Genomic DNA, 72,089 nt, shown 5'->3' with positions numbered 1-72,089 from the left:
GCCCTCTTTTAAAATAAAAGACATTTAAAACATGCTTCATTTTTTATTTATGTAATTATTCATGGCTTGGCACTGAACAAACTCCATTTCCAGTTAAACACTACTTGTGGACCTCCTAATATAGTACAGCATGTGTTGAACAAAACCATTTATTTTTCATAGTTGCAGCAACTTCTGTTTTCCTAGATTACCATGCCAATTTGGCAGGAACTTTTGGAAGGTAATAGTCTAATGATAAAAATGTATACACTACTTGTTCTGCTGCTTTCTACTGCCAGGTTTTTAATAAAGAGAACTCAGAGGGGCTGTCCTACCGTGACCTGTACTTAGCAAACATAAAGCTCAGTTGGCTCCTCACAAAGGAATGAGGATAGAAAAGTATCCAAAGATTTTTCCACACTGGGCTATCCCATAGCAGGAATCAGATGCAATCAGCAAAAATGAGAGCCCCAGTTAGGCCCAAGTGGCAGGGGACACTGTGTGTCTGCCCTGTTGAACTCTCCAGCAGAAGGAGGATGATGATGTGGCCCTGTTGACACACAGAACATCTTGGAAAAGCCAGGGTAAAATGAATGGGCATCACAGCATCTGATCTCTCCCTAAAACCATCCTGCTGTTCTGAGGAAAGACAGCAGTCACCTGGCTGAGCCCTAGGCACTGCTGCATATTTGGGATGGAGGGAATTCTGCAGGAAGGCAGAGAGCAGGATGGAGATGTCTAGCAGTGGGATTGAGAGAGATGGGGCAGTCACACAGACTGGGGAGTAGTGTTGCCATGGTGCTGCATTTTCCATGTTCACAGCAGGGAAGTGCTTCAGCTGATGAAGTCTGGTTTTGAAGAATCTGCCTGGTAAATACCTACATATTAAGGATACCATAACAAATTGTATTTCCCTAGAAAGATGCTCATTTTCTAGCCAGAAACTGTATTTTGGGGAGCAGGCTGCTGGACTCTTGCTGGGAATTTCTGGATACCCTTCAAACCCCGAATGACTAACTGCATGTGCCACAGCCCATCAATCCATCACGCACCAGTTCTGTCAACCCCACTCCCTGTGCCTGCTGTTCACAGCCAGTGTGCTCCAGCCAAAGTGAATGCCAGAGCTGAAAAACATGTGCACTTAGATCCTCCAAAGGAACACAGAGGGACTCTGAAGTAAAATATCACCAAGGCAAAGAGCTCAGTTTCTACTTGCACAGATTTAACCAACTTGTCAGATGTCTTAAATACTCCCTTTCTATTTTCATGATCAAAGATGAAAATGTGTGTCATGCCCAGCTGGCTTTTCACACCCATCTGTGATGTTCCCCCAGGAGCTTTTCCCTCCTGGTTGAATTCATGCTACTAACCATGACATGATATGATCTATCTTCTGCTGGACCTGAGGCTGGAGCTCATCACCCCCTGGATGTCTGCCTGCTGAGGTGGGAAAGAGTGCCAGTCCTTCCCATTGCAACTCCAGCTGGGAGCAAATCGTGGTTTACTGAGCTGTTCCAAAGCCCAGTGCATTTCCCTATGGGTGCTTTTGCTGACAAATTAACACATGTATTATTTAGACAAAGTTATAAATCACCTTCTGAGCATTCCTTTCACAACAAATCAGCATGCCTGTCTCTGTAACCCAACTCAATGGTTAACAGCTACTAATCCAAGGAGCTCAGCCATGACAAACTAGTTTTCATTCTCCTTCGTCCATCCTTAATCCTTGGCACTCAGAGGTCAAAGCAGAATTTAAAGATTACTGGGGCTAGCATTTGGAATTATAAATTAGGAGACAAGTAATCCCTGCCTGTCTTATTTTGTGTCCATACTAAATATCAATCTACCCCTACAAATGACTACTGTGTTCCAGCATCTCAGACAATGATTACCCTAACTTGACAAAAGGAAATCCTATGAAGATGATGTAAGATGGGTATCAATCACATATTCATAACCTATAAGCTTACCTGGGAGGTCACCATCACTGAAAAGCTGAGGAAGATCTGTCATGCAGATATATCATGTGCTGAAGTCCCGCTTTGGCAAGGAGTGTTTCTGTAGGCCAAAGCAACAGACAGCAGACTGAGCAGAAGATGTTTCTCTAGCAAGATGTAACCCACACACCAGCAAACCTTGCTAAGCTAGCTCATTTCATTATGCAAGCCTCAGAGTCTCTGAGCTAGCAAGAAGAAAGCCTAAATGTAGGAAACAACAGGATGAGATTTACAATGAGTATTGCAGCATCTTAATTAAAGTGCTTCTCCACAGTAACAATGCCTTCACACACAGAGGACTTAAACCAAGGAACTGACTCCCAGCTAGTTTCAGTCAGTAGCATGCTAAAGGGTTTCTTGGAAATTAGGCCTTCCTACCTTTCTCTAAATTTATTCATCCTAAATTTAGAATGTGAGGTAATTTTCTCCTTAAACATTTACTTACATTATTTTCCCATAAGCCAAAATCTTTGTTACAAGTTCAGCTCAAATGGCTCCAGAGGAGAGTGTACATTAAGGAAGAAGAGCACTGAATCAAATACATGTGACAAATTGGCAGGGAGCCACTGGGAGATGGCACCTGTAGGGGCAGGGACTGCAGCAGTGGAAGAGGTTGAGAAAGGGTTTGAATTTCCATCAGCTTCAGGCACAGCAGTCAGCATTTTGTGCCTTTCAGGTCTCTCTCCTCAGGAAACAGTATATTTGGGTTATTCTGTTGGCAGTAAGATTTCTGTAACCCTGACTCTACCATTTTTGTCTCCTCTGTGATCCGAAGCCTGTCTTTCACAGCACAGGGCTCTCTGTGGCCTGGCTGCCAGCAGAGCAGCATCACAGGGCTAGTGGTGCCAGCTCAGGTCATCTGAGGATCTCACCCACACTGTCCAGCAGCCTTAAACATTTGCAACATTCCAAGTTTTAGCAAAACTTTCTGTATTTAGTGGTGAATCCAGTTGTACATCAGTCTCAGCTTTATTTCAGCAGATTTTGAAACCTGAAAAATCTCAAAATATACAAGTTTTAGGAGAGTTTGGAATAACAAAGAAGATTGGAAAAATATCAGCTTTGTAAAATGAAAATCCCATATGCATGTTTGTGAAATGGGGAATGCAGCTATAAACCCAACCCATTTTACATTCATCCTCTATATTTCTATGCTATGTTTATGGCAATATCACAAAGACTCTCTTGGCCCAGCACCACACCTACACACATTGAAATCCACTGATCAGATTTAGTGGAGGATTATATTTGAACTTCACTAATATTTTAATATTATTTCCACAGAGATGCAGACATTAGCACAACGGGGCCCAGACATGCACACAGGTGTGTTCTTCACAGAATAGATGTCTTCCCATGCTGATCCTCACCTCTCCAGGAGAAACATGTGCTTGCCCTGACTCTTACCAGGAATACAGCCCAGCTTTCCATCTTTCATGCTCTGCTTATGTAACAAAACAGCTGTACCAGTCCAGTTCAGAGACAAACCTAAATCTATCTTCAGGTCTTGAGTCCCTTTCTCAATCTTAATATCTTTAGTGACACTACTAGAAATCATACAATGATTTGAAAAGGCATTGCCCCTAAAAATTACTTTACAAAAATTCTTTACAAAAAGGACCCAGTATCCCTATTCTTTTTGTTTTCCAGGCAAGGCTGATTTATACTTTTTCTCATCCAGCACATATTCATGTCATTAAGAAAACCCCAGCAGGTGCACTGACATTTGGAGCTCAATGAACAGCTGGAAAGGCAGCTGGGGTTTCCCTGCTTTTGAAGAGCAAGTGAAATCCCAAAGCAGAGGAAGCAGAAAACTGGTATTTATGTATTCACTTCCTAAAAATTTATTTCAATTTGGATGGGGATCTGAAGAAAAAGGGAAGACATTTCTGGTTGTTTCTGGTTGGAGTGAGAAGAAATGGTTAATCTAATGTGTATTCCTGGTCAGTTCTGAGCTGTGATATTCATACTTAGTGAGGATGACGAGTACCTTGTTGCTTCAGAGCATCTCATACGTGAATAAAATAATAATTGTTGGCAATCAGATCAGAGACTGCTCCTAGACCCACTGTCAGACAGTTGAATTTATTTGCCAGTTGAAAACATTCACAGATGGCTTCAGTGAATAATTCCAAGGTCCCTGGCATTTCTGAGCTGTGGTTCAAACTGGACCTATGATTCTTTTATCTTCATCCAGTCTGGGAAAAAAAAAAATCTTTCTGCCAGTCGAATTTCCTCTGTTTAAAGCTCAGTGGGGTGGAAGCATAGAAGGAGAAGAAGTGTTTGGCAGCTGATGGTCCTGCAGCCAACCCTCACCTCTAGCAGGAGCAATGACTACCCTTGTTGAGGTGGCCATCAACAACAAAAAAAGCATCTTATCTATCTGGTGGTTAGATCAAGGGTGTGAAGGCATGAGGAAGGGCTTCTGCTTTTCCTCCCAGGGCTGATTTCCATCCTTAGGTCATCTGAGGACTTGAATCATCACCAGCTACACCAAGAACAGTTAGAGCACAACTGCACTGGGAATTTTTCGCATGTGGAAATGCTGCTGGCGTAGCAGATGTGTTGTGAAGTGAGACAGCTAAAAACTACTGCTGGTTTTTTTGTTTGCTTTTCCCCTTCATTCACGACCAGGGAGATTCCTGGCTTAGCTGCCTGTGTGGCCCCACAAAGCGGTGTTGGCACCAAGGGAAGGAGGAGGGAGCACCAGGCAGGAGCTGCCCCTTGCAGCTACAGCTCGATTAGGTCAGGCTCAGCAAAAACCTCGCCAAGCTGTCACCTCTGCCTGCCAAGACACAAAGGAAACCCAGCCATTCTTAACTACTGAGTGAATACCTTTTCTGTGTGCCCAGTTACTCAGCTCTGAGGAAATACATACCTGGGAGGTGGTGCAAGGCTTGAGCTCCCCCTCTTTGGGCTCTGTGATGTTGATATAAAAAGGGCAGAGGACTGGTGAGAGGGATTTGGTGTTGAAAGGCTTTCCTTCCAGAGCAGCAATAGCACCATGCAAGAAGCTCTTGAAGCTGTTGTAGTTCTATCTTTTCCTGTGAAGCAGAGCTCTGATTCCCTTTGTTCTCTCTCCATTGCTCCACAGCAGAGGCAGCTGCTTCATTCTGCTCCTTGGGTGCTTCCCCACAGCTCAGCACCAAACACAAACACCCTGCTGTATTTCTTCATTCCTTCCTTCCCTCACTCACTCCCTTCTCTGCTGCCTCCTGGGAGAAACGGAAGTAGATTGGCTCATCGTTGTACCCCTTCACCTGTTCATTTGTAGGAAACTATTTCAAATCTGTTTAATTAAGACTGCTTGGTGTCTTTTCCCTTGGATCAGAACCATTGTGAGCAACACAGACAGGGATGGAGAGGTGGCTGGGCAACGAAGACATGAATATAAAGTACTGGTCCGTTTCTCGACTCTGCCTGAAATTAACAGTGTTACCACAATTATATATTGCCTATGAGTTAAACCTGTGGAGCAGGGTTAATATTTCTTTCCTTTATTGCTGCCTTTCACTTATACAGTTTTTGCCATAGTCTATCCCCAGTTTGTGCTACTATAGCAGCAAACTGAAGGATAAGAAAGCAATATATTTCACTTCTTCTTTCCTTCAGTTTCTTTGGGTGCATTTTTTCTCTTCACACCTTCTACGGCAACTTTACTCCAGCGTATTAAAGGCCTCTCCTGGCTGACTGGAATGTTTTCTTATGGCCATAAATAATTCCAGCTGGGGACCCCTCCTTATCACACCAAGGGAAGAATAAATAACACAGTATGCATTGTTTCAGCCTGGGAACAGGTGAAAATGCTGCATAATGGAAATTCCATATGAGGGAATAAATTCTCAGACCATTTTAGTTGCTTGGTGCTCGTGATATCTTTGAAACCATTTCACTTAAGTCATAAATGTAAATATCCTCCACCTCTCACAAACACAGGCTCAGCCAAACTATTTTCTTCTCTAGCAATATCCAATTCTGCAAGCATAATGATTTTTTGGTCTTTCTAATACACCTTTACATTTCTTGCTTGTGCCAAGTAGCTAGACAGGCTATTACCACTCAATTTTATTTTTTTTTTAATGGGAATTCTGTTGCACATTAATCTAATCTCACACACCTCAGGTCATTTATGAAGGGCAGAAGTTTTATATAGGAATGGGTTCTGTTTTATGCAACTGAGACACCCTTTCAGAATGTGTTTGTTTCTTAAAAAGGAGATAAATTAGTAAAATCTAACTTTGAAAAAACTGATAATGTGTTGCACTATGGAATTAAATACAATCTGCTATTAATTTTAAGTGTTTTAAAGTTTTTTTTTCCCTAAGAACAGTATTGCCAGTTGCCAACTTTTGTAGGGAGATCTACTTCCTACATCCTTATTAACAAAACTTTTCAAGACAAAGCTTTTCTTCTCCTTTAACCATTTTTTTTCTCAATAACTAAATATGATGCTAATGTCTATTCTTACTTTTACTCAACAGTTATGAATTAAGTTTAGCCTTAGGAGCTAAGACAGCAAGGATATGAACTGAGGGCAAAAAGAGGCACATTCTCTTGGTAGCCGCTTTTAAACATGTGCTAATTCATGTTGTTTTGTAATTAAAATGTTTTTTCCATCTCACTGCTGTGTTCTCCTAAGGGCCATTGGGATTTAATCCCCAATGATGGAGATTTAAATGTATTAAAGTTGGAATGTAAAAGTCTTTGCATTGCACTTGTTGTCATAGAAGCTACTTATGTCAATAACTGCAAATCCAGACACAAGTTTCAGATGCTAAACTGTAGCACTGCAGCTTTTTCTTCTTGTCTTTATAGGATTTTGTATGTGTTTCCCTTATTTTATTCCCCTTATTCTTCCTCCAAATCCCCAGTCTGTCAATTTCTTCTGCACTGGGACAAAGTGCTCAGTGATTTCTAATATAGCAGTTTTGACACAGAAAAGCCAGAAGTCAGGGAGTGTAGCCAAAGCTCATGTTCTGCCCTGGCCCAGGACAATGCAAACACCTTGCAGGTGGTGAAGATGCATCCTTCTGGAGATGAGCCAAGCACAAGACAAGGATTAAAATGCATAAAACCCACATTAATCCTTTAATAATCCTGCCCTTTTTGTGACTTTCACTGCCTGACAAACCTGTCACAGGTTAACATCCCCCCACCCTGATGTAGGTGAAGCTTTTGGCACCACTGCAGAATGGTAAAGGGTACCATTTTAAACATATTTTCAGGGGTATTTCCCTGTTAGCCTGAGGCAACAAATAGGGAATAGTGAATTGTTACTCCAGCAATGAAGCAACTCAGCATGGACCCACCAAAGTGTCATTAGACAGAAATAAAATTCTTTATGGATAAAAGATACTTCTGGTCTTTGTGCAAGCCCTCAGAAGTAAGGTTATCAAAGAGAAATATAAAAAAAAAAAAATCTTTTTTCAAGTGTATGTAAACTTTGACGCTTGTATCCCCTTCTCTTCTGCACAACCTGGTCAAGGAGAGTTCAAACCTATGCTTCCCACACACAGTTATAGAATCATCCAGAAAGAATGGGCCAGGTTGGGAGGGACCACAGTGAATCACCTGGTCCCACCTCTCTGCTCAAGCGGAGTCAATCCCAGGGATTGTGTTCAGACAATTCTTAAATGTCTCCAGTGCAGGAGATCCCACAACCCCTCTGGACAATCTGGTCCAGTGTGCAGTCGCCCACACAGTAAAGCATCCTCTTCTGAGCATTTCAGGCATTTGCCCTAAAATCCAAACCAACAGCTTCTAGGAACTGCCCAGCAGTCTCTGCAACCAAATAAATTCAGTCAGCCTGGACCACTCATCATTTTTTGCATAATTATAATGGCTAATGTATCTGCCTATACAATCACTTTATGGACAGTGCTGACTTTGTTTTCTTTGGCAAAAACTTGAATCTGTCTTGTTCCTCTGCTCCTCTTTTCCTTCATGAAAAGTGTCCTTCTGAAGCAATGAGATAACTCTTTTCCATGCCTCTGATGACAATCAAAATCATTCCTTCTGAGTCGTAACCCCAATTAAACTGTTCATGCCCGAGAGCCCTGGGGAGCTGTACTTGCTTTGGAGCAATGGTCTGCACCGGGCCCAAATCTTGCTTCATACCTTTTCATAGGGGAAGAAAAGGGCATTGACGATTCACAAATAACTGAGAACTCCAGCAGTTATGCTCTGTGCTTATGGAGCAAACACATCACAAGAAGCAACTGGGAAATAATGAACAGATGCATGAACTGGAAAGCAAAACTAAACATCTGTGCCCTCACCAATCAAACTGCTTGAAAAACCTGGGAGAGGATCACATATATTTACCACATGGCTAATAAAGTGCAGAAGATTCTGGCAGAATCTCTTAAGAGAGATGAAAACATCTTTAAAATGAGGCTATTGTCAGCCTCAAATGTGATATTAAGTTTAAGCCATAAAGAGGCAGCTAAGTGGTTAGAAGCAGGTCAATGAGTTGGCAAACATGGCGCTTTTGTTTGTTTGTTTGTTTGTTTTTTGGTTTGTTTTTGTTTTTGTTTTTGTTTTTGTTTTTGAACCTGGGTAGTCTTGAAGGAGAGTGGAATTGAGTCAACAGAGCCATAGGAGACTGGATGGGCTCCTGCAGCAAGAAGAAAATGGAGATTTCTGTGCCAGTTTTGAAGGGCACTTTTAACCACCCTTAGCAGGAGATGTGTGGGCTGGCTGCAGTCTCCAGGCAGAGGCAGTGGTGCACTCCAGGCACGGGATGAGGCCAAGCAGGGAGGCTTGGAGGGGGTGGCTGTGCCCAGATACACTGCTCTCTCTGATCCACCTCTAGCCCTGAGCCCTGAGCAGGCAGCAAGGCAGAACTCCCAAGGCCCCTCTGGAGGAGGGATTTGGAAGAGGATGGTAGTTATATATTGATATATAATAGAAAATGTTTTCAGTAAGGATAATGCAAAGCTTATTTTCCCTAACTTGTCTCCACAAAACAAAAGTTTTTTGTTACATGATTGACCAGCCCTTAGGACAGAAGCACCCATTACATTGGAGATGTCTTAACACATTTGTAAGAGAAATAAAAACAATAAATCAATTGGAGACTCTCCACTGACTTCAGAGATCACTAGGCTGGGCTTTCTCTGTCAATACTAATTGGGGATCTCTGCTGCTTAGATGTTCATGGCTTCTGCCATTGAAATGAATTTGGCAACACCAAATCATGCACATCACTCTGCATCTCCAGTTGCTTGAGAGCTTTATAGAGAAGTCCCTTGGGAAAGAAATTAGTAAAGAGTTCTAAACTCTTTTACTGTTCCTTGATGTCCCCAGACAACTCATGGCAGAGATGGAAGTAAATGCAGGAAGAACTAAAAGTCAGCAAAAAAGCTTCAAGACGAATTTGCAATCATTAAATGCAGAAACTGACTGAAAATCTTTCTGTATCTCAGGTTTTGTACTTAACTGATACATGTGTTAAGTCAGTACAGTGAAAATCAGAGTGCTTTCTCCAAGTGTTCATATAGACTTGGAGGAACTCGTGAATTCATGGAGAGGACTGTGGAGGGAGTGATTTGACTACTGAGCAGGAAGAAAGAGAAAGGAAAAGACTGAATAAAATGCAGATCAGGAAAATCAGATAACCATGACAAATACAAACGAGCTCTGAAAGACTTTCTGAGTAGAGTCTCTAAGAACTGTAACAAACTTTAATGTGGTTTGGGAACAAGATAATGAGATAAGGGAGTCAGTGCTACAGAGGCTGGCATGCTTCTAATATGCATAAAAATCCCTTCTCACAACAGAGCAGCCCAAGCCCTTGTGCCTTTGAATCTCCTAACAAAACCTTCTTCTTTCTGAGATGTTACCTGTGACTCAGCAAGTGGGCCAGCACTGAATCAACAGCATGGCATTCATTTTTGTGTGAGTCCTTTGCTGAGGCTTTTCTGGGGGAGTGGTGATGGGCTGGAGCTGGTGGCTCCCAGCTCAGCTCCACGATGGGAATCTCTGCTTGGATTGAAGCTTAAAAGCAATCAGTGTGATGACAAGAAGCATGACAGCACTGAAGCAAGGTGCCACAGACACTTTTCCCATGGCTCAGGGGATATTGAGATGTAAACCATCTGCATATGTAGAGGTACTCCATGCTCTGAGGCTGTTTTCACCAAAAGGGCATCGAAAAGTTAAAAGAGATAAAAATGAATAGTCATCATTATGGACTGGATTTCTGCCAGCTGCTAAATAATTAGAGTTTTAATTGCCTGGTAATAAAAGTTTTAATTACTCAGCAATTAGTGCTTGAAGTTTCAAGTGCTTCACATGCACTCAGTTACATTCCTGAGTTGTCAAGAGCAAAAAATGGAGTAGCTCCAGTGTGCCTGAGCAAAGCTCTGAGCAAGAGAGGGATGGGGCAGCTATGCCTGAAACCCATCCCAACTACTCTATCTAACTACAGTATGTTTATTGCAATTCAACAAAATATTTCACCTATTCCCTAGCTAATTTAAGGCCAAAATAGCCTTTGTTTCATCAAGTATGAATTGCTTTATACCTTGCATTATCATGATTCATTTTCCATATGCAGGATAATAAAGGTCCTGAGGCTCTGGTTTCTCTGTTCTTGCTTTACTAGAATTTAAATGGCATTAACAAGCCAAACTATAACAAAGTCAGCAGTTGCCGATGGCGCAGGAAGCAGGCTGCATTTAGGGTACAGAGTCTGGAAGAAACTGCATATTTATGATCTGCTTGGGTAACCCCAAAGAGGCAAATTGTCTGATGAACCATGTAGTCAGAGAGTTGGGACAACTTTTCCATAAAATAATTACAGTTGCTGAAGCCTTTTTTTTTTTAATGCCCAGAAGAGAGAGTTTTAAATGATGTTCAGTTTTTTTTTATAGCCAGCGTGCGAAATCCATCACAAGAACTTTGGCAAAACTAGACAAAATTGATTTAGTAAAAATGTTTCATAGGAAAAAAATCTGGTAGAGGAAGGGTGGGTTGAAACCTTCCAGAAATTCAGAATAAGCTGCATTTCTATTACATGTTACTCATAAGTCTAAAAAAATCTTAATTTTGACCGGAGAATCATAGTGCCTATCAAAATTTGGGGGATTTGTTTCCTTTTTTTCTTAGACTGGTTTCCAAATTTATCTATTGGCAAACAGAGTTAAAGTTGAGAAGTGAAGTTTATGGGAAACATACCAACCGTCACGTAAACACAAGTTAAAAAAACAAACCCTTCCTATTCCTGAGTATTAGGAAAAATCCAACAAATTCAAATTATGCTTACCCAAACATCAAAATCGAAACAATATACAAATAATAATATACAAATAAAACACTAAACAGAGTTTTTTTTTCCTTCTGCTCTGAAAGTAATTTAGACTTTTTAACAATACATGGATAGTTTGTAACCTGGTTAATAACTCAAAGCATTTAGGTCTTCTCTGAAGCAACATCAGATGTTTTCTGTACCCTGGACTGTCCAGGTCACTGATTCCACAAATGCTCTACTTCACTGGGGTGCTGAGTTCAGGGACTGTACATATGTTTCCTGTCTAATTTCCCTGAGACAGCGTCTGTAGTGCACTTCACAGTGGTGAACAGATACCTGATGGTAGCAGGCTCTGGTTTTTCCAGTTATTACACTGCAAAATATTAAAGTCACACTAAGCTGGGATTCACCTCACTGGATGTAGCTGCCTTGTCTAAGCTGGTAACAGGCTCAGTGAAGAGACACAGACATCTGGGTGAGTCACTCCTTCCAAGCGTAAATGCCCAGGACAGATGAGCTGATTACTCTCTGGTTGATCTGTCTCTAATAAATAAGGAGTGATCAACTTTTAGGCAATTGAAATCAGGAGAAATGTAAACTCTCAGAAGCATGACAATAGAAGAATGGACCAAAAAAAAAGTAGGTTTTGTTGAGTATCAGTGCTGATTTCTCCTTTCAGATGCAGGAAAAGGACCTGTATTTCAGACAATGTTAATACTGCAATTATCATTATTCCATTCACCTCTGAGGGTGCAACTCAGAGTCCCAGACTTGGATAACAAAGCACCCCATGTTAGGCACCATATGGACCCAGCTAACCTTCATCCCTGGTAGATCAGGGTCAAAGCAATCCCTGCCACACATTTCATTTACAGTAAAAGGCCATACTGTACAGTAAGACTTCGCAAGAGGCAGTTTTTTACTTGACTCTACTATTGAAAAGTTCTTGTCAATGTTTGGTACCTTATGGAACCTCTCTTTTCCCATTGCTATCTTCCAGCTGTGCTTTTCCCAGCTGCTCAGCGATTCAAGAGGTCCTCAGCTGCCTTCCTCAACCCAGTGTTACAAAACTCGCTGGAAGATGTGGTCCTGCTTTATGAGGTTCAGTATATGGTACCTTAAACCTTAACCAAGACTGGGGGTACTGCCCATACTGGGGTTATCCATTATCTGGCTTTGTGTAACTTTTATTCATCCCAGCAATAAGCCCATGGCTGTGTGATAGTTCACCAGAAAAGTGGGAACACATAGAAACTCTCTGGTCTTCCCCACCTCCAGACAGTGCAACTGTCTCCATTTGACAAAAATTAAAGACCCAAGGACATGTTGTTAATTTACATGTACTCTGTCTAGAGTCTCTTGGAGAAAATAAATAGCTTTCTGTGTTCTGATTTTGTACCAGTTTCTTTTAGCTGAGCTTGACATTGACAAAGGCCAGAGGATCTCCATCAAAGATGAGGAGCTGGCTTCCCTGAGGAAGGCTGCTGAGTTTGACACCATCTGCAACGAGATTATCCCCAAGAGCATCACAGAGATCCGCAGGCTGAGCAGCAGGCTGTCTTCCTACCCGAGGGTCCTCAAGAAGGAGGACTTTGAAAGGACAGTGCTGACCATGGTCTACACGGCCTACAGAGCTGCTCAGTCCCAAGGGCACCAGAAAGACACTTGGGCTGAATCCTTTGTCAATCTCTACAAAGCCCTGAAGAACGACTTGATGCTCCCATACAACAAACAGCACTCATAATGGAAGGGGAGCAGCAGCTCAGCCACCTGCTCTGGTTGGTGAAGGACACAATGTAGCACGCCCACCACTTTATTCTCTAAAGAGTTTAATAGCCTGATTCGTGAAAGATTGTTTGTTTTCTGGCTCCCTCTTGTGGAGTCCACTTTCTAGTTCCATGCTAAATGGTGAAAAACATCTTCAGTCCTGAGAATTCGACTTTTTCTCCTGGCTTGCAGGCGTGTTCTGTGACAGGAAAAGAAGGGAGTTTGGTGCACACCCAGGCAGACCCTTGTTTGAGGCAAACCCTTGATTCATCCTTTGGGTTTCCTATAAACAATACATAAATATAGTGTGCTTATGCTCACATGCTGATGTGTAAGTGCTGGAGAGTGCTGCTTTCCTAGCTAGGTAAACAAGTTCATGTTTTGGCTGGCCAATAAGAGAATATTACAGAGATGAAGACCCGCTGTAAAAGGAAGAGGTTTCATAACTGTCAGCCTTCAGAAATTATGCCACATACTATTAATTCCAAATGTTCTCATAAATAAGCACTCTCTGATTCACTTCATTGGGCTGAGCCAGTGTTTAATTGCAATGACATTTGCAGAAGACAAAGGGCATTGTGAAGACCAGCAGCAAACAATGCCTGTGACCGTATTCCCTGCTTCCTAGAGCAGTCCTCCCAGACAGTCTGCAATGATTCTTTCATTATTTGCACCTGAATTTGCTTCTGCTGCTTGTTGTTCTTTTTTGAAAGGAACATGTATTTATCCTCAGTGGAATCCAAGGCAAGACAAAAGCCCTATTTAATTTAAAAATGGCACATTTTTCCTGGTTCTGTCACTTGAACATAGGTCATCTAAACCTGTGCTGCAGAATCCCACTGAGGCAAGGGAGGAAGGTGCATTAAAACATACCTGGTGCTGAATTTGGCACCATGGCTCTTCTTTTTGAACAGTAAATTGTATAATCATTTCAGTAACCGTGTGTGTGTGTGTGTGTGTGTGTGTCTATGTTCCTGCATGTGTGTGCATATGACTGCTGAGTATGTAGAAGAATCCCAAATTGTTCAGTCAGTGAACAATTGCATCTGACCACTTGGCAGAAAAAGGCCATTTAACAATTCAGTGGTTCGAATTACGAATTTGGGAGCAGCAAAGAAAAAAAATGTAGAAATACTGCAACCAATTATAATGAACTCCCCCCCACTCAAAAAATGAACAGAAAATAGACAGAAAAAGGAGGTCTATTTTGTCAGAAGGATGACCAGCTATCAAAAATCCAGACTCTTCTAAATCAAACTCCCTAATGTTTGTGCACGAGAGATACAAACTCTGTTTTTCTATTGATATTAGAGTGCTTCTGCTTCCAGACCATGGGAAAATAGCTGAACATTTATTTCATCCTTTCATATCATCATTCTCTATTTTTCTATTGCATAATATATTAAGGATGCAGGTCCAAATCACAAATCGCCAACACTAAAACAGACCTAAGGATTCCAGCCCAAGTTCTGAATCACGTTTGACTGCTTTTGCATCACTTGAGCAAAAGGTATTAATTCTTCCGTGTCTCTTAAAAGGGGTACTTTAAGGATTGGAGCTGAAAAAATCCACCCAGAAGCACAGCAAAGAGCACAGTGCAGGCAATCAGAGCACTGGGTTTGGCAAACACCTGTGGGAATGTGGAAGCACAGCAGCCTTGGGGCAGTCTAGCCATGGCATTAGCAGCTGGACAAAGGGCTTATAAAAGACAGAGTCAGTCTTGTTTCCCCCAGGAGTTTCTGGATTTGTGTGTACAAGTGTGCACATTCATTTAGACACACAAATGTGTAGGCTCACTTTTATACCTGAAGAATTTTTTTGGCCATCTTCAAAACCTATCTGGCAGATGGCAAAGGAAACTTCAAACCTCAGGTGCAAAGCTGTGGGCCACAAATATCTCTCCTCCTCTGCTTGCACACACACAGAGCCCAGCACCCCCAAAGCAGCCTTGCTTTCCTGCCCACATTCTCTTTGAGCCCTCAGCTTTAACACTGGTGATCTGCTTGTGATTTCTTCCCCTGCCATGCTTTATAAACACATGAAAGGGAAATGCCACAGAGTGCAACACTACCTTTCCATCTCTGCTTCTTGGCTTCCTGAAACACCACTTGCTGGAAGAGCCTGGAACCAGGGCAATTCATAAATGCCTCATAGCCAGCTACTCCAAGTCTGCAAAAATAACTAGAAAGAGAACTAGAGCAAATATTAATTGCTAGCAGTCACCAATCAGAGAAATACCTCCCAGCCATGCTCCTCACCCCACAACAGGACTGCCCAGCAGAATTTGCTAATCATAAAATATTCCCTAAAAAAGAATTATAGATAGTTTTAAATAGCTTATTATTCTCTATGGCATACATACCATACTTACAAATTGGTAACTGAAACATTTATGTCCTCAACAGAAAATAAAGGGTTTATGAGTTTGTTTCCCTTCTCCTTTTACTGTGTGTAATGTAAGAAAAAGATTTATTCCTTGGGAAAGTTCTTGGACTGCCCAGGTTAATTTAACAGAGACTCTCAACGTAACAATAAAAACATTCTACATAAAAGTCCTTGCCTTTGCATTGTATTGATTTCAGCAGTAGATTTACTATTTTGCAACTTCAGCTTGAGTAATTGCTTGTCTCAGACTGTGAAACTCTTCATGGGAGCAACAGTACCAGAGAGAAGAGGGAACAGCCCTTCCCTCTGAAGAAGATAATAAACAGAAATGAGAGTGCCTCCTTTTTCCAGAGTTCAGGTGGAAAGGAGCACTCTGCCTTCAGGGAAGTTCTTTAGGCTTAGGGCATTTTCCTGTCTCAGTATTGCTTAAGATGCAGGTCTAGATTGCTTTCTCCCTGTCTCAGTTTTTGTCATCACTTTGGACTGAATCTTCTTTATGGGTACTCTTATCTCACAGGTTAGAAAATCATTGCCCCTAAATGGCATATTTTTTTCCACCCTTTGACCTTATTGATCATAAAAATATGAAATAAGATTATATTTTCCTATTCAAAATAAAACAATTTTTCATTTTATGAATATTTTAGACCTTTTTTTATTATTTACTTAGTCTCTCTGAACCTATTGAAAAAAGTGCTCCTGAGCTGTATTGGCCAACCTAAAATCTTCACATTAACTATAGCTTTTCTTCCAAATCTAGTTGTTAAATTTGCCTGAAAGGTCTCAAGGTTCTGTTGCTTGATGGAAATTCTGAGGTATAGAAATCTAAGATACAATTAATTAACACAATACAATTAATTTCAAGAACTCACCCTGCGCATCCAACTCCTCTGCAAGTCTACATTTGCCAGGTTTCTAGGACTCAGGGTCACAGAAGCATCACAGTCCAGCCTGGGGAGCTCAGTTTGTCACTGACTAGAAGAGGGTAGGCAGAGGACAGGCAAGCAAGTTTGGAGGGCATGGAAAATCCTAGATGTGTTCTTCCCATGAGATACAGAGCAAATATACATTTGTCTGTCTACAGATGGTGCATGTAACCAGCCAGTGGGTTCAGTCCTAAATCTCCAGTGCTTTCTGCCCCACAAAAAAAGCATTAATAACAAAAGAGTTGGAGAAATGTTTTTTTCCTCTAGAATACAAGAGTAGAAAGTCTAAAACTTCTCAATTTGATTTGGAACTCTATGGTTACTCAAGGCGCACAAGTCAGTGCAGACATCAGCCGATGCCTTCTGAATCAGTGACATTCAAGGGTCATGATGGAAGAAACACGAAGACAAAAGATACTGTTCAGAAAAACAATAATTATTTATTTATCATCAGTACAGGGACCTTGAAACAATAACAAACTGTTCAGCTGCCTAAAAAAGGTCTTTTTATATATTTGTGGGAATGTCAGAAAGCTGTTGATTTTCTCAAATGTTCTGACTGGGTTTGGGACAATGGGTGGAGCAACTTCTACCTTCTGCAGTCCTCATTGGTGAATTAGAGTTGCCTGTAGCTTTTTAACAATTTTTTTTCTTGAGATCAAGTATAATCCACGTTGGAATTACTGCCCTGTGAATTCCAAGCTCAGGGCAAAAGTAGGGTAAAGGTAGATACAAAATAGAAGCAAAGAAATAAAATCTGCAGGAACTGCAAATGGAGGGGGGGTTTGGTCTTTTCTTTAAAGAAGAAGTGCCTGAAAATTTACTTCTATGCATTGGAAAATAAGTTATTTGGTTTAGTAATCTTCCAGCAGAAAAAAAGAAAACCCCTGTATTTGAGACTTTCAGTCTATCAAACAGGAGGAAAAGCAGCAGCTCAAAACATATCTTGCCTGGTTTATGAAAATGGAAATAACACCACCAGATGATGGAAGAAAAAAACTTTGCAAAACATGGGAATAAGGATACAACACATCTACAGCTGTGAGTCTGAATTAAAAAGAAAATTTCTCAAAAGATCACTATGCTCCGACTTGCAAACCTCTGCATGTTGTTGTGTGATAATAATTCAGATGTGCTGGTGAGCCCTACCTAGACTGAATGTCTTTTTAATCAAAAAATTTTTTCAAAACAACAGATTGAAGAATAAATAAAGTAAGGAAGATATTTTAAGTGGCTGTGGGGATTGGAGATGAGGTTGTGAGAGTTTTTTGGGGGGGAAATCCAGGCACAGGTGAAGGAAAACGTGGCATGAAAATTGGAATATCTGAGGAACCAGAGAAGAATCTGAAGGAGAAGAAAGCCACCAGAAGGAGTATGGCAGTGATGAAGGAGATTCTCCGATCCAGAAATCTCTTGCTCGTTGTTCTCATTCCACTTCTGCTGCTTCCTCTGCCACTCATATACCCCAGCAGTGTAAGTACATTTTCATTTTCTTTTTACCAAAGCTTCTGAGTGCAGCAGGTAGTCCTGCTGATTAAGTGTGCAGCGTGCAAAAAGAAAGACAAAGATGTCAAGAAGCACAGATCTTAGAAAAATCAAAGACTCATATTTGAAGGACTGTGAGGGTTACTGAGAAATCATCACTAAGAGCTAGAGATACCTTGTGGTGTCACAAGAAGAAATGAAGAGTCAGGTGAAGCTAGAAAAGCACTGCTTTAAAGCAGAAATGTTGCATTTCTTTCTAAAATAATATTGTGTAGAAGGGGGAACAGAACAAACATATCCATTACATTTTCTTTAAGAAGAGGTCTTTAAAATGAATGCTTATAGAGTCTTTAGTTTTTAGTTATAAGTATGCATGGAGGGACTTTTTCAAGTGTGGATTTATAAAGACAGCAACTCAGGTGTGGCAGGAGCTGGGACTGGGTGACTGGGTGGCACTTGACTGCTCCAGAGCAGCTGTAGGTACATCTGCTGGAACATTGCAGCTCTGACACTGGCATACACAGCAATGCAAAGGAGGAATATCCTGTGTTTAACACACAGATCAGGGAAAGGAGTGAGTGCAGCTGGGTTCCTGACACTGCTTTGGAGATACTGATTGCCTTGACCACATGGTAAAGTCCTCTCTTTGCACATCTCTGCAGTTGTAACCCATAAAATAGCAGTGTTTTCCTACCTTAGAGACTTTAATTTATCAAAATCTGCAATGTATTAAAAATCTGCAGCTTTTCCTTCCCCATAGACCTAGACATAAATCTGTCAAAAAAGTGCAGCAATATCCATTCCATCCTCTACCTTGCTAAAGATTCATTCTTCCTTAAAGTATCAGGGGATTTATGAATACTAGTACTTTACCCAATTTACAAAGGATTAGAAATAGAACAACTGATTTCAAAAACAAAACAGTAACATTTTGTTTGGAAAATAAACCAGGATTCATTGAAAGGAAATGTTCCTGCACCACTGAACTGTATGCTGCACTTCGAGTTTTCCTGCTTTGAACTTCAATGTATCTTGGCTGTTCTCTTACAGTGCTTTTTCATCTCTTTTATCTCAAGAGAGTGAATGAATAACAGACAATTGTGCTCTTCAGGGAACAGAAAGGCTCACCCTTTCACAGAGGCTTGTTCTACAGAGGGGTTTAATCTCCCCTGATGTCACTGGAAGGGTGACATGAAAAGAGATGCTCCCTGGCATGCTCAGCCAAGGGGATTGTAAAGCACCTTATGGCTGCTGAAGCAGGAGTTCACTGACAGGATTGCTGCAAGAATTGCTGTTGTACAGTACAAGCTCCTCTGCACTGTCACTCTGCACTTCGTGGTGCTGCTTTCCTGCAAAGTGGTGTGAAAATCCATCCAGTGGAGATTTACATCCACTTTGTATATATGTGAGTGACAACAGAGGGTAAAGTACAGCTGACAATCTGACCAAGAGCTGGGCAAATGTTTATAGCGCTATTAAGAAAACATCTACACCAAGTAAACTCAGCTGATAGTACACTATCCAAGTGCTTTTGTGTAGATTTTACTTTGTTACAACCCATTGACTATGATTACTTTCTACATTTGAATATTACATGGTTGCATTTTTACAATTATATTAGGGGTTTTTTTTGGGTTTTTTTTAATAGAGATTGAAATTACCAGGTCATTTATATTTGCATTTCTGCAGGGAATCAGCTTGCAGTTTCTTTGATGATACCAGCACATCTCTGGAAAGTTCAAAGGAGCATTACTTGTGTAGTGGCAAGAGAGATCAAAGGGAGCACAAGGACTCAGAATTGTTGGTAGATGTTGCTAATGGGAATAAAGTCCACAGTTTCTTTTATATTATTTTGTGAAAATAAACGGTTGGGTGAAGAATAAATTTGAGAAAATTTACTCAAATTATTTTTCCCCTTCTGGAGTTACAACTGAACTTGTACCATAGGTTTGGACATACATAAATGCCTTTCAGGTAAAAAAAAAAAAAAAAAAAAAAAGGGTGTGCTTTACAAACTGAGGGTCTTTTTCATTCTGTCCTCATTTCCTTCATTGTTTACAGTGACATGTGAGCATTTTTGCTTCTTTTTTTGTAATCTTTATCCACTTTTTTTTTTTTTTGTCATAAAGCCAGAGATACCACAAGGCATGCCGCATGATTTCAGTCAGCTGGGGACAGGCTTTCTGTGACCAGTGTTGCTGTGGTCACACTGCACCCAGTCAAGGACATTTGGATGACTCCTGAAAGTCACCTGTTGACAGAGCTGTGAGACCTGCAGTATCAGGGGATTTTGGCATCTTGATATGCCAAATCAGCATATTGATCTGAATATGCCCCTAAAGCACAGAACATGCTCTGAAGAGCCACAGTTGACATATTTTCATTTACCTTTGGTTTTATATACCAAATAAAGCTGAAGGATGGAAATTTTTAAATTTATTTATTTATTTATTTATTTACCAAGCTGAAGGATGGAATTTCAGCATTATTCCATAAAATCAAAGATGTTATTCCGGAGGCTGGACTTCCACTTTGCAGAGCTTAACCACATATCTGCATGCAAGATATGCAATGGGCAAATAAGTGGGCAAATTTCCAACATAGAATTTATTCTTCCTTTTAATCATTCTGAGATCCTTGGAAATTTTAGTTACAGAAGTTTTATGCATGACCCTTAGTGTGGAGTTTTTAGCCGTGGCTTCCTTTCAGCTCTTCTTTTAACCTAAGGGACTGACTGAAGAGAGATAATTAGATGACAGTCCCTCCAACCATCACGTTTTCCAATTCCCTGCTTCAAGCTCTGAGGTGGGTTTAACAGAATTTTTCAGCTGTAAAACAACAAGTGAGGAGGGTGAAGCAGTTAAAATTACACTGCCACTGCTTCAGTGTAATACTTTGGTTACTCTGGTAACCATTAATTAAATATATACACTGAGTTCAATTAAATAGAAGAGATTATTATGGTTTCTCTTGGAAACCAACTGAGAAAATAAATAAAGTTGCCAGACAAGCCGATTAAGTTTTTAGTGGAGATTAGCAAGCTTGGCTTTCCCAGTACTTGCTTACAGTTTTGTACCATTTAAAAATGCAATTTATTTGGGTTTTTTTCTTTTGTAAAATGACTACAGCCTAGTGTATAGGAAACACAAAGACTTAGTGCCCATCCCAGTAAGGTTTTGGTAGAGATGCAAATTCCCTCTGTCCTATTCAATTTTCACTACCAGCCTACTTTTTTTGCCACACACAGAGGAGTAATAGAAAATGACATAATTGCTCAAAGAAATTAGAGAGAAGTACATTTTTGTAGTGAGAAAATGGTTTGGATACCCCTTGGATCTTACATCTGGACTGCTCTAAAATAAAAAAATAATTGATTCTTCTTTAATTAGAAGTTATTTTTCTCCTCAGACAACTGCTGAATCTGATACAGAGCCCATCCAAGCATTAGCAGAAGCTAATGAGTTAAAAATTAAAAATGTTTCAGAGTCACAAGGTCACAAAAAAGGCCCCATGCTCTGCTCTCTGTGGAATATTAACCTTGAGGTACAATGTAGTTAAACGTGACTGAGCAGCAAGTTGGCTAATTCAGAGCTAAATTTCTCCAGCAGCCTTTCAGATACTCTTCATAACCTCTCAAGTAATTTATCTGCTCAAAGGAACTTAGGTTTTCTTATAAACTTATTTCAGTTATTTTAGTGGCCCTACTTCATAGAATCACAGAGTCATAAAATCATTAATGTTGGAAAAGACTTCTAAGATCATCAAGTCCACCTGCTCACCCAGCACTGCCCTGTTCACCACTAAACCTTATTCCCAAGGGCCACATCCACACGTCCTCCGAAAGCTTCCAGGGATGGTGGATGCACCACCTCTCTGGGCAATCTGTTCCAATCCCTGACCACCCTACCAGTGAAGACATTTTCCCCGATATCCAATATAAACCTTCCCTGGCTTTGTTGAATTATAACTGTTTAATGTTACACTTTTCTGAAACAGGAGTCAGCGTGAGACCTGGCAGCTAATTTAAATCCAAGTTTCTGAGTAACTTTGGCTACAATTCTTGCACAAGTAAAGGAAATAGTACATACCAATCAATCTTAATTTCTTCTTTGGGCTGTGTTCAGCCTGTTGTTAGCATAAGCTGTACTTCAAAAAAAAAAAAAAAAAAAAAAAAAAGATGAACATCTGATTGTGGCTTTTTTAGAGGAAATGTAAGAATGAGATCTATAAAGATGAATTTAAATACAAGCTATTGATTAATTCTATTGAACTCACATCCCTGTATAATTTCACTAGGCTTTACCACCTTGTTCACAAAACTAATTGAACAAAACATGCTCTTTGATTTGCACAAGGATCTGTGAGAATTGCTTGTGAGACCTCTTGAAAACTGCTTTATTTAGAAGTCATCCAGCCAGGATAGATGTATAATATATAAAATTATATTTTAAGAGACTCAAATAACATTAGTGAACAGTGAATTTTCTAAACAATAGCCATTTGCGAGCTGTGACTCCATATGGCTTGATAAGCTCATATGGAACATCTGGTGCATAATGAAGAACAGATAAATTTATAGCAGGAATAAATCAGTGCAGACCTACTAACTGCCATAGAACAGCAGGTTAAGGCAAGTACAGGACTTGGCTTCAAATCTGAGAAAGAGAAAGAAGAGAAAAAACCTTTTCTTGAGGATAGTTTCTGCAATTATCACCAGCAGACATCCCCAGGTCTCTAACTATTGCTGAATACAACAAACTGAGCATAAGGAGAACTCCAATGAGAGCCATAAATAAAGACATTTCTAAAGAAATGGACCAGAAGACTTCCATTCACTAGCTGTGTTTTCCTGTAAGAATATTCAGCAGATAGCACTTTTCTCTACCATATCCCAGCTCCCCACGACTGCTCACCATGATGCTCTCATGCCTTTTTCAACCAGAACCTTGGAGAGCAGCAAATTTTTTTTATTAACTCCTTTCACCCATTGCCTCCTACCCTGCAGGCCCGCGGTCTTCTTCTGAAGGTCTGCAGAAATTACCTGAGCAAAGAAAATCAGCTAAAAAAAATGTTTGCACATTGCTTAAACAACAAAACAAACAAACAAACAAACAAACCAACAAAAACACACACACACACACAAAAAAAAAAAACAAAAACAAAAACAAAAAAAACACCTCAAACCAACCCAAGTTTCCAGAGCATTTCCCAAAATAACTACAAGGCAGTTTTATGGCAAATATGAATGCTTTCATCTGGTCCTGAAAACTACTAGTTCCTGTCTTCGTCCAGGACTGGAGAGAAAAATATGTTGAGATAACAGGTCAACAGGTCTAATCTGAGGAGTCATGATTGAATGCTTGGTACATATTGGATTATGGAAATCAAAAGAATTTGCAAATGCACTTGAAGCCATTATTTTGCTGATAAATAGGCTTAACCCAACGCATTGCCTTGGATTATGTCTGAAAACTTTCATTAGCATCATCTTCTGACACTCTCCTTTTACAAGGTAGTCAAGATTTCACGCCCAAACAGCTGCACCTTTGGAGGTCCCAATGCAGTCCTTTTTGTTTTTTTTTTAACCCAGGCACTCACAGTCTGAAGAATCCTCTGTGTGAGTTCACAGGGCTCCCCACAGCATGTGGTGGGGCAGTAACACTCATCCCCTGTGCTTTGTCCCTGCAGGAAGCCTCGTGTGCCTATGTGCTCATCGTGACAGCTGTGTACTGGGTCTCTGAAGCAGTGCCTCTTGGGGCAGCAGCCTTGGTTCCTGCCTTCCTGTACCCTCTCTTTGGGGTCATGAAGTCCAGTGAGGTCAGACCATTGTCTGTTTTTATCATTTAATGTTCTTACTCTCAGCTAATTATCTGAACGAGACTGATCTTAGTGCAGCAACAAGACTTGGAGGCATGGGAGGCAGAAGTGTACATCCTGTAATGTGTAACAGGGTCCCACCAGCCCTTTCTTCATCTGAGGATAGATATAGGATATAAGATAGACAATAATAGCCAGGAGAGGTGTCCATCCTTTCAGCTCCTGCATCACCAACAATTACCAAAACTTATTGCACCAAAGGATCCCACCTCTGCCCTCCTCAAATCCATGTGAACAGCAGCTGTAGGATAAAGATTCCTTCCAATAGTAAAGTTTAGTATAGTATAGTAAAGTTTCCTTCCAATTTTATTTATTATGGATGTCATATAAGGCAAGAAGTAACATATGCTAAAACCAGTTACCATCTACTGCAAAAGACTAGATAATTTTGTTAAATGAGCAAAAGACTAGATAATTTTGCAAAAGACTAGATAATATTTTTATCCAGGTGAATGTCTAGCCTATTTCAAAGCTGTAACCTTCTGCTGCACTGTAGCCAAAAGTTCTCAGGCAAAGGAGTAGCTGTACAAAAAAAGTCGCTATGATCAGACCTGAATTTGCTTACTTGAGGTCTTTTTGAATGTTAATTTCTTTCATTATATGCCAAGAATTTCTTTTATTTTCTCTTCAACTTTTTTCCCCTGCCTTTTTCTATCTCTTTTTGGGGGGGTGAGGGGACAGCACATTTGATTTAAGGATGAGTAATACAGATAAGAATGCAGAGGAATATGTAGCAAACATAAAATTGTTGTATTTCTCTCACAATCTAGCACTGGGAATACCCATAAATGGATAGAAACAAGCATGAGCCGAGAGTTTAATGACTGCTTATTCCCCCAAGTTTTGTAATAAAATTAGATACATTTTCATACCAACACAATTCAGTATTTTCACAATCTTTTTTTCCTAACATAAAGGTAAAGTAGTTGGGCATTTTCATTAAAAATTTGGCAGCACATTGGAGAAGGAAATTTAATGTCATCCTGAGAGAAATTCAATGCAATAGCAAATAAAGTGACAGTAAGACTACTGCAAAGAATATATTATTTGCTTTAGGAACTGAAATAAATCCCTGCATTCAAAAACAAACAACTCTGAAGCACTATTTCCAATCTGCTGTTCTGGATTGACTCTTGCCTAGAAAATTGCTACTATTTAAGATACAAATTACTCACAGGGGCTTAAGAGCATGAAACAGTGTCATATATATGTATGTTGGTATTAATGAGACTATTAGCATTCACTTATTTCTCCAAAATGTCTATGAAAGGAATAAAGGAGAAAAAAAATCCCAGATTCTTCATGCTGCTGGATTGATGAATTTCCTTTATTCACCTCATTATTTTTTTAAAAGATAGCAGGAAAATAAAGAGAGTTAATGAGAAAGAAACCAGTGGAAGAAAGCCAAAAAGGTGATATTTAAAAGTTCTGGTACACAATTATGATGGCCAAGTCTATTTAGTCACCATAGGGATTTATTGAATAAATGTCATTAAATATATAACTTGTTGCAGATTTCACAAAATAACATTATCGTCATTCTTGCATTTTATGAAGGATCATCAGTATAACTGAAGACAATGGAAAAAAATATTGCTTCTTCTGATCTTAATTGTTTTAAAATGCTGGCACCTACATTTCATTAGAGAACTAGTTTTAAACTGAAGAAATTACATTTCTTGAAAAATATTCCAGCAACAGCCTAGGAAGGATTGCATCAAAATGAAATGAAAAATTTTGCTAGGCCCCAAGCATCTGTTTGTAAATTTTATTTTCTCACATTTGGTTTGTTTTTACGGAAGTATGTGTGTGTGTTGGAGTAAGAATTTTATGGTTGGCCTAATTTGTCATTTTTGCAGTTGCTTCACAGAATATCTTCGCATAGTTTAGCAAGACCCACATCCATGATTCCTGCTTTGGAGGTGATGTCTGAATATTTTCCTGAGCCAGTGATGGTTTTTGCTCATTGTCTTTAAATTAAAGTTCTTTTTCTTGAAACTTTTCCCTCTTTTCCTGATAAATGGAAATGGATTTCCAATGTGACAAGTCTTGACACAGGATCTGTGGATCACTGAAGCAATATACAAACCTTTTTTTATTGTATTCAAAGAGCAAGTCCTGACACATTTTTTCCCTGACACTGTAGGTTTTAGGGATGCCACATTTTGCCCAAAAGCTGAACAAAACAGAATAAATATAGGCAAGATAGACAACAATACCTGCAGAATGAAAAAGCAGATGAAGCACATGAATAAGCTGCCTTCAGTGCAGTTTTGTCTGTGCTTGTTTCTACCTGAGCCTAGTTGAGTATGACTGACTTACCGCAGGCACTGGACATCCTGCTTGCAAATATAACGTTTCTCTTGATCTCTTCAAAACTCAGAAGCCTATAAACAATAGGGGATAGAGCCTTATTTGTAAACACAACAAGAAAGAGATTAAAGAGAATATGTTGATTTATGAATTCTTCATTTTCTCCAGCTCCTTGTCATTCTTACTTAAGGGAGCAAAAATGTACTATGCTATATTTCTTCTCATTCAGCATGTTTTCTGTGTAGGGTATTTACTGCGTTTTTAACTGGCTGCTTCCCCCTGGCCCTTAATGCAGGTGGCTGCTGAATATTTCAAGAACACAACTTTGCTCCTCATGGGTGTGATTTGTGTGGCAGCTTCTGTAGAAAAGTGGAATCTCCACAAGCGAATTGCCCTGCGCATGGTGATGATGGCTGGAGCCAAGCCAGGCATGTGAGTGAACTTTTGGCTTTGGGGTAGTCTGAGGCTGAGAGCAGCAGCTTGAAACCATTCTGATCTTCCCATTCAGGGGCAAAAGCTACCTTGGCTTGGGGCATTTTTTTATACCCATCTTTCCTTTCAGAGTTTGAAAGCTTAGAAATCTTCCCCTCCTTTTTCTGCCGCCTCTGACTCCCTGTGTCTCCCCGCGCTGCACTCCAGGTTGCTCCTTTGCTTTATGTGCTGCACCACAGTGCTCTCCATGTGGCTCTCCAACACCTCCACCACAGCCATGGTGATGCCAATCGTGGAGGCAGTGCTCCAGGAGCTGGTGAATGCTGAGGAAGAGTGTGAGGTCATCACGACTGCAGGCAGCACCATTGCTGAAGAAAACAAGCCAATAGGTATTTGTGACTATTGATATTCACTCTTTTCTCATTTGTTTGTCAGTGACTAGACTTGCTGATAGGTATTATTGAAATTCTATTGAGGTCAGATCTGTCTCACTTATACTGCCAAAAACACTGATATGTAGTCTTCCTTTTTGTACTCTGATATTCCTTTCAAAAAATGAAAGGAAATTTTAGAAGAGATGGAAGAATAGGAGTTGGGAAGCTATTTATATGGAATCAGGACATCTGCTGTAGCTGTGTGTCATAAGCTCTTGGTCATAGGATTTTTCAGGGGTGGAAGGAAACCTTTGGGAAAAACGTCCAGGAAATTTAGAAGAGGCTCAGAAGTTTTCTCTTGACAATCTCATAATAAAAAATTGATAAGAGCTCTAAGGTTCATTTTGTTCATTCCTTCCCAGAAGAAAAGGCCGAGGAAGAAAAGAATCTCTCTTTTCTTTCACTTTACAGTTTCCAGGCTGAAAATTATTTCATCCAACCTTGTCTATTATACATAGGTATCACAGTCTTTCAATTGCCAGATGCACATGATCAATACAATACAAAATAATTAAATGCCACATCAAGAGAGAACCTGAGACTGTTTGGACAAGCTTTTGTTTGCAGCAGCTCCTCCAGGTGCAGTGGTGTGAGCCAGGGGCTCAGCTCAGTTCTTACCCCCAAGGGCTGCTCTCTGTTCCTCTGTTGCAGGTCTCGGTGAAAAGCACGGCCAGCCTTCACTGGAGCTTATCTTCATCAATGAGGAGTAAGAATGAACCCTGTACACCAGGACTGGACATTTGAGCCCTACACAGGTTGCAATGAGATGAACCCAGGAGTAGAGCCAGGAAGGGCAAGCAAAACCTTACAAGTGAATGTTTCACATGTGACTGACAAGGAAGGCTTACATGATAAATGGGATTAATGCAATGGTCTGGATCTCACTAAAACTTTGCAGTATTGATTCATTTTTTAATACTATAGATATTTTAGGGAGAAGGAAAATATTTCTAGGGGTTTGAAACCTCTTTTGAAATCTAAGTTTGTGCTGTGTAAGGAAGTGTTGTCCACAGGTTTTTATTCTGTTCCCCTGAAGGATCAGTGATGAAGAAGATCCAAGTACAGCACAGACTGCTCACAGGACATATCCAGAGGGACATCACTTACAGGGCCCTTCTGAAAAAAGTCTGAACTGCCTGCATTTAAGAGAGATGAGAGTGGAGGGAGGGCAGGGGGACATGAGGGGAGGGAGAAGCCACAAAAAAACACCCCTGCTCCCCTACAAAATTTGTAGAAGATTTCTTTAAATAGAGACACATTTCTTCAGAGGTTTGAAACACCAGTAGTTTCTATTTGGGGTAGAATCTAGTAAGGGGAAAAGGTAAATCAAGTAAAGGACTAATTTCTTTGTCAAATTATCTAATTTACCATCAGTTCAAGATATACAAGATGGTATACAAAGCTAATGTTCTAAAAATTATAGGCCAGTTCTGAGGGGCAACTTATGAAGTGTGAGAACAAAATTGCACAGTCCTTTTTTGAGCTCCTTCTGTATTGTTTGCAACTGCTCAAAATAAAAGATAAACAAGTTTCTTTTACTTTAAATTTTAATTTGCCTTAAAACAAATATTATAATAAAAACAGTACAGGTTGATGACTTTAAGTTAACTTGCGAGATCTAAATAGTTTTCTCATTAATCTAGAGACTATTTGGGTCCTCCAATATTCCCTCTGTTTATCCCAGCCATATCTCTTTTTATCCCAGCCATATTTTCTATGCAATATAGAATGAAATCTTCAGATTGGCATTGTGCCATTAAACCCTTTAACCCCTTATTGAAGAGTATGTGTGGGATATTTCAAACAGAACTATTATTAAAATACTATTATTAAAATAGGATTACTTGAAAAAGAGTTCTGAATTTGGCAGGAAAAGTAGCACATCTTCTGGAAATTACTTCAGTGGATTGTTTGCATGATCCACATGCCACACAGGGCAGGTTTTAGGGAAGCCTTAATGTGGTACAGGTAGGTACTTAGAAACAACATTGGAAAAGTTGGCAGAGGAAGAACTTGACTAGAACAGGCAGCAGTGGTGCTGGACTGCCTGGTGATTCACTCCACAGAGAATGTAGTACTCTCCTAGAATGGGGTAAATACTACCAAGAAACAAATTTTTTCTTGCATGGAGGTGGAACTCCACTGTTACACAGCTAGAGATTGATCTATGAAACATAATAATGACTCTTATTGTTTGACAGCCGAGAGCCCACATAAGAGGTTCTAATAACTGGTATTCAACATTTTAGTAGGCACTAGATCTCCTGCAGATGTTGCCCCTCCTACTCATGATGTGTGCCTCTTGCAGGAGCTGGGTGAACAGGCATTTTTAAAGCATATTTTCCTTTCTTTGTTTTTAGTGCTACTACTACTGACTTCAGCTCCTTGATGCATTCAAAGGTATTGTCATAGGTGGTATCTTCTGTGCTACTCTGTCTTCTAATGCAGGAGCCAGCAGAGCAAAATGCGCATGGCTCTGGAAAAAACTGCTGGTCCCTTTATTTCAAATGTGTGGTGGTTGTTGGCAGAAAGTAGGTATTGCAGAATGTCCTGCTTCGTATTTAACCTGGCAGCCTGCTTGCACAAATCAGTTGGGGAACATTAGCTCTGTAACAGCAACAACAGAAGTACAAAACCATAGAAGTCTGTTGTACTCCTTGCTGGAGATCCTGAGATCCAGTCAGTGAACTAACAATTCCATACGGTTTATACCAAATTCAGATATGATCTTTTGTTGTTCCAGTATTGCCAGCTTCTGAAGCTGAGAATTCTCAGCTACAGCAGCCTGCACATATCACAAAGCCACAGGCTCAAGGGACCTGTTAGAGTCTCCTACATGATAGACGAAGACCTAATCTGACTTTAAAATCACTTCAAAATTTAAAAAAGCAGGGGGGTTAAACATTTTTTTCCCCCAGTGTAAAATTAACAGCAGATTTTAGTGGGTTGGATTTTCTTGTAGTTTTGGAACATTTTTTTTTCTTTTTCTTTTTTTTGTTCCCAAAGCCTTCCACCCAGTACCTTTACAAAAAGCATCACAAATTCTATTCCAAGTGCCCCTAGGAATACAAGAAAGGCTAATCCAATGGCATTTTCCTTCTTGCAGAGTATGAATGGTGTGCACATGATAGCCAACCCTATTGGAACAATGAATTCTATGAGCAATGGGCAGCACCTACCTCAGGTAAGGAAATGTTAGACCCGGGGCTGAGGCAAAAGACAGATGTGGATATCACCTGCTCCCTACTGTTTCATATTTGTTCCTTGAAAGGAATCATTCTCCATCATCTCAGCACAGCCACAGCTTGGCCCTTTGCTAGTTCTTGCTCCCATTTAGATGCACCCAGCACAGGTTGTTCAGAAGACCTTTCCCCAATGGCTGGGACAATTCATTTAGCTTTACATCCAATAATGTGATCATGAGTTTCCTTTATTATTTGACTGTAATAGTGACTTTGTTTCTGCAAATCCTCCTTGTAAAATAGTCCAACTCAAAAATAACAACCCCTGGCACACAAAACCCTACTCAGAATGAAAAAAGCAGACCATTAATCTGTTCAGCCACTTTGTTAGGTACTCTTAATATCCACTTCCTTTTGGTCTTCCAAAATACTCAGCCTCAAAATCCTCCATTAAATAAATTCTTCCAAAATACCCAGCCTCAAAATCCTCCATAAAATCAATTCATATTTCTACTTCTCTTGAGTGGATCCAAGAAGAGATTGCTGATGACAATTTTGTAGTGTCCTAATGGCATAAATTTATGTCCATGACAGAAAAGGTTAAAATCAACACATGAATTTGCATTCACAGTTAATTCAATAAATCAAAATAAAAATTAGTAAATGTAACAAATCTTTCTGAACCACTTGCTGCCTTTTTCCTCATACTTAAATTACAGGTTGCATGAGAAGTGCCTTTAAGTACTGTATGTTTTTTTCCCAGTACAAGGACTTGATCTACCAACATAGACATTTTCCTGTCACTGATTTGAAAACTTCTTTTGGAACAAAATTTTCTGCCATCTTTTCCTTCCATATTCCCATTGCTCAGCCTTTTCCATGCTGTTTTGAGGTCCTTAGCACTCCATCCCTAGAGGCCCGTGGCCAGTTTAAGTGTGAAAAGTTCACCAAGCCTTTGTGTGGTGGCTGCTCCTAAGACTCAAGGATTATGGACTCCTTCTGCTCAGTGCTGGCATCCTGCTCCTGCAGCCCTCAAAGGCTTTTGGTATCCCACTGATATTCCAGTCAGACCTGTAGCTGGCCCAAACCTTAGCCAGAAGTCTGATTACTGTTTGTCCTACATTTTTGTCACAGACCAGGCAATTTTAGGTCCTGGGACAAGTTTCCAGGACTGATCCCAGTTAGTCTCTGTGAAGAAAAACCGGTCCTCTCTTACACAAACCTGTTGCTTCTCTGGGCCCCATATCATTCAGGCATTAGAGAGAGCTGGGCTGCTGCTCTGATCACCTGCTTTGCTTGTGAATATGTCCCCTCACAGGCTCAGATCCTGGTCCTGCCCCCTGAGCCCTCAGATCTCGGGCTGAGCAGCAAGTACCGGTACCAGACCAGGCATGACCACATGGTCTGCAAATGCCTCTCGCTGAGCATCTCCTACGCGGCAACCATCGGGGGGCTGACCACCATCATAGGCACCTCTACCAGCCTCATCTTCCTCGAGCACTTCAACAAGTAAGTGGCACTGGGATTGGTGAGAATTACTGTCATCCTTGTGGGTAATTTCCTACCTCAAGGAGCCCTAGTAAGAACATTCTCTGTGAAGGAAAGTTTGCTTCTTCCTCTACTCTAATATTATTACCAGTGGTTCATGTTTGAAAGTTAACACATACCTATGTCTTTCTCTCATGCAAATTAAAAACTCCTCAGTGTGATAACACTGAAGTTTCTCCAGCAACTTCTTTTGATTTGACATAGTATCATGGAGGCAGCAGGCACTCTAGAAAAGTAAACACTAAAGCTATGAAGATAGACCAGAGAAGACAAAGAAAAACTCACAAAAGAAGAAATGTCATAAAAACAGCTGCTCAACATGTAGTGCAAAAAAACCCCAAACAACCAACTTACATATGTGACCTTATGCATTTGCTTCAGAGAAGATGAGAAACAGCTCTCTGATCACCTAAGTATTTCCTTTATCATTAGCCCAGGCCTCTCAAAGACATGAATGTTTCAATGTCAGAAACATGAATGTTTTTCTGTCAGGAGACTAGTGGCACTTGTCATGCACAGAAAAACATCCAAGCTCAGATCTGATTCTGACCATCTCCTGCTACCACTACTGCCTTGATATCTCTCATTTGTCTCTCTTAAAGAGAGAAGACTAAGTTCAGAAGTCATGCTTAATCCACAGATTTGGATTTTACAGAATTTTCCAAGATCTTGCTTTTATGACAGTTGCATCAAATGCACACATCCAATATCTTTGTCAGAGCACAGCAGAATGTAGTTGATATTTGTGTGGCCCATGAGAAGACATAGAAAGAGGTTCTGGGTGAAATCATTCTGAAGACTGACAACCCTAAAAGAAGCTTTAATATAAGCCACAGGTAGGGATGGAGTTTCACTTTAGGTATCTCCAAGTGTTTTTAAAGCTGGCCAGACAATCCAGACCATCTGATGTTAAAGCTTTGGAGAGCTACACTGTTTGTCTGTTGGTTTCACTCTGCATAGGTAATGCAGCTGTTGCAAATGCAAACTGATGGAATTTTTCTCTCACCCCATGACAGATATATATGCCCATAGATGTGTGTGCAACTATGTCTGTCGGAGGTCCCTGTCCCTGTACTGCTCTAACTCCTCATGCATCCTCTTTTTTAATTCACAGCCAGTACCCAAAAGCTGAAGTGGTGAATTTTGGAACCTGGTTTCTGTTCAGTTTCCCCATCTCCCTCATCATGTTGGTGCTGACTTGGTTCTGGCTGCACTGGCTGTTCTTGGGCTGCAAGTGAGTGAAAGTTGTTCAAGATATACAGATTACAAAAGCAGGGCATCTGCAGCTCTTCTCAAATGTGTTTCATAAAGAAGTTTTGACTGGCAAATGGCAGGATTTAAGGCACAATTTCCTTCTTGTTGTCAGAACAATTACCAGAGGAAATCTCACTGCTTAGCTGCCCTGCATAGACAGCAGTGTAGAGTATTGCTGCTTGAGATTGAAGTGCCCAGGTATTGCTGATAGAAATCCATACTAAGCATTCAGCTGGTTTGGGGGCTTTTTTTCACTCTTGTGACAATGAGGATTCCTTTGTGGACCAAATATCTTGTTATAACCACTTTTGGAAAAGCACAGTTTAAAAGATTAATAGAAAAATAACTGCAAGTGAACAAGTCACTTTTCAGATCTTCCTCCAACTCAATGAAATTAACATAAGACCAATTAAAATTAAAGGTAAATGGACTCTCTATATATTTCTCTTTAAAGTGTAAGGGACTCACAGCTTAAGAGACAAATACATTTAATACCAGTCCCTAGGCCTCAAAATAAGAAAAAGTTTTAGTCTTCTAGTTCATTTGTGCCACATATTGTCTTTACAAAGTTAATGAAAATTGCCTAAATGTGTGCATTTAGAATGGAATTGTTAATCTGCATTGAATTGTGATGCAGACACATTTACTCTGAATTAAATTGGCCTTAATTTGATTTAGTTCACTCTTAAAAGTAAACTGAATTGACATCACTATTTCACCCAGGACAATGAATAAATTGATAATGAGTTCTGCTTGCTGCTGACCTTGACTAGATTTGAAGAAGTAATTTAGAGGTGAATGGCTCCAAGCCCCTCTTAGTCAGTCTTTGAGTCTTATAGTTTCAAATTAAAAGGCTAATATAAATTCCCTCTGCCACTGTTTTTTAATCTTGAGAAGAAACAGGTCCTAACATGACCCTCAATTAATTTGGTTTGAAAAAAAAAAAAAAAAAATTTAAATTCCACATTGCATCCAAGACTTCATGCTGATTAATGTTGTTCTAAATAATACCAGAGACTGAAGCATTATTGACTTTTTGAGAAGTACTAGTTGATTCCAAGGCTTCTTAATCTCTGACTTCTATTCACTGCACTTCATTAAAGAACATATTATGTTGGGAGCTGGGCTTAAATTCTCTGCCTTCACATGCGCCTGAGCCTGGAAACACTTAGAACATGTTGAAACAGCTGCCTAACGCTTGTGCATAAATGTTTAATGAATTCCTGTAATGTTATTTTCCTAGGAAGCCCTGTGCCATCAATCTGTTATATTGCTTGGCTTAGCTGGAACAGCATTGCAGACTTTAAGGCCCTAGACCAGGTCAAGGGTGAAAGAGAATGGACCCACCCAAGGATCATTGCCAACAAAGAAGAGCTAAGGGTAGAAGTTACTACAGAGCTGTCCTTTATAAACCATATAGCTCTTCTCTTCCAGCCTGGAGGGCTCTTCCAGCCTTGTCTCTCCCTGCTGGTAGATTTTACTAAAGTCTAACAGCTAGATTTGCAAGGAAATAGATGAATAGCAATGCTAAGTGAGCTAAAAAAATGTGTTACATATTTGCCCATGTGAAATGAAAGCCCTGGTTAAGTCCTTTTGTTGACCAGTCTTTTTGTTGCATCTTGGGCAATGCAAATTCCTTTGTGAGTCTGGCCAGATACATTGAGGGAGATTGCAGTCCATGGCTTGGCCAGTGCTACAGCTGGGTGCCTAGTGAGGTACTCAATGAGACATTAAAATAGCAGGAACCATAAAAGCACCTATTATCACCTTAAAGAGCTACAAAATTGTGCTGCCGTGGTACCTGAGTCACTGCTACTGCTTCTTTTAGACTGGCTTAGATCCTGTTACACCTCTGTGTGACAGAGGGTACAGCTGGAGTGAAAAAGGAGGGATCTGTGGCTCAAAGCACAGCTAGGTAACACTTCTGGAAAGAAGAAAAGGAGAGGGTTAAAGTGAGCCTGAAAGCATCTTAATTTCAATGAAGAATGTCCATGCTTTCTTACAGAATGAAGGAAAACTGAATATACTAAGGGATTCACTTAACATCCATACAAGTATATAGGAGGATCAATGTATTCAGCTAGGAAATATGCTTGTTTTCATGTCCCTGGCAGAAGTACAGGCATCTTTCACCTGGACAAAACACCAGGCTGATTCCCCTGGCCTCTGTGGTGCTTTTCTGGCTGTGCCTGATTTAGAAACAAATGTTATTATGACAGTATAATCAGAAGCAGACAGGTCGTGGCAGCTAATGGGATCCCAAGCACAGCTTTCCCTCCTTATGTATCCTGAATATTCAAGGCAAATATGGTCTCAAAAGCCAGAGCAGGCCCCAAATATGTTGGATAACCCTGATCCAGGAAAGCATAGTTAGCCCATGAAAAATTTCTATTGATAGCTGACCTCTGTCACAATCTTTCCACGTGATGATAGACACTAGCCATAGCTTTTGGAGGTTTCTGGCAGCTCTTTGAGGAAGCCTACGCAGAGGGAGCCCAGCCATGGCTCAAGATGGCTCAGTGATACCAATCAGTACTAGTCAGAGCACCCTAGGGACCTTCCAACTATGTCTAGAATAGAATCTTAAAAGAACTTAAAAGAACTGAAACCAGATTAACCAAATATCACACTCAGTAATTTCCTTTCCCGTTGCCATCAGTCCTTGCCTCAGTCACATCTTCTCCCAACAGTCCCTGATACCAGAAGTTTCCCTCTATCTCATTGCTGGTTTTTTTTTTTTAATTACCTTTTTCCCTCCTCTTTATGCCCTTACCTCATTTTATTGTGCTCTCTCAGTTTTAAAGAGACTTGTTCTGTGAGCAAGAAGAAGAAGACCAAACGAGAAGAAATGTCAGAGAGAAGAATTCAAGAGGAATACAAGAAACTGGGAAACGTTAGGTAAACCAGACCTGCCTTCCTTGGGAATTTGTCTCTCATTGTCTCCTATTGCCCTCCATGTTGCCTTGGGCTCATGTAGTTTATTTTAATGCTCTCAGCTTTTACCTCCCCTCCAGGATAGAAATAGAACAAAATGAAAGAAAAAAAAAAAAAAAACTAAAATCAAAGACTTTGTTACAAGCATGTGTGTTAACTTGTAACTCATTTATTTCTGAGGAAAAAGGAAAAGAAAGGAAAGGATTCAAGTTTCTTCCAGGGTTCAAAGGTCATCTGAGTCCAGGTTTGTCTGAATCCTAAAGGACCCCTTCTCCTAATTCAGGCACATACTTATTTTAGTGGATATAAGTTCAAAAAAGGCCTTTTCCCATGCCATGAGTTACCCAGCCTTCCTAGTTACCCGTAATGTTCATGCACAATGGCAAGAAATGTCTCTTGGAAAGATTATTTGGCAAGATTTTCATTTTCAAAAGGGCTGATATGCCACAGAATTCCTTCTTCACAAAATGTTTTTGTGTTGTTTAACTGAAATATTGACAGATCAACTGCCTGAATATGATAAACTCTGGAGCTAAACTGTTGTTCAGGCTGTGCCTAAATATGAAATCACTCTTAATTTAAATCTATGCTAAATTAAAAATCCTCAAGCCACTTCAAGTATCCTCAAGTCACCTTGTGTGCACCATCTGTGCTAATTTACATTGTCATTTACTCTTAGGCTTTCTACCCTTCTAAAAAATGCAAGAGAATGTTTACAGTGGAATGCTAATATGAACTTCACCTTGTTAACACATTTAATCAGATAACAATGCAAATACAAAACAAGCATTTAGAAATATTTTCCTTCAGGTCTTGCCCATGAATGATTGAATTGCAAATACAGATGGATATTTTTAGCCTATTTCTTACTAGGTTTAGATGGTTCCCAGCTGGAAGCCAAATCTAAAATTCTTTAATTCAAACTAATCTTCCTTGCTATTTTTCATATGATTTTTATCATTTTTTTGAAGCCAGTTTCTGCTTTCTTACTTACTTCTTGAATTTTCAGACAGACCTTGGAATTACTTCCTTGCTTTCTCTGTTTTTTCTTTCTAGCTATCCTGAGATGGTGACTGGATTTTTCTTCATCCTGATGACCTTGCTTTGGTTCACTCGTGAGCCTGGCTTTGTACCAGGATGGTCATCTTTTTTTGAGAAGTGAGTAAAATCCCCCAAACAACTGCACAGGAATACAACTTTGCTTCTTATGACTTCCTACAATATTTTTTTCCCCTAAGACATCATCAGCCACCTTTAATGAAGCAGTGAAAATGGAGTCTTTATTCAAAAATTAGGATTTTTTTTTCTTAAATTACATCTGTCTGGATAGTGAAAAATTTTATTCTTTCTCAATATTCAAAGTGAGTTAAGTAAAGAAAGTAATGAAACCATTTCAAATCTAAAAGAATAGGAGGGTCAGATGCTGAGCTTGAAACATTTTAGTGCATTCATAAAGAAGTTTTCACTAGAATATATTGCAACTATAATTGAAATTAAAATTTTTGACAAAGAGTGTTTTATCAAGAAAATATCCATTCAGTTAAATATTGCTGAGAATGGGGACTGAAGCAAATAATTTTTCTTTTATTTGAAATAATATTGAAACAAATTACATTAAAGCTTACTGTAACACACTTTGCACATCAAAGAATAAGTGATTTGAATGTAATTTATATTACTACTGTATACAATTACTTTAATTTTTCATTCCAGTTTTGACAGAAAAACAATTCCTAATAGTGTGATTTTCTGATGATCAATGGAGTTTGGCACTCCTCAAAATACTTTTACAGAAAGAGTTTTAAACATTTAATTTCAAATCAATCTACAGTTAATTTCTAAAGGATCACCTGGGTTTGGCTTTTCCCCAGAATGTGTTTACTGTTTCTTACACTACAGTAAACACACTATTTTTTGTACCTCCAAGTTAATAGATTTGTAAACCAAAAGGGATTATTTTTTTTTCAACCACAATATTAAAAATTGTTGAGCTGTGATTGAAGTTGCCTACCGCAGTCAGTTTAATAAATGGGAAAAAATCCAATTTGTACCCTTGATATGCAGGCATATTTTTCTAGTGGGCTGTTAGCATGACTTCAGATGTGGGAATACAACTGCACCTGCAGAAATGTGCTTGGAGCTATGTACCTGGTTTGGAAATGTTTCTGTTAATGTGTTTTTATGAAAATGTTGCTATTTTTTTCCTAGGAAAGGTTACCGGACTGACGCCACTGTCTCTGTATTTCTTGGGTTTCTCCTTTTCCTGATTCCAGCAAAAAAGCTGGAATGTTTTGGGAAAAGGAGAAAAGGTGAGGCGAATGCAGTAAGAAACAGAACTGGTTCATTTTTCAATGTCTAATGATTTTTTTTTTTTTGTCCGTAAAAAGCTCCAAGATACTTTTATGTTGGTAAGTCAAGGTTCAGTTTCTCCTCTGATACCAGTCCTTCCTACATCAGACTCCCTTTTCCTTTGCTGTAATTCATATTGTCTCATCCAGAGGATGACAAACAGGTCTTGAATCTGAAACTGCTGCCTGTTCTGTGCTAGCAGAGTTACTAGACTTCAGGACTGAGGACTGAGCTTTGGGAAAGGTTTAGATGGAGTTCCATATTAAAAAACTATAATGGAAAATCAGCTCAAGACAAACCCCAGTAAAAAAAATGAGTCATCACTCATACAGTGGAAATCATTGCAATGTCTTAAGAAAAATATAAAAGACATCATAAAGTGCCAGACAATATTCCAATTTTGTGCAATGCTTCTCTCACAGTCTTTTTGATAGTGAAATTATTTCACAATTGTGTTTGGGTAGCACTCAGTGGTTTGATCAGTTTGCTGCACCAGTCTTTCAGCAGTGCTGTATGAAAGTAGAATTGTCTGCACAGTCTTATGTAAAGATTATAAATTTATAGAAACATATATTTTTATGCTGTTATATCTTGTACAGGTTTTAGGAAAATATGACACTCTCTAACTCCTCCTTTAAGAAAATACTCAGGCACTAAAAAAATCCTAATGTCCTCAGATAAAATCTAGGGGCCTAAATGCACTTTGTCAAGCATCATGGCCTACTTCATAGTCCTTCTTTGATAATATAATCCCATTGTAACACCATCTCTGGGGTCTGCAGATATATGCACATGCATACCACAACACGGCACACAGTCCCTCAAAAAGCTGTAACATGAGAACACAGGGGTTTACAAACATTCACATCAAAGGAGCAGGCAAGGGAAAGTTGGGATGTTTGGAATTAATATGCTGCATTTTGTGAGGCCAGGCTCGAGAGAAACAGGCTATCGAGAGAAACAGGCTATGCACTGCCTCTTTGCCTCTCTCTCAGGCAGCCCCATGCATCTTCAACCATTTCTATTCTTGTGAAAAATGTGAAGGCTTTTGCAAAAAAAGCAGTATAATACTGGTCACACACCTTATTTGATATAGGAGATGGTGAAAAGTCAGCAGAAATTAACACACTGGAGCCCATCATTACCTGGAAGGACTTTCAGAAGACCATGCCCTGGGAGATTGTAGTGTTGGTTGGAGGAGGTTATGCCTTAGCAGCTGGATGCAAGGTACTGGTGTAGATTTCTTATTTTATCCTCCTTCCTAAACATATTATCAACCTGCTCTTTTATTCCTTTTTATGCTCCCCAGTTTGGATTTATGATGTGGATACTTACAAGTTTGTACATAATATAGTGGGCAGCACTCCCTGCACTCAATGTATGTCTTTCTTGCTATTTATTAAACACTGCAGTGAAATCTAGTTTACTAAGCAAAAGGAAATGCAGAAAGCATTGACTTGAGCTTTGTTTATTTGTTGGTGGGATTCTCTGCTGTAAACTGCCACAGAAAGAAGAATCTGTTTTACAAACATACCAAGTATTTAGCAAGTCTTGTGCTTCTGTCCTTTCTCCAGACCTCTGGCCTCTCTACATGGATTGGACGTCAAATGCTCTCCCTGAGCAGCCTTCCCTCCTGGGCTGTAACTCTGCTGGCTTGCATTTTAGTGTCCATGGTAACAGAATTTGTTAGTAATCCAGCAACCGTCACCATCTTTCTGCCTATTTTATGCAGCATGGTGAGTTAAAATAGTGACAGTTTTAGTCTTTTGCTTCCTCCCAGGCTTGTGGGAATTTTTCATGATGTCAAGATCTTGGCACTCTGTCCAAATGAAACCCAGCCTCAGTTCCCAAGCTACGGTTCTGTAGTCTTGAAACTAGGAAAAATAATATAATTGGGCAGCCAAAATAATATTTTAGCATCATGGAATTTATAATACCTCTCAGACAAAGTGCACTGAGGAATTCATATGCCAGGTACAAGAGAAGGTGACTATGGAATTAACAAGTTAGGTGAATTTCACATAAAGCTTGAGATGCTTTTGTCAATGTTATTTTAAATGTGTTGTTCATTATTTTGTAGTCACCTGCTCCCTGTTTATGAGAAAAGGCTGGAGTACCAAATTTTATTTCAGATTTAGAAGTGTTCAAGGGGTTTATCTGGTAAGCATACTGTCTTTCACCATGGAAAGCAGAGATGTCTGTAAGGTGCAGAAAAATCAGGATGCTATTGACAAAGGTAGAAGAAAGAGAGAGTAATTTAATTTTATATTGGAATAACAGTTACGGAAATTTTCTTTTTTTTTTTTTCTTTAATGTAACGTGAAACTTTTCTGTCCAAGAATGGAGGTATGAATCATCTTTCCTTATTATAACTATTTTATGGGATTGTCCCAGATCATATTATGTGAACAATTCTGAGTTAATATTAAGATGTGGTCAGATCACAATATGTAATTCTGTTTCTGTGGCTGAGGAGTTCAGTTTTGCTTCTGCTCCATGCAGAAAGAGATTCTCCTGAAAAATATTTAGAGCAGTAATCTACTTGTAGCAATAAATGCCATCTTAAGGCAGACTCTCTTTTCAGATTGCAAAGGTAACCTGGAGACACTTCCTATCCCCAAAATGATTGTAGCCTTGTTTATCCGTCCCTTTACCTCTCATATAAAACTGGGCCAAAGCAATGCAAATAAAAATGGAAAATTTCATCACCACTGAAAACTGCATTCTTTAGCCCACTGTAGAAAATATTCCATCATCTCTGCCTTCTCACCATGCAAATTTGGATCATGAACAGCTGGTTCTCTCAACCACTATTCAGGAGGACATCACATAATGGTCTCAGCATATTCAGCAACTGGAAGAAGCAAGTTCTTTGTGTTAACCTGTTGTGACTTCTCGTGGATGAAGACTGAAGCAGCAGTCAGTGTTAAGGTCCAGAAGACACAATACAGAATGACATGAGAACAAGTGGGAGAAAGAGCAAACATGTCCTATTAGTAGCAAACTCCAACCTCCCTCAGTGTGAAAAGTCTCAAGAGAGATCCCCGGAGCATCACCAGCTCAAAATTATGGCATTGCTCTAAAAAAAGCCCAACCAACCAAAAAGTACTTTCAAGCTTAAGTTTAGAAATTAGGCAGGTGTGATTCACAGCAGAGAGGGTCCTTTCATAGTCATTGTCAGCCGTGACTTTTGTTGATCAGGTGAAACACCTCTCTCTCTCTGTTCTTCCAGTCAGAAACCCTGCTTATCAACCCTTTATACACCCTGATTCCTGTCACCATGTGCATCTCATTTGCCGTGATGCTGCCAGTGGGTAACCCTCCAAATGCCATTGTCTTCAGTTATGGGCACTGCCAGATCAAAGATATGGTGAGTCTTGGCACTGGGTTTATCCTCCCATGCTTCATACAACTCCAACATAACTCCCACATCAAGCAGTCAACAACAACAACAACAACAACAACAACAACAACAACAACAACAATAATAATAATAATAATAACAGCATTGGTGCAATAAAAATTACTATATTTCTGCTAATATTAAGTAGTGATGTCTGCACTGCTCTTACACAATAGAGCTGTCAGGTTAAGAACAACCACAGATCTGCTGTAGGGTGCACACATTTCTTATTTGTATTTTTTAATGAATGCAATGGTCTGAAGATCTTTAGGAGTATGCAATCTTTTCTTCACTGACCTACTAAGACAAGCACAAGAGAGCATAAGAAATTAGATTTATCACCTAGCTGCACAGCAAGTTGTGTATCACTATATGGTTTAACTCCCCATTCTGATTATCTGATTGAGAAGTGACAAACTGAGCAGTTCACAATGAACTGCATCAGTCTCTAACCTGAAAATAACCTGAAAATTCATTCCTGAATACTCCAACATATACCCTCACACATATGCTCTCATTTATGCTTTTTTTTTTTGCTCTAGAAATCACTATACATAAATTATCACACTATATATGAGTCAGTATAAATCCTACTGCTTCTATTTTTTTTGTTTGTTTGTTTTTTTTTTTGTTAACTGGTTTTGATTAAGTTGCTCTGATGCATTTTGCTTTTGCAGGTGAAAGCTGGCCTGGGTGTAAATCTGATTGGCCTGGCTGTTGTCATGGTGGCCATCAACACGTGGGGAATTAGACTCTTCCAGCTGAACAGCTTTCCAGAATGGGCAGCAGTCAGCAACATCACAAGCCAAATGTAATTTTAAATGACAAAAAGAGCAAAAGTGCAAGACCAAAGTAAGTTGGGACAAAATATTGAACCTACATTTCACATATGAAAGAAAGAAGGAAGCTTGAACCAGGATCCGTTGTAAAACCATGAAGAAAATCCACTGGGAGGTCTTCTGCAACTGGGAGGTCTTTTCAGTTCTGAAAATCAGCGTGAGTTAAAAGGAGAGATTAGCTTTGTTGTGTTGTTGCTTTCTCTGGGATACCATAACTCAGAAAAAATCCACTCCTCCAAGTTATTTGCCTATAGATTTTCATGCCTTAGAGCAGTTAGGTAGGACTTGTAGGCAGGATTCCAGTGGCAAAAGACAAGTACACATACACTGGTGTACTCAGCAGCAGCAGATTCAGTCCTACACTGAATGTAGGGCAAGCCTTATTCCAAAATCCAGAGGAGTTTTATAAGCTTACTTCTTTTGAAGGCAAATTATTCTTGTTTTTTGAGATGACTCATCACTATATTGCAAAAACCAGTTTTCCACCTATGACCTGGATAGAAATTCAGCTACCAACTACCAGCTACAGCACTTCAAAGGGATAATAGAAACCTCCAGAGAGGAAGGAGAAATCTCCTTGGAAGGAGAATATGGGGTTTTTTTTCCACACAGCACTAGTATAAATTTCCAATATTGTAGTACTTGCAGTCTCAGCTTTGGAAGAAAGAGTTTCAGGAACAGAAAGTTTTGTTCAAGACCTTCTTCATCATTACTGCAGTGGGAGTTCTTTCAGCAGGGGAAGCTGTGACCAGCAAAACCATACCAGGCCAACACCCCCTATCTCTCCTGTCTCTTTGGCTGCTGTTTAGTTCTGAACTTATGATTCCCCTGACTGAGAAAGTCTCATCCCTGATGGCACTCAGTGCTACTCCATGAGTAAGAAGGGAGAGGGCTGAAGTGGAGTGGTGCTGGTGTATCTCCCCATCAAGTGCATTCACTTGAATCTCACACCCCCTGCTCTCTAGCAGCCCAGAAAGCAGGAACTCCAAATGTAGGAAACTGTGGCATAGAGTAAATAACTACCAAGCCAAAGGCCAATCTCTTTATCTCTCATCAACAAAGTGAATGCCCTGCTTTCCTCACTGGATCCCTGTGACACTCATTAATTCTTCTCATGTATTATGTCCAGTTTTTAATAATTTCTTTAATGTCAATACATTTAAGCTGTATATTAGAATGATTGAATCTCATGTAATTACACACACACTTTAATGAACTTTTATGCTTTCCACTTTTAATCTAGGCTCTCTAGACATGAATGTATTTTGAAAAAATAAAATGTTAATAAAATAAATTATTCACTACTGCATATTCTGGTTCTCCATGTGCATACAAAATGGATATATTTCACCCATAACCCACCAAACCCTTAAAGAAGTGGTGTTGAGTCAGCAGGAGGTTTTGGCTTACTGCTTGTGTCAAAACAGAGGGATCCCACAGAATCATCTTGGAAATAAACAGATACAATAAAGGTTGGCAGAGGGGAGAAATATGGGAAAAAACAAAAAGCATGTCTTAGCCCTCATTCCAAAAGCAGGAAGCTGCATCCTTTAGCAAAACAATTGCTATTCCTGGTAGTTCCTGTAAATTTCATTTTGAATAGCTAAGTGTTTCTGTGCATCAGTCACTTAAAGCATCCCCGTGACCCCCAATGCATAAAACAAGACCTCGGCCTCACTTTTTCCAGCTTTCCTCCCACCTCACCTGTTCCTGTGTTCCCCCCACCCTGAGCTGCTGCTCTGCTGCACTCCAGCACACAAAGCTCAGGGCAGCCTCTGCCATGCAGAGCCTCCTCACCCTTTCTGCTCCCCTCCCTGAGTGTTTCCCTGCTCCCCAGCAGGAGGTTGCTCTGAACACAGACCCTGAAATGGTGCTCAAAGCAGAGGCACTCTGGCCTCCCCTGACACAAGCTCTATCCTGAAGCCCCAGGAGCAGGAGAGGAAGAGGCTTCAATGCCTGTTCACCAGCATAGGCAACTTCCTCCAGGACAAGCACTACAGTGGGTGGGTGTGTCTGCAATACCAAGTTTTGTCCCTACACACAGCAAGCAGAACATCTCTTTGTTCACAGTACCTAAAGTTACTTTTGACCATTCTCCCCCTGCCAAAAAACTCTTTCTGGCTTGCTTTCTTCCCAGGGCTTTAGCTGCTCTGCACCTTTTACTTGCACTCATCTTCTGATCCTTTTCACTTTATGCTTCATCCACCAGCATCTTCCAATTGCTTTGCTGCTCAGCAACAAATCACTCTCTGCCCTCCCAGTGCCGATTTCTCAGTTCTGCTCAGCTCCCATCACACCTTGCTATCCCAGAGATTTCCCAGGGGATATGAACACGGGATATTCTCATTTGTGAGAGACGAGCAGCTGGCATTCTGGCCAGCCTTAGGGAGACCTGGGATTACTCACAAATCAAACAGGGTGTCCAGCTGTTCTCTTTAGTAAGAACAGCAATAGCAGTATATAAATGAAATGGCTTGGTGCTCTTCCACATCTCAAACAAGATTTCTTCAGAAACATTTCCAGGAGGCTCTGGCGTAGCTGTGTCTCACGAGATTGGTACAGAGACATTTGGAGCGGACTCAGGCAAGGAATTTCCCCAACAGACGGTTTCTCCTGTTTTGGTGCTCTTGGCATGCTTCCACATTCACAACTGCTGGCACTTGTCACTGCCATGTCCCACGTGGTGATGTATGAGGCAGTGTTTTTGGGATGTAAAACCAATGAACATTCATGTTAGTGAAGTTCTGTGAGGTGCATCCACCAACTGTATTTGGGTTCTGGTGCCAAATAAGCTAATAATTAGCTTTGCTGTCTGGCTTTTTGTTTATTTTGATTATTAACTCTTGACTGTTTAATGGCAGAAGAGCCTTAGGGCAGCGTTTTCCAACACAGGATAATACTCTCAACCCACAGCAAATGTTTTAGAAGTCTGTCAGTAGCTCATATATTCCTTTCCTCCCATTTTGCCTTGAACCTTCAGCTCCAGACTATGTCTCAAAAGAATCACTACATGAACACAACCGTTTTCATGAAAGGAACTGCATATTTTAGCTGGCAATTTTAGCTATCGACAAAGGCATTTGAAATGGGCAGACATTCCCAGAGTCCATGTTAAGCGGGAAATTTGCTCCTAGGTAACTTCATGGAGCATCTGTCTTTTGTGCCCTGCTATGACACCAGTGCATCCAAAAGGTTCCGAGCCACCAGATACAAGACCTGCATCAAGCACTCATTATCTGCGCTCAACCTCTGCCCTCTGAAAGATAAGGTCAAATTTCAGTATCACTGTCCGAGATTAGAAGTTGTGATGTTTTCTATTACCATCTGTGTAGCAGTTAACTTCTGGGCAGTTTTCCTTATCTCCTATTAATGGGCCCATCAATGTCTTGCCACATGACTCAGAGATAACTCCCTCCAGGAGCCACAGGTGATCAAGGACCCACCGCATGACTCAGAATGACATCAGCCCATTGTGAGATGCTCGGCCCAGGGGGGAGGAGCTAAGCATTCCCACCTAGATATATTCTGGGATTTTTGGGCAGAGAGGAAGCCTTTCCACAGGTTCCCAAGAGGACACAGCTGGGGTTTTCCACTGGACTGACTATACCTTTTCTACAGGACCACTGCTCCAACAGAACCACACCTGCCACTCCAATTTGGACTGCTACCAACATGCTGGCCAAAGGGGTGTCAGGTTGTATTCTGACTTTGTCAGTGGCTTTCCTTTTGTATGTGTTTTGTTTCTTTTCCCTTTTCCCAATAAATTGTATTTCTGACTTAGAGTGTCTCACTGGTTTTGCTTTCAAACCCGAACAATCATCTAGGACAACCTCAGGCTAGGTAAAATGTGTTATGCAGTAGTTGCAAAGTTCACATCAGCTGTGTTACAATGTTATCCAGAATTACAGCTTACTATGTAGGAGGAAAAAACCCAGCTTGAGCTAAAATGGAAGGTGTTACAGTGTGAAACACCTCAAAAATCCTGTTAATATATTAATGAGCATATATTGTTTCCACAGCATTACAGCTGCAGCTTTTCACTTACTAATACGATAGGGGAAAAAAAAAAAGAATTCCAACAGCTGCTTGAAATGCTTAGCTGAAAGAGTCAGGTCCAAAAACACTTTTAGAGTAACTGGCCTGTTTGGCAACAAATACAGAGATTTTGAACATTATTTCACTTCTCATTCCCATGTAAAAAAAGGGAAGAACATAAAGTACATTTGAGCAAAGAAATAATCCTATTTTAAACACTAATATAATTTTACATGGCAAGCAAAGAAAAATGAAGGGGTTAGAGAGTATTTTTCAATGCTCAAGAACAGGAAAGAGAGGGGAGGGAGAGAAAGTTGGGGGAAACTTAAATTCATCATGTTCATGAAAACACTGAAACAGCTGTGCAGCACTATCATTCCAGGGAAATGTTTTTGGGCATGGAAGAAAATTCTTTCAGTCACGTCTAAAGTCTGAAGGTAATGGAAATCTCTCTGGGTACCTTCCACACAGGCTGCTACCACAGGGTTTCGGGCAGCTGGGTTTAGGTGGTACAACCATTTCTCCCTGTCGGAGTTTCTTGGAGTGTTTCCTGTAGAGAAAATAGGTTGCATCGCTACTAAGATTGTCTGACTTGAGTTGGCTTTTAAACTTAACAAATAACCCTTTGCAAAGACTGAAAGCTTTTATGTCAGCTACACATTTCAGGGCAGAGGAGAAAGGAAGGATTTAAAATTACATGTGAAATATTCCTTATATATATTTATATTGCTTAAGAAGGAGAATCTTTGCACGAGGAATACTTTCCTCTGTTTCAGGAAGAACTCTGTCACCACCAAACTCTGGCAAAGGATGCAAGTGTTTGGTGTATGGTACTCTAAATGTGTCTTTACTGATCCAGTGAGAACTCTGCACTTGGAGTCCACTCAGATATATCCATATTAAAGGCTTTGGGGTAGAGGGTGAAAATTACAATGGGTACATAGATAGTTCTGTACTTTGAAGCTAAGTTTATATCAAACAGCACATTTCACTGACAAAGCAAGACAATTAGTGCCCAGAGCTTGTGTTCTTTTCCTTCTGAGTGCCCCTAGACCTGTCTAATGGACTAAACACCCATTAGAGATCAAAGCACATCTTCTGATCTAGTCTCTTCTGAGAGGAATAAATACCATGTGCTCTGCAGTTTTCCTATGATGAGAACAAAAACATAGTAAAAGGACAAACCACTTTTAAGTCACAATCGTCATCCTAATTAAAACATTAATGGAGGTATGCTTTAATCTAGAGCCTGAACAAATGGAGGTCATTCTCTGTACTTGTCTGTAGCAGTTCATCACCAGGCATTTGCAATAAGAGCAAGAACACCTTCCTGGCACTTTTCTGTGTTCTTCATGTCCTGCAAAAAACTGTCAAAGGGACTCTGTCATTTAAGACATGTTACAGAGTTGATAGACATCTTCCATTTTAAGGGAAGAAAATTATTGATAGATTCTTGACTAAATAAAATTGACATCTATTCAAATCATTGCAAATTATTTTCAGAATTTACAACAGGATTTTTGCAGAATTATGGTTTCAAGAGAAGACATGAGTTTTACAATGGATGTGTGTTTTCTCACACACCAGGAGTTTTAATGGCTGCTTTTTTTGCTTTGCTTATGTGTGTGGCTTAAGGACAGCAAAGTACCACTGTTCACAACAAATGACAAGAAACTCTGAAAGTTACTTCTCGATGCATTTAATTTCTTTTGTGCTGTTCTAAGAACTAGGGTATTATCAAGTGTGAGGTTACAATTGTAACAGGACCAAAAGCACTCCAGTTGGATCAGGTAAAAACAGGTTGCAAAATATTAGGAAAAGAAACACTGAAAAATACAAATCCTATTATCCAGTCACGCATCAGTTGCAAATCCAAATTCTGAAACCCTTGAAAATCAGTCCCAGGAAAAGTTCACAGACACCCTTTCAAAAGGAGGATATTCCAGTTCTAGGAGACTAAGAGTGGAGGAACCTCCCATGCCAACCCTCTACTTGAACTTTGCTGCCTGAAAGGTAAATTGCATCCTTGGTGCGCACACAGAGTTGACCTGGGGAACACTGCTCTTTCAGGACTTGTCATTAGGAGGTTTCTTCTTGGCTTCCACATCCTTCTTAAAATCTTCCAGCTTCTTTGCAATGTTAGGAATCTAATTTAAAGAAAAAACAAAACAATCAAACCCCACACTACAAAAAATCCTGGGCTGTGTGAGTTTCATCAGGAAAGACAATACCATACACACAGCAAGAAATTCCATAAAGTTTAAACTGGTTTTTAAAAGGTTTTTCCAGTATCTGTTACCTTGAACAGAGATTAAATCTAAGCAGTATCAGGCAAACAGCAGATAAGGCTTCAGGAAATACTTAGATTATTAAGGGTATAAGTCAGTGGTGATGGGAACAGGAGGAAGGAAAAAGGATCACCTTACAGGAAATTTAGCATGACCAGTCTGGCTTCCTGACTGAAAGAAGGCAAACTTCCAAGAATAAGCAGATTTAAACATTGATGCAGAGGCTTTCGAAGGGGAAATTAGATTGCACTATACTGGTCATAACCCAAGAGAAAAGAGATGTTCAAGAGCATAAATTATGTTCTCAAGAAATTTATTAAGAAATATTTCTCCTGGTTTATCTTGTGGGAAACAAAATTCCTCACTGGGGAATTCTGCTGCAATGCAAACTGGCACCTTTTTGCAGTTTTACACCTGAATGAAAATTCATTTTACTGCTTGTGAGCTCCAAATATTCAGCTTTCACTTACAAATAAAATAATTTTGATAAAATAATCCAACAGTAAATTTCAATAACTTAAAAGGGAAAAAAAGCTGAAGCTCTTAATAGCAAAGAAGATTGTGACTAACTAAAACTGGGAAGTGATAATGTAAGATTTTACAAAATAATGTATGATTAAAACAAAATGAATGCAAATTTTCCACTCTTAGCTTTGAAAAAAAAATCCTGGGTTTTTTCTTCATATGTCACCTGACCACAGAGCAAAGTTAATCCAAACAGAATGCAGTTCTCTTACTGAATGGTCTGAGGCTCACAGAACTGATTACAAGTTCCTCTTATCTTCCTTTTCAGAATTAAGCTCTGTTTGAGCAAATGAAATTAAGAGCCCAGCCTGACATTTAAACTAAACCAAGTGAACTCTACCACTGTCAGCAGAACCCTCCATGTCCTTATTACTAAGCACACTGTGTGTACAGCTGCGGAATTAGGACCTCATTATGACAAGCTTATATATATGTCACCTCAGACCAATCATCTTCAACACCAGCAGTAAAAATTCCCTGTTCATCCTGCAAGTCAGTGTTGCATTTCCAGGGAAATACCTCCAGCAAATCAAAGCCTGAGTTCCCCTCTTGTGGCAATACTTTATCAGTGCTGCCAGAAAAGCACCATACAATGCTTGTGATACATATTGATACATCCAAATATATTCTTATGACTACATTTTTGTAACACTGTAAAACATGTATTGGACAGAAACACCAGCCTTTCATTAGTCCTTTTACTGGACTGACTGACAGGAAAAATCACCGAAGTTTGTGCATAAACAAAGAACAAAATATAAGACTTTTTTTTTTAAACAAGATGACTTCAATACTGAAGATGAGAGGAAAGCAAAACATAAATGTCACCAAAGCCTCAACAACTTTGTTTGGTTTTTTATTAAGGCCAATATAGATTGCCTAAGAATTTAAAAAGATTTTTATAAGTTAAATATTATTAACTCCTCTAGCCAGTAAGTAATGTGGCACTGCTCTTACAAGGGATTCTGCTGACTCAGCAGAAAGTAAAAGCATGTTCTGAAGGCTCAGCTTGAAATCTTTTTCCTCTGCCCTCTCACATTGAAAACTGTTAACTGAGAACTGAAAAAAGAAAGTTCTCTTTTTTTTTTCTCACTGAAAAGAAGGAAAAAAATATTGCAGGACAATACACTTTCTGAAGTAGGAGAAAGTATTGCATTTATAAAAAATGCTGGCAAAACTTATTTTCATTATAGGTCCAGAAAAAAGACATTTCACATGCTTTGAGAATTTTTATTAACAGTTATACTGAGTAGAGAACACTGTAAGAAGACAGGCTGAGACAGGAAGCCAGTATTTAATACTGGTAAAATCCATGAGCAATTGATAAACCTGTTCTGTTTCTCCTGTCTTTGCCTGTAGAAGGCTGGGCTCTAGGACTGAACAGAAGTTTAGGCTTTAAGCACTACACTACCACAGATGATGTTTTGGTTGCACTTTTTTTTTTTTTTTTGCAGTTAAGGTTGGAAAAGTCCTACAAGATCACAGAGTCCAACCCTTGAACAATCACCACTTTGTTAACTAGACCAGAGCATGAAGTGCCATGTCCAGTCATTCCTTGAACACCGCCAGGGATGGTGACTCCATCACTTCCCTGTGCAGCCTGCTCCAATGGCTGACCACTCTTTCAGTGAGGTATTTCTTCCTGAAGAAGTCTCAGTTCTCCGGTAACTAAAGTCAGCATGATCTGCATTCTGTTCAAATAATATAACCCATCAAAATAAAGACTGATTCAATTCTAATTGAGGGAAAACAGCTGTATATTTTCAGTTCAGGACAGGTTTATCTCTGAGAATACTAGGATACTCACATCATAGTTCTGAGCCAGATACATCCCAACCACATTTCCAAGAGTAAAACCAAGCTAAAAAGGAAAAAAGGGAGAAGAGTTATTATCCTTCCATCAAAAGCTTATTGGCTAAAATAAAGAAAAAGGGATATTGCAAGTTATTTAATGAGTTTCAACTCCACTCCTACATAATTTCTCATCTTTCATTCAGAGAGGTACAATTTCCCCCCATCTTCCTCACCAGAAACACCTTGCCATCATTTCCAAAATACCACACAGTTTTGTTATTCAATCCACATCCCCAAGACTATTTGGATCAAGCTGTGTTCATCCTTGTAAGGTTCTCTACACACCCACAAAGGCTATAACTCCTATTAAAATGGGGGCGACAGCAGCAGCGACCTACATATCACAGACTTCTTGGTCCATGCTGGGAAAGCCTAATGCAACATCCCACTAGAACAGCGCCCAGCGTTGGAAAGGGACATACATGTCTTAGGATGGAGTAGAAAAACCCAAAACTTCACAACATGAACTTAAACTGCTTTTTCTCTTCAGCATCAACAGCTGTGCATCTTCCAGACAAACCCTTCTGACCCCAAGAGATTAGTTCTCAACCAAATCCACTCCGCTCTAGGGGCTCCTCCAAGGCAGTACAGTTGGCTGGAAGCTGGGCACAACCTCTTCTGACAACTGTGCAAACTTATAGTTGATGAAAGATGTCCATAAAAATGCACTCTGGAAGTAGAGCAAGAGCAAAGCACAAGCAGACTTTCTGGCCCAGACCCTGTCTGCCAGCTGAGGAAAATCCTCAAACATAAAACACTTCCAGAGTGAAAAAAAATTCCTCTTTTCAAAGGCAGGTGATGAGATTTCATTCAGCAGCTGCTCAGTATCCTACATTTATTTTTGTTGTTGCACTTCAAAATAAGTCTGCCCTATACCATGAAAGCTCATTTAACTGTTTTGAAAGGGGATACTGCTAATATTGTGCTCTCATTCATTGTTAGTAGACAAATCACTCTTTGTAACAGCTGAGAACAGTTCTATTTTAAAAAGTTGTTATTGCTCATGGTCACTGCTGTCAAAATAAGACTATTTTAAGAAAAATAAAACCACAGTCCACAAAACAACTTTGCCATCACTTACTGACCAGGCATCTTTTCCAGGCCCAAAGCAGCACAGCTCATCTTTTCTGTGATCCAGACTCCATAAGCAGCACTGGTGAAAATCTATCTACAGAAAACTAAAATTGGCTGAGAGCTGTCATATGAACTCTGACTGCAAGTTACTTCAGTCTTTCCTTAAACACACTTTTGGTCTTATTCCTTGTTTATAATTACTTTTTAAAGCCTAGCTTTAACAATTTAAGAAGAATTATTCTTGTGTGTACTGTCCTGGTTATCATGTGCTCTTCTAGTTTCAATTACCAGCTAAGTAGGTACTCTGGGAGACACTAACAAAAAATGCACTGATGAAAACCAGACCTGTGGTTCCTCTTAATTCAGAGTATCACTCTAGAAGAGGAGAATTTCCTGTATCTTTAGCAGGGTCTGGGAAGCCACACGGAAACACAAACCAAATCCTTGTTTATTAGCAGTGTTCTAGCTTTTATCCTAGAACCTCTCTAATATATGTCATATTCTTCTGTTGTGAGATAACCCTTACTCAGTAGAGATAGTACTGAGATCAGTATTCCCTTAAAGTGTACTTCTTTATTGGAAAGTCCAGCACTGTGTGCACTCAGTTACGTTTATTTTTAGAGCTGATGATTCGAGCAGTGGGAAAAAAAAAAAAAAAAAACAAACAAAAAAAACAAACCAAAACACGCACACTGCTTAAGACTTCAATTACATGGAAAGCAAATGAAAATGTGCATATTCACTAAAAACAACAGGACTGATGAAAGTTCAGGATCTTCCAATTTCTACCCAGCATTTCAAGGTGCTTTGCAAACAAATGGCTTATTTAAAGCTTAACTCTGGACTGCAAAAACACAAGGTTTGTGAGATTATCCCTTTATCTCTCTGCTACAGCCCTAACCAGGGAGAGCAAGAGTCAAACATCCAATCTACACCCAAGCAGGGAAGAAGCCCAGAATTAGTATATCTTTGTCTAACGGTCACGCACTAATGAGAAGTTGTAATTACAAAGTATTTTCATCTAGGAAAAAAACAAAACAAAACAAAACCACCACAAAAAAAAAAAAAAAAAAAAAAAAAAAACAAACATTAGCAGAAAAAAGTAGAGCTGAGAAACACAGAAACTTTGAGAGAGGCTAACCATATTTAGCCTTACTGAAGGTTTCCATTGGGGTGCAGAGGGGATTATAAACAGCTACAAAAATGGCTGAGGCTTTTATACTTGTTATTATGAAGCTAGGACGATAAGAAATATGCCTCATTTATTTATTTATTATAAAAAAACAGGCAAGATTATCCCAATTTACAACAGGCCATCATTTCTTGCTCTGTATCAACACCCGCTATGAAACTTACTAGCCTGCTGCATTACCTCACCCCAACGAAGTCTAAATTCAGTCTAATAATTCTGCTGTTCTTCGGGGCAGTAATGAAACGCGATCCCTTGCTTTAATTTCCACATATAAAAATCCACATCTCCAGCGGTACACTTTTAAGGGTGCACAAAATGGCAAGGGCTGACGCCCCTGCTGTCACTGAAGGAGAGAGGCATTTATGCTTACACAAAGAAATTTGAGCAGCAAGGGGAGCATCACCGTGAGCAAGCAGAATCTCCGAGACAAATTAAGAACACGACTTGGAGGAAGAACAAGCCGTGGAACCCCATTTTCAGAGCAGCTTTAAGGCATCGTTCTGCGAGAACAAGGGGACGGGTGGGAAGGAGCGGAAGAAGGGAAGGAGCGGAAGAAGGGCAGCCGCCCAAGGATGGGGCGCTGCCGGGGAGCCAACACCGGGCGCAGCCGCTCCGTTGACAGTGGCCGGGGGGTGGCCGGACACCGCGCCCTTTCCCCTCAGCCGGGCGGCGACACGGCGCCGCGCCTCGGCGCCCAGAGCCTTACCAAGAACTGCAGCATGGTGCCCGCTGCCCGCGCTGCCGCCCCGCCCGACAGCAGGGGAAGTGAGGCGGGCGGCGGCTGCTCTCCTTCCGGGCCCGCCCTCGCCGCCATGGCCGGGGGAAGGCGCTGGCCCGGCCCCCGGCCCAGCCCCGCCGCGCCCCGGCGTGAGGGAAGCGGCGGCCGCGGCCGCTCCCGAGGGGCTGCGCGGGGATGCCGAGCGGTGGTTGTTGTTTGGTTTTCGTTTTGTTTTGGTTTTGGTTTTGGTTTGGGTTTTTTAGGCTGCATGAGCAGTTGTTCTTTGTGAATCACTTTGGGTTCAGCTTCTTTTAATGGCTATGCTTAATTCATTGAGATTTGGGCAGTAAATACCAGTTATGAAGAGTTCTCCTGCTGCAAGTCAGTAAGAGATGGCAGGCTTTATCGCAATTTATTGCAAAACTCTTTTTTCACCCTTGCAAATTTTTAGACAAAAAAAAAAAAAAAAAACAAACGGAAAAAAAACCAAAACTGAAAAAGCAAACAGACAAACAAAAAACCCCAAAACAAAACCAACCAACCAACCAAAACCAACAAAAAACCAAAACCTTCCCAAACAAACAAACAAACAAAAAAACACAAACAAAACAAACCCCCCACCAAACCAACCCCCCAACACCCCTAACCCCGCGAGATACGTAGATTTTTGAGGTATTGGGAAACTCTACCCTGAAAGCAAGTTAACTCGCATTACATCTCAGTTCCCAGAAAGCTCAAATGTTCCATCTAGCAGAAAACAGGTAGCACCCACCTTTCTGGGGAAGGTACCTTGGTGGCTCTCCTTCCCACTTCAGGAAAGAAAAAAAAAGGCACAAGAAGATACTATGTAACACCTTTTTTTTTGTTCTGGTGATACCCTGGTAAGGATCCAGACTTGAGACCACTTTCTTCTGAATTTCAGGGCGTTCCAAAGCTGTTGTGTTCTTCCCTCCCTGAGAGAGAGCTGACACCTGGAAATGACACAAAGATTTGAATGGATGTGGCACAAGAGCCAGGGCTGGACTTCCTTGTCCTCTGGAATGACTGACTCTTCCAGGGGTCTCACAAATGAGCTTTGTTCTGGAAAGAAGAACAAATGAGCTGCTAAAAACTATTTTCCTAATACTGAATTCTTCTCCATGTGTGCAGGATCAGAGCACTGAGATAATATTAGACTCCAGCCTGAGCACATGTCAGAAATCAGATGGGGCAAACGAGGCTTTTAGTAGTAATAATGCCTCCTCAGTATCATCACAGGGAGATAAGGTTCATTTAAAATGTTGTTATTATGCTTAGTCTATAATGCATCCAACATGTGTTAGACAGTCTTGGCTCAACATTACTCTACACAGTTATTTTCCTACATGTCATGAATTTCCTCTGTGACATTTAGCAGACTGCCAATTTTTTTTTTTCCTTTAAAGTAAAACTATTTCGTTTGCATCAGCCAATGCTGAATCATTTTGGGTCAGGGAGTGTAGAGGGTGGGTGCTGTGGATGGTGTATGTTAGTGGAAGGAAGAGCTCAGTCTGGTAGTTATAATGGAACAACTATGCTTTTATAAATGGGGCTGTGGGGGGGAGAAGCTAAACCAAAAAACCAACCAAAACCTACTTTTTTTTTTCTGCTAGGGAAGACTTTCTAAATGCTATCTACTATACTCTGGTATTCTGCAAGTACAACCAAGCCCCTGAGGCATGAAGAAAGCTTGTTTGTCAGGAAGTACTGCCTACTCAGCATTATTTATTGCTAAATCATATTTGAAGATGCATTCATGTTGATTTAATATTGTTTTTATAGAGCATGTACAGTACATATGTACTCCACTCTGTGGAAAGTGAGAATACCTTTTTTAAAGGATAACATTTAATTTACCCCACTTTTACAATGTTTGCTGGGTTATGAACATACTAGGACAAGGATGTTTTATATATTAGGCCCAGTAGAAAAAGAAGGGTGTTCTGTCATGATATTCTGAGAATTGTTAACAAAGAAGAGTTTATATTCTGATATCCCCATGAGTCCATGTGCCTGGACAAAATCTGCCCCAGTGTGAAAGAAGTGGCTGACATTGCTGCAGGGCCACTGTCTATAATATTAAAATTTATAATTAAAAGTTATGGAGCTCAGAGGATATCTTGAATGACTGGAAGAGGGCAAATGTCAGACACATCACAAGAAGGGCCCAAAAGAAGACCCAGGAAACTAAAGACTCATTAGTGTTGCTTCAACCCCTGGGACAGTGATTGATCAACTCCTCTTAGAAACTATTACAAACCACTTGAAGTAGGTGATTTTTCTGTACAGGCAGTAAATATGTGATTGTCAGATCTGAAAGCAGCACCAATAAAATATCTGATGTGAAAACTTGTGATAATTGTGTTGCAAATATCTGAGAGTTTATTTGAATAAAGCAGTAGTATTGATTAAGCAATCATGAGGATATAAGCAAAGCAAGGTTGGTAGGGAGGAATAGTATTTTGGCATTCTAACTGGTATCCTAATGAGAAATGATAAGTTTGCTATAGAAGACTTTTGTCAGAGATGAAAATTATTTAAATCACAGGATATAAAAACTAATTTTAAAAAGTATTCTCTTTTTACTTTCACAATAAATTATATACAAATTTGAATGTAAGTCCTCAGAATATGTATGTTTAACTGTCTTTTTAATACCACTTCATTTCCTATGTGCAGCTGGAAAGGGAAATCATACTTCCTTGAGATAGGAATTTTGTAAAATAAACACCAGATGGAGCCACAAAACCATCTACTAAAATTTCTGTTAAAGTTTTATTGTGTTTAATCTGTACATTTTGGTTTTAGTTCTGCCTATTGTCTTTGCTTTGTTTTAGTAAAATATTTTTATAATCTGTGATGTGGTTTCAAGGTTTCTGAGAAGTTGTAATTATCCAGGACTCTTTTGTCTTGTCATGGAGACATGCACTATTATAGCACACAATAGTTACAGAATGTATTCTGCACTTGACAGGTATTGAACAATATGTAATAAGGAATCAGAACTGCAGGACAGTAAGCTTGTCAAAAATTTAGTAGAACTTATGACCTTTCATTATACCAAGTGTAATTGCCTACCTCAAAAAAAATAGGTAGCCTTTCATCTCAAATCTTTCCTGGTGGAGGTGCAGTTTATTGTTAAAGTTGTTGAAAACATCTTTTCTATGATAACTTCCAGTGCCTTCTGTTTTCTCTTAGTGGCTGTATTCCAAAGTATCTGGAGTTCTCACATCAATAGCCTACTACATTTTTGACAGAAAACCAGAAAGCATCCCTGACTCACCATGTAAGTCAGATTGTTTAAGGCCAAATTTTCAAAGGTAGTTATGACTAGAAGAGGTAGATGGTTTATGGTGGCTCATATTGACCGTGTCAAAGTCAATTTTTACACAGAGCTCTCTGAGAGCCAAAGCTGATTCTATACACTGGAGGCTGCCTGGCTTTGTGTGAATGATTTGTCAGAGGCAGAGAGCAGCTTAGCCCTTTGTGCCAGCCCTCAGCCAACCTGCTGTGTGTGCTTCCCCTCTGCTGCCCTGGAGGAAACAGGCTTCAGCAACAGCTAGAACAGGGAGATGTCAGGCAATACTGAGCTCAGAGTGAACTCCAGAGTGCACTCCAGAGCACTCCCTTCTCCTAAAAATGCTCCTTAGCAGAAAGAGGGAAACTTTAAAGCATGAGGAACATGAGCCCCAGGAGAACCAGAAGGGATAAACCTACAGAAGGTCTCTGAGCAGCAGGGCTGAGGGACAGCATGAATCATGAGTTGGAGGTGAGGGATCTGTCACATTCCCGGAGTGACACAACAATGCAGGACCATGGCCCCACTTCTGTGAAGATTGTCTCTGAATTTCTAATAAAATGAGAAAGTGGTCCTTACTCCTGTGGCATGGTCTGATGATGGATGTTTTAATTCAATCTGTGAATCTAAACATCTATGGCTTGTTCCTCTCTAGACTAACTCCGCAAGACCCTTGGCACAAGAGGAGGGAATCAGAGGGACTTGAAGAGTATCTAGAAAACACATAATACAACCAATACTTTATGTGCAAAATAATAGCAATGGGATGCTCTTCCAACAAACCAACCGTGGAATTTGAAATACTTAAAAAAAAAAAACCACAAAAAAACCTAAAAAATAATTCAGCCATATTTTTTGTTACTTGTAGATGCATGAAACTGCACTTCCTGACCCATTTAGCCATTCATTCCATCCTAGCATTGCAACTTAATCTTGCATTTCAACAAAAGGTGATCTGCAAGCCCTATCTATGAATTTATCATATACCTTGAAATTATCTCACACAGTGATATATAGAAACCTACAGAGAGCTGTAATTTATCTGCTTAATATCTGACCACACGTCTTAGTGCCTCTGGTTTTACCCATGTAAATGGCTCTGCTTTATTCTTTTTTCTCCACTCCTTCAGTATATTTTTATATATAGGCAACTTATATTTGCCTTGGACTCAGATTTCAACTGTTTCATCATGAGGTCAGTCAGATGCTGGTGCAGGTCAGAGAGGCTGTGCCATATCCATCTTTCAGGTTTTCTTTTTTTCTTTTAATGGACGAAACCTATTTTTCAGTCTTTGCATACAAAAATAAAGAAATAATCATCTATCCTGCCAGGAGAAATGGAAACCTGTTCAATATAAGTTCCAGCGTATAATGAAAAAACCCCTCAAACCCAAAAGACTGATGATTTTATTTATAGTCAGGGTAGTGGAGTATCTTGAATGCAAATGAGTCATGATTTTAAGTTTTCACCCTGGAGCTACAACATTTAGAAATGTTCTTGAAACAACTCCTCCCTCAGCCAATTGAGATGTTCCCATGAATACATGTCCCTGGGACTAGAAATTCAAAAATTGGAGGCTGAGTCAAGCAAAAAATTATTGAGTAATGATACCTTTCCACTCTAGCTGCTGGGCTGTGGCCTGACAAGGACAATATATGAGAAGTAAATGATGTATGAGGAATATATAATTCTCCAGTGACTCACAGAGAGGCATAATTGCATGAGCAGATAATAGATATGAAATGAATTCCACTCTGTGCCAGACCCACAGAGGGCATGGGTGCCAGTCATGGAGATTTAGCTGGTATTTCAAACTGTAGCTATGCATGCAGCTGTGGGGGCTCCTGGTTCAGCTCCTCACATGCTGGTTTAGAGACAATCATCACAATCATATCAGGTGTGAGACATTGGAGAAATAGTCCCATCACTCATAGGATGACAGCAATCACCTGCACACTAGTTTTCTGAAATTGTTTCTCAGAACAGCACTAGAGCTTTTTAAGAACTCAAATCCTATCAAAAGTGCAGAAAAATGAGCAAAGAAAATCTATTTATAGCTAAGCTTTCTTGCTGCAGTTAAGGCCCTGAGTGCACTCACAGGCTCTGCAGCCTTGGCTACCACCCCTGGGTTGTGAGACAAAACTGAGACTCCTCACTGGGGCCCACTGTGCCTTGGATCTGAAGCTGAGCTCGCTTCCTGCTGCTAAGGTGTTGCTGGCTCCTAAAACAATGAAACATTGCAGTGGTATTAGCTGATGGCTGAAGGTACACTGGCTTTCTTTCACATGTGTTCAAGAGTCATCCAGAACTTCTGGAGTTAAGTTTATGACGTTGCACACAAGTAAAACATATGCAAGGGAAACATCATACAGGAATTTCTGAGTGATGATCAGTAGATGGTGCTCTTTTCCTGAGCAAGAATGTAAGACATATTTTCAAATTATCAAAAATATTATCAACATCTTTCAATTTTTTTATTCCAGAATTAGGTAATATTTATTAAAAGTTGTTTCAAACAGTTTTTTCCTTCCAAAAGTCACTCTGGATTTTCACTAGATAAGATACAGAGAGACACTGGTTTAACTGACCCACTTCATTAAACTTGGTGATTCTGGTGTTGCACTTTAAAAAGTAACCCTTCAAAAAGAATAAGATTATCTGTCCGTATTTTAATTAGCTCTCCTCTTTCTATCATGAGATTGTTTGTTCTGCTTTTTATGATAACAAAACAAAACCAACCTGTCATCCCCAAAATCCCAAGCCCCTTGAACTACCTGGTGTTATTTTCTTAGACATCATTTCTTCAGTTAATTAAAATAATCTGAATTAATATACAGATCGACTGAAGAGTGACCTGTTCTCCTTGCAGTAGTAGTGTCAAAAAGAAGAGTTTTTTTTTTTTTTTTTAATGCCCCAGGATTATTGTCTTGAAGCAACTTCCAGGTATGCAGTGAGAAGTTCAGGTGGCAAGTCACAGATGTCATGCCTTTGCAGGACTGTGGCTCTAAATATTCAATTAATCTCTGACACGAGAAAATGCACACTGTTGCTTTCTGCTGAGCCTGGTCTGCATTTCTTTTTGGTCTTCAGTGTAAATAATAACCTGCACACATCACATAGAATTGAGGAACCTCATTTACTTGATTTCAGTTATTTGGTATTCACTCACTTTCTGTTTTTCTTTGATGACTGTCATACTCACTGGCAAGCAATCAGAGTTCAAGTGCTCCCGGTTACCAAGCTACCAAGAAATTTTGTGCTGCCACTTCCCAAGTTTCCATCACTGTACAAGACAAGCCAATAAAGTAAATCTGGGAAGCACAAGTGCTATGAATGCTCTTTGGCAGCCCTGCCCCTGACTGCTGTGCCTGTGAGTGCTTCTATTGAGGAATTACAGCTCCAGAGCATCTCAAGTCTTCTCCTGGCTTTGGGGTTTGGGCTAAATAATTTAAACAACCCAAAAAGGATTTAGAGTTTCAAATGCTACTAAAACCCATGCTTCATGTGACAGCTGCCTCTAGAGAATGGAATATTTAAAAGAATTTAATAAAAACAAAAGTCTGGAACTCATACTATGTACATAATTTTTCCTGCAATGACTTTTTGAACTGATTGAATGAGTCCTCTGTTTAATTCAATGTGCTGTTACAGGGAGCATTCAAATCATTGTGATTTCATACAGCTAAAGTCAAGGATATTATGAGATGTGAGATTTTAGCTTAAGATTTTTTTAACCAGATTGATGAATGTAATATCAAATCTGTGCTTTGTACTTGTCTGTAATATGTAATTCAGAACACGTAGTTTCCTTATGTTTCAGTAACTGAGTGCTCCTTCTTTGATAGGCCCATTTAGATGCAGACAATGAGATCCTTTACTTCAATAGCACAATTCTTTTAGATGGATGATAGATATGTCTCTGTTATACTTGGGAACATTGAGGCTGCAAAGGTGTAAATTCTGTGGATGAGGAAATGTGATAGACTTAGAGGCCTAACTCCAAATTATGAAAAGCATTGGACATTTAAGGCCTGATTTACAAAAGGACTAACTTAATGTCTTGCCTTCTGAAAGGTTACTGAAGTAGAAAACTGAGATGATCCAGCTGATCCTAACTTCTTTCTGGTAGTGTGTCAAGAAACAGCGAGGCAAGCTCACACTTTCCATGAGCAGGTATTGTTAATTGTACTGTCAAATTTATATCCTATTAAAATAAAACACTGTGTTCATGTGTGTCATGTACATTTTTGTATAATATCACATATTTATATTAGAGTGGTTTAAAAGTCTAAATTAAATGAAATAACACAATCTGATTATTATGAAGTGCAAAAAAATTTCACTCTCAAGGAAGCATTTTAAAAGTATATATTTATTTTGTGCTCAAGTTAAAGCACCCATTTATGTTGACATTTAGTTTCTGAATGAGAGAGTTTTGAATAAGCTTAGAGATGAATTGCTATGTGTATTTGATTCTGTGATCTTGTGGGAGGTTACACAAGGGTGTCCTAAGAGCTTTGTAAAGTACTATTGTATTGTACAATGTGTGCTACTTCTTGCAAGTTCTTGTCATAATATTCCTGACCTCTTTTAACTACCACAGACCAAAACTAGCATATACATTCTCATTTTGATAATATATTCTCATAATGAATATATTATTCTCATCTAACATGGGAGAAAAACATAGAGAGACACAAGTGCTCCACTTTAATCTCAAACATTTCATATTGCTCATGGTCTTCAACAATGTGTACAGCCAGATGCTCTTAATCTTCTCCTGCAGGTACTTCTGACCTGTCAGTGCTCAGTATCTACTAAGGGGTAGTGGGCATTTCACTTTTGCTAATTTCACAGTTTTTTTCAGGAAATCACAATATGATCTGTTGTTTCCTAGTTCAGAACTCTTTCAGAATTGTGTTTGCAAATGCTTTTTGGATATTTCTTATTCCGTAGAAGCAAAAGTTGATCTTCAGATAGAAAGATCTCTACTTCTCAAGAAGTATCTTAATATACTGATAGTGATTGCAAATTCTTTTCACATTAGTTCATGTATTGCCACTTAGGTTGAAGTAAGGTGGTGGTTCTGGCAACATCCATTTTAGAGTGAATATTAAAAAACAATGTGATAGGTAATGAGCGTGAGGTTACAGACTTGAATAATAGGTATCAAATGCATGCTCCTGTTGCCTTAGTAACCATTCCTTCCCCACTGAGAATTTAATTTAACCCACTATGCAATGTAAATTTAACCCATGATATTTCCCTGTTTTAGTAAAGGGAAACATTTCCTAGAGACTGAATGAAATTGCTGGAACAGAGTCTAATTTGTAACATTATAGCAAATCTTTGGCTCAGTTCCCTGTTCACCTGTTACCTAACCTAAAACAGGACACTTTCCTGCACCCTTTTTGTTTAATATGCACATAAGGATCAAAAGCTTCATAAAAATTCACTGTACATCTGAGGATGACTTTTTGTGGAAGTGCACAGGTAAACAAATGTAGTTTTGAAGTAACTGATTCTGTTTAGCAAAGTGTTTAGCAAAACCAGGAAGATAATCTTTTCCCCTTCTTGTCCCTTATTTCACAAGTACCCAGACAATTATCCTTGAAGCTCATTCCAGGAGCTGCCTCTAATTATTGTAGTTAGATCTGCTGACGCATGAAAAGAATTATGTCAAAGCTTAAGGTAAAAAAAAAAAGCCAAAGAATGAAAGTGTTAAGCTATAGCTGGAGCTGGTTTGTACTCAGGGAATTTTGCACAATGTACTGTCCTATCTTAAAGATATAAAAGGAGAAAGGGAATCAAACTGTTCTTCCTTCATGTCTTCTTGAACTGGCCCCTAAAAGACCTGATATCAGATGAGCTCCTACAGTAAAACATTTGTGCTGGCATTGCTCAGGGACATGAGGAAGTGTGATACGTGAGCAGCAGATATGTGCTAGCTGAGAAACCTTGGAAGCAGTTACAGTAAGAAAAAACACACTTCAATGTGTTGCAGGGTGCACTATATGAAATGCATCTTTTGAGCTGTTTTAGCAATCAAAGCCCTTTGCATCAGTATACCTGGAGTCAAGGAGGCCCCACTAGACATTCTCCTTTTGTTTAGATTTTACCAGATAAGTATCTTTTTTTCTTCATTTCAATATTTTATTTTGCTGTTTCAAGAGTTTCATTTTCCTTCTGTCTAAAACATTTGGAAAAGCACAGCTGTGTCATGCCACATGGCCCTAGTAAGGCTCTTGATGTGCAGCAACATATAAAACAAGATCATTTGGAATGGTCTATTGAGCTGATGGCCTGGACTTCAGGCAGGAATGCTTAAACACGGTCTCCAGAGAGGCTTGAGACTTCTTTGTATGAGGAAGGGTGCCTGCTGAAAAAAGCAGTTGTTAGCATGAAATGAAAGCTTAAGGGACTATGAAGGAGTAGAACTGCACAAAGGGAGGAAGCATGACTGAAAAGGTCTCCTCAGTCCTAGTACTCCCTAATTTTTTTGTGTACTATATAAATATTTTGCATGCAGTTTATTATTTATGAGGTAAATGCCTCAGGACAAGCTAAATGATTTTCAAAGCCCCACCCCACCTCAAAAAAAAAAAAATAGAAAAAGAATAAAAATAATTGAACTATGCAAGTTTTATTTGAAAAAAATACTTTTGGTGCTGTTCATAAATCATCCTTGATTGTAATACCAGTTAAGCATTTTGTCCCCATCATTATCTCCAAGCTACTGGAAATCAGGCAACCCCCGACAGGAAGAAATTATGAGGTCTGCTCCAGATCAGAAGGCTGAAGGATCTGCTTTATTAAAACTATACTATATTACATTAATATACTATTTAAAGAGATACTGTACTACTCTACATACTTCTTACTTACCTAACTAACAAACTTGTGACTTTCTGCTGAGAGTCTGAGACACAGCTGGATCCAATTGGGCATTGAACCCAAACAACCTTCACCAGAATCCAATCAAGCAATCACTTCAGGTAAACAATCTCCATGCCACATTCCACACGGGGAAAACAAAGGAGCAGAGATAAAGATTGTTTTCTCTTCTTCTCTCTGTGCTTTTCCTGAGAGACAGAATTATGTCTCTCTGTCCAGAGAATGTGAATGTCACACCATGCCCTCTGCTCAACGATCCCAGACAGTTTGTCCTGACATTTCTACCTCTTTCCATCTCCTTTACTCCCTGGTACAGGTTAAAGCCTAAAGCTCAGGAACTCTTGACAAGAGCCTTTGCTGCAAAACCCAGACTGCAGACAAGGTAAAATAAGCATGTTCTTCCCTAGTATTTGAATATTTCAAACATTTGTTCTTCGAAGAAAAACAATAAACTAGATACAACATTGCAAGGTGCCAGTGCAATACTTTCTTTGCACAGATGACAGTAATGCTGTTATGTAATTTGTTCTTTTTGTGGCCCTTTTTTCTTCCAGTAAACCCATGCAACATTGCACTTAGAGTTGCAACATTGCAGGAAAAAGCATTCTGAGGAACACAGACATCTCATCCTCAATGACTGAGTAATGGAAAGAATAAAAAAAAAATTAGTATTGGAAAGAAGGTCCACTTTATGCATATATTCTCATCTCATTCTTTTTCCATTCCATGTCTTGCAAATAACAAAAGTTATTGACCATTGTTGTGTTGTTAGTAGCAGAATTGGAAAATGTTTTTGTGTCTACAGCCTGTGCTTATGTTGGCTGTCAGGTGTTATTCAGATGGTTTTTTGCTTTGAGAGAGGTGTATGGAAACATTTAAAAAGGTACCAATAACCATAACCATCCTACAATAAAGGTTTTGGTGGGCATGAAGATCATGAGGCCAGTCAGGCAGGTAGCTGTTCAGAGTCTGCTAGACTGGGGGTATGAAAAGGAATCAGTGAACAGGCTTTTAGACCCAGACAGAGAGTTTCTCTTCTTTCTTCCTTCCCCTTGTGTTTCTGAGACTCACAGGGAAAAACATGAAAGTTTGGAACATTGGAAATGTTGTGGAGAAAGCAATGCTAAAGGGTACAATTGTAGCTGACACAAATGCACTGGAAATTCCCATTATGGATCCCTGAGTTCTTTGGGATAATAAAACCTTTCTGTGTTCTCTGTGCAAGCGCTGTGATCTGATAAGGCTCCTAAATTGTAACACCATGCCACAGGAAAGAAAAGATAAATTCAGTGAAAAGCAGTGTGCTGAAAAGGAGGCCAAAACCCTGGCACTGACACAGTGAAATCAAACTCATGGCTATTATTTTAACCAACTCACACTACTGAGAAGTAGCTGTAAGTGATTTTCAGTCCATTAACATGAAATATTGAGATCAGCAGATCTCAATACAGTCCATGACGAAGTGTGATTGGCATAATTTTGGAATTGAAGAAATTGAGGTATAGAAAAGTAACAGAGTTTGATGCAAGGTCATCCATCTCTCTGACGCTACCACAGTGAATACAATCCAGGAATCCGTAGACTGAATCCAACATTTTCTGCAACATTATCTTATTGAAAGTGTGTGTGGGGTGTAGATGGCATGTAGATCCTCACACAGCTATGCACAAACTCTTATACTAGCAGATATTCTAGAAATAACTGGAAGTATATTTCTCTACTATCCCATACCAGTAATCACCTTGTCAGGAAGGCACTGAGCACATCTTATCAGAGTGCAGAATAATCTTATCTCTAATCACTCTCACTTTTAAAATCCATTAAGAGGACCATCTCTGTTGTGCCTTCCATCCAATTTTTTTTTAAGAGACCAAACTGATCTAACATCTATTGATCTGAGCTTGTCTTCCAAATTACTAATTTGTTTATATGCTCCTAAATGGCTCTAGCAGTGTTTCTGCCAGGATTTTGACAGAATCTGAAATAGATTCTTTTTGATAAACAAACATGCATCTTATATAATTTTTATAATAATATTTGATTAATGTTAATCATGTTTTTACAAAATACTTCAATGTAGTAAAGGACAGCACCTGCCTTTGAGTACAATGGCTACTTTTATAAATGCTGCAATTTATCATTTCAGTGAACCCATTTAAGCAAGCTAAAGTTATCCTGCCTAAAATTGTCCCAAGGGAACAATGGGATCTACCTTTTATTTTTTAAAAAGCACATTTGCATTATCACAGACCCTGAAAATTAAAGCAATATTGGCTATTATAAAAAATAATAACTTAGCAAGTACAGAATGCAAGTCATCAAGAGAAATAAATCAGATTTGTCTTATTTTCCCTGTTATATTTGTCATGTATTTAATTTAATCTGATCCTCTGTTATTTTAAGAATCAGAACTGATTAGAAATTTGCTAGCAGTACTTCCACTAGAAATCTGCTTTTTATACACTTTCTTTGAATATTTGTTTATGTTTTCATAAGAAATGGTAGTATAATGGCTCCATATTACTGTGGGTGTTAGTCTCAGTGTAACTTCTCAGAAACTTCTTTTTCCTTGAGATCGCTGTTAATCTTTAAGAAATTTTCTAGATGAAATATTATAAAAAATCATAAAATCATAGAATAGTTTGGGTTGGAAAAGACCCTAAAGGTCATCTAGTTCCAAACCTCCCTTGTCATGGGCAAGGACAGCTTTTACTATTCCAGGTTGCTCAGAGCTCCCTCCGACCTGTCCTTAAACACTTCCAGAGATGGAGCATCCACAGCTTCTCTGGACAACCTGTGCCAGTGCACTGAAATGAAATGCACAGAGGGTAAATTTGATCCTAATAACTACTGGGGATACTACTAAGTTAGAACACCAGAAACTCTGATTTCTAAAGCCATGAAGACTGAGGACTTTCAACCATGTAAGTCTGTATGTTCCTGGTGGTGGAGGTGATATTCTTCCTTCTGCAGCAGATGGTTGAGTCTGGGGCTGGATATGGATGCAAGCTTGGCAGTAAGGGGCTGAGCCTACTGGAAGCCAATCAGTTTGCCCTCTTTTGCAGGCTGTTTTCCTTACAGATCTGCTAAATTCCAACTCAATTCATTGTAGTTTGCCCATCTGCACTCTCAAGACAAAAAAACCCTCTTCATTTCCATTCTGAACCAATAAGTTGCACACTTGCTTGTTGGTCTGCGGTCCATCTCAACGGCCTTATTATCATCCACTGTCCAACTCCAAAAGAGTTTGCATCTAAGTGTTGTGTTTTCAGCTCAGAAAACCCAGGAGAAAAGTTCTGGCTGCAGAGAGAGAGAGAGAGAGCAGCTTTTTCTCACTCTTCCATGCCATCTTTGGATCTGTTTGATTACCTCTCCATTTTATCTTTTTGTAACTCTCTGTAATGTTCCTCCCTGACACATGTTTTGGATGCTTCAAAAGCAGAGGGAAGAGATGGACAAGTTTTTAACCATATAAGTTAAATTTTTCTCTTACCACAAGAGCAGCAAGCCACTCAAGGAAGCTGAAAACACCAAGGAATGTTCTTCTCTGTCTTGCATAGAATAAGAGCTGCACTTCTGAGAACTGGAAAAGAACAAAGTCTCTGTTCAGAGCCTGGGCACAGTGGGAAAGATTCACAGATGCCTCTGTCTGACTGCACTGACTTTGTGAAATTAAAGCACATGGTGTAAATTGATATCTAAGAAAAATTGCATTTATGAAATTACATTTGTATAATCATTTAAATGCGCCTTTTCCCACTGTAATGTTGGAGTTATTGATTATGAGCTAGAAAATTAATTATGTTGCTTTCCTGACATAAGGAGAAATGTGGAAATGTGGATACATCCATGAGGCTTCTTCTCTATTGCTGGTAACTCAGAATGCCCCTAGGAATTTTAACAATGCAAAGGACATCTCAGGCTCAGAAAAACAGAGAACATAAAGGTATCAGCTCTCATGTACACAGTATTTGTCAAGCCTTTGAATGTGAGAGACTGTTGTTTTACCAGATTTCCCTATGGCCAAAATTCACCTAGACAATGCTTCATTTGGTCTTATGGATATCTCACAATTTACTGAGGCTCCTGGGTGTCCAACTGAGTGCACATGTGCTTGTCTGCCATCTGCCAATAATTGTTCATCTATAAAGCACACCCTGCCAGTAAATAGATAAAAACAAGTAGAGTCAAGAGACTTGACCACAGAAGACTTCTCCTCATTACAACAAACTGTCTGAAGGCCCTGAGAATTTATTCCATTACAAGCCCTGCTGATGCAGACAGACCTTAACAATATTCTGCCAATGATCCACTGTGGAGTAGCAGTTACCTTGCACTTTTCATTTAGAGTTGTTTTCCTTTCACGTTTTTCCTTTAGCTTTCTTTTAAGACAAAGTTAAAAGGCACATTTCAGTCTACCAGGCTGGTGTTGTTAAGCTCATGCACTGAATTCCCATCGGGGGAAAAAGCCAACAAAACTTTCTGCTGGAAAGGGGGAAACAAAACTCTCTGCTCCAATTATGTTAATCAGGTATCTGTGTGCAGGAAGGGAAGAAAGGGCTAAGTGAAATTAACAGAGGAGCAAAAACCCTATTTTATTATTTATATTTGAGTGAGCGTGCCTGACATCTTGCACTCCAGAGACCTTGCTGTCAATAAAAATATACCACGAAATATTGTTAAAGAACTGTACAGCAGCATTTCCTCTTTCTTAGGGAGCAGAAAATATATTAAAATATATGTCAGAATTATAATCATAGAAAATAGGGCTGTAAGGGATCTTATTTAATCATCAGGCTTATATTGGCACCTCATGTCTAAAATATACCTGGCAGTCATCTGGAAAACCTCGAACAGTAGACATCCCACAGATTTTTTGTACTAACAATTCCTTGTCTTTAGTAATTATCTCTTGTAAGAAAGCACACACATTCTCCTGAAGCCCTGTCCTGTTCTAGCTAAACCCAGCCTTTTACAGTACCACTGGAAGGTGTTGTAGACCACTGGAGTTGGCCCTGGCAGTCTCTTTCTTTCCTTTTTTATGCAAATAGGTCTGATGACAGCTGTTGCAAAGCAGAGCCTAAAGAATAAGATGTTTTCTCAGATATTTGTCTCAGGTATGTCTGGATTCTGCCCATTCACAAGTGTGGGTGCAAGAAGGAGGAACAGAAAATGAAGCTGAGAGAGGAGCAAATACAGCATCTGTAAGATATTGGTGTGCCCTGGCACTAGATGCAGAAGTTCTGCCAATTTTCCTCTGAGTTGTGTGGCAGGAGCAATGAGAACTGATGGCATATGTCATGAGGGTAAATAGGGTTGATCAAATGTGATAGGCCATGAAGCTTTCATGCACTGGTAATCAGAAATTTGGTGAAATGCCTGTTTTCCCCTCCTTTTCAGTACAGCTGTTGCCACTGTGTGCCCTTACCACCAGAAGGACAGGGACAGTAGCTGGACCTCCTGGGTGCACACAGCTTCAGTTATGCCCTGAGCAATTTGTTTTCAAACACACTCAGAAGTATCAGGAATTGTGGGGTTTAAGTAGTTTTGGTTTGTCTTTTTTTTTTTTTTTAATTCTGTTTTCCATTACCTATGGAGTACCATGTCAAGCAGCAGCAAATAATACCACATTGTTTCCTTCATTTCATCTGGCACCTGGAGCTTAGGGGTTGTACCCTGCAGAAATCCAGACACTCTCCTTGTGATGCTTACATTCATATCATCTAGAAAAAATTTCTTTATTGAAATTTAATGCCTAGCAGCCACTGCTATTTGGGTGCGATTTTCACAAACAACAAAATTACTTCCATAATGAAAATGGCTCTTGAAAATGTATCTGCTGTGTATTTTTAGCACTAATTTACTTTACCCAAAACCAGTTTAAAATATTTTACTGCTGAATTAGGATAATGATATGTTAGATCTTTTAGCAGAAAATGAACCTGTTTCTAATTTAAATGTTGTAGGTTTTAAAAGAAAGATCACTTTACATAGTTTTGGGAAAGCCTAACATTTTATGGAACTGAAAACTCAGCCACAACTGGTAAAATAATCGAGAATCCCATTTCTGCATAGTGGGCAGGAGAAAAAAGAAGTGACTCCAAGCAGTTTGTTTGCTTGACTGAGGAGAGAGTTTTAAAAATGGCATTGGGGCTTATGAGCACAGAGACACATTCCAGTGTGGTGCTCTTCCAAACACAATCTCTCCTCAGCAAACATGGCCTGTGATGAAGACCCATCTCATATCAAAATTGCCAGACAAGTCACAGCGAATCCCTGGCATCGTGATAAGGTTTCTGCTTTGTTCTCTTTATTTATGCAAAATTGCCATGGCAGCAGGAGCAGATTGGTTGGGAGTGTTTTCTGCTTGGCACAATAGGTGGATTTTTTGAGGAAAGGGAAGGAATTAGGCTTGCTGGGAGTTCTGTGCTGCTCTGTACAGGATGAAAGCAAGGCATTGGCTGTGCTCTCCCTTGTACACCACCCTCCTTCCTTTTGCCCTCACTCCCCTAGACCAGCTGCAGCCAGCAACACTCTTATCCAGCAACACTCATTGCTGAAGACAGTAACTAACACTGTATAAATAAGGCAATAATAGGTAAAATCTGCAGGCTGAGGGATGGAGAGTGTCCTGCTCATTTTAAAAATCATCCACAGCTCTCACCTCAAACCCCCCCAGTCAGCAGGAAAACTTTTTAAAACCTTACTTTTTCAATGTACTTTTGAACACAGTGCTGGGAAAGGGTGAGGTTGGCCTCTTTAAGCGACAGATAAGGGGTAGAGAAATGCCCATTCTCTTACCAATGCTTCTCTGTGAAGAGTGAAGAACGCAATCTGAGGCAAACTGGAGAGGCAAGAGGATGATTTTAGACAGCAGGCTTGCTGGGGTAACATATTTAACTATTTATCATTTTAGGCTTTGTTTATAAAGAAACATGCTGGCTATATATGTAAATATTTAAAATAGTTCAGTTGGTGGTAGGCGTGGGAAGGGGATCCAAGCAGGGATTCTGGGCATTTTCCTTGCTGTTCTTTCTGACATGTCAGTTCAGAGCAGTTGGTAACATAGCGACAGGCTGCAGCACTTCATTATCACCACAATCTGCTACCTTTCTAATATAGTATCTGACATTTCAGTCAGGCAGAGATCTGCGGCCTTAAGCTGGCAGGAACTTGATGCCTCACACTTGAGAACTTCGCCTTGCTGGGTGTGGGGATGAGGCAGGGCACTGGGTGCCTGTGTTTATCTAGATATGCCACAGCATGGCATGCAGGTGAAAGGTAAAAATATATAAATGCTGATGGAAAATCATCAACAAGATCCAAACCATCCTCTGCCATCTGGCAAAAACATTTCCCTGTTATGCAGTTTCCAGCAAAGGCTCACAAAATTGTTTATCTGAGAGAAGAAAACCCAGTGTCACTTGAACTTTTGGCAGAGCTGAGGTACCCAGTGGGGCTGGTGTTGCCTGTGCCACAAGGTTGTAGGGAAGATGCCAATGCTGAAAGTGGTGTGGCCACAGGGGCACAGGGTTGCAACTATGTTAGCCAGGCAAGAGGCACAGGCAGTACTATACTTTTGGGATTGCAGTGCAGGGAAAAATTTGAGCTTGGAATGTTCTGACTTAAAAGAAGTAACTTCGTGCCTATGATTTTCCTTAGGTATGTTAGAGATTTACTATTTCCGACCTGCCTCTTTTGTGTGGCTTTGTGTGGCTCATCTTGAATGTTCTGTTTTGCTCTGCCTACTTGCTCTTGTTGGGAATCTGCTATTAGAAAATCTAAATAAATGGCAGAAATGAAAATGTGTAATAATATCTATTGCTCATTTGAAC

At 39.7% G+C, this 72,089-nt stretch overlaps 3 protein-coding genes across 3 annotated transcripts in view; 2 read left to right on the top strand and 1 right to left on the bottom strand.

Moving 5' to 3' along the window:
* Window positions 1-15,530, top strand: part of FAM180A (family with sequence similarity 180 member A) — a 24,930-nt gene extending 9,400 nt beyond the window's left edge. The window contains exons 2-3 of the mRNA XM_053944251.1: window positions 12,230-12,330; window positions 12,632-15,530. Coding sequence (XP_053800226.1) covers window positions 12,230-12,330; window positions 12,632-12,973 — 443 coding nt within the window. The 3' untranslated portion in view covers window positions 12,974-15,530. The remainder of the gene's footprint in view (window positions 1-12,229; window positions 12,331-12,631) is intronic.
* A 2,151-nt stretch (window positions 15,531-17,681) lies between these two features.
* On the top strand, window positions 17,682-43,664 carry SLC13A4 (solute carrier family 13 member 4). Its single transcript, XM_053942912.1, has 16 exons — window positions 17,682-17,780; window positions 23,481-23,609; window positions 26,278-26,414; window positions 26,622-26,803; window positions 27,500-27,554; window positions 29,209-29,248; window positions 29,955-30,032; window positions 31,349-31,539; window positions 32,693-32,812; window positions 35,629-35,730; window positions 36,823-36,924; window positions 37,975-38,075; window positions 39,212-39,342; window positions 39,690-39,851; window positions 41,348-41,485; window positions 42,196-43,664. Exons 1-16 carry the CDS (start codon window positions 17,682-17,684, stop codon window positions 42,331-42,333), a joined length of 1,905 nt encoding a protein of 634 aa, XP_053798887.1. The 3' UTR covers window positions 42,334-43,664.
* Window positions 43,665-48,075: 4,411 nt separating this feature from the next.
* On the bottom strand, window positions 48,076-54,196 carry STMP1 (short transmembrane mitochondrial protein 1). Its single transcript, XM_053944161.1, has 3 exons — window positions 54,032-54,196; window positions 51,013-51,066; window positions 48,076-48,539 (listed from the first exon to the last, which is right to left on the bottom strand). Exons 1-3 carry the CDS (start codon window positions 54,137-54,139, stop codon window positions 48,459-48,461), a joined length of 243 nt encoding a protein of 80 aa, XP_053800136.1. The 5' UTR covers window positions 54,140-54,196; the 3' UTR covers window positions 48,076-48,458.
* Window positions 54,197-72,089: the final 17,893 nt, after the last annotated feature.

Source organism: Vidua chalybeata, chromosome 5 (genome assembly GCF_026979565.1).
Source record: "Vidua chalybeata isolate OUT-0048 chromosome 5, bVidCha1 merged haplotype, whole genome shotgun sequence".
Classification (NCBI taxonomy): domain Eukaryota; kingdom Metazoa; phylum Chordata; class Aves; order Passeriformes; family Viduidae; genus Vidua; species Vidua chalybeata.
The sequence above is the reverse complement of the archived record's forward strand: the minus strand, read 5'-3'. Positions and strand labels throughout refer to the sequence as shown.

Coding starts and splice junctions, on each gene's coding strand:
- SLC13A4 (XM_053942912.1), top strand. CDS start 17,682: ATGGCAGTGATGAAGGAGATTCTCCGATCCAGAAATCTCTTGCTCGTT. Junction 30,033..31,348: donor ATGGGCAGCACCTACCTCAG/GTAAGGAAATGT, acceptor GTCCCCTCACAG/GCTCAGATCCTGGTCCTGCC. Junction 39,852..41,347: donor TGCCTATTTTATGCAGCATG/GTGAGTTAAAAT, acceptor CTGTTCTTCCAG/TCAGAAACCCTGCTTATCAA.
- STMP1 (XM_053944161.1), bottom strand. CDS start 54,139: ATGGCGGCGAGGGCGGGCCCGGAAGGAGAGCAGCCGCCGCCCGCCTCA. Junction 51,067..54,031: donor GCACCATGCTGCAGTTCTTG/GTAAGGCTCTGG, acceptor TTTCCTTTTTAG/CTTGGTTTTACTCTTGGAAA. Junction 48,540..51,012: donor ATCTGGCTCAGAACTATGAT/GTGAGTATCCTA, acceptor TCTTTAAATTAG/ATTCCTAACATTGCAAAGAA.